The sequence below is a fragment of the Salvelinus fontinalis genome, chromosome 29, assembly GCF_029448725.1.
Source record: "Salvelinus fontinalis isolate EN_2023a chromosome 29, ASM2944872v1, whole genome shotgun sequence".
Taxonomy (NCBI): Eukaryota; Metazoa; Chordata; class Actinopteri; order Salmoniformes; family Salmonidae; genus Salvelinus; species Salvelinus fontinalis.
The window spans coordinates 11,551,714-11,623,802 of record NC_074693.1 but is presented as its reverse complement, the minus strand read 5'-3'; the positions used below and the strand labels follow the sequence as shown (position 1 = coordinate 11,623,802).

Genomic DNA, 72,089 nt, shown 5'->3' with positions numbered 1-72,089 from the left:
GATTGATTCTATACATCATTTGACATGTTTCTACAGACTGTAACGGAACTTTTTGACTTTTCGTCTGGACCTAGTGATCGCGCGTCATGAATTTGGATTTGTGAACTCAAGGCGTGAACAACAAGGAGGTATTTGGACATAAATGGTGGACTTTATCTAACTACACAAACATTTATTGTGGAACTGGGATTCCTGGGAGTGCATTCTGATGAAGATCATCAAAGGTAAGTGAATAGGGGGGCCTCCCGGGAGTGTGGTCTAGTGCTAGCTGCGCCACCAGAGTCTCTGGGTTCGCGCCCAGGCTCTGTCGCAGCCGGCCGCGACCGGGAGGTCCGTGGGGCGACGCACAATTGGCATAGCGTCGTCCGGGTTAGGGAGGGTTTGACCGGTAGGGATATCCTTGTCTCATCGCGCTCCAGCAACTCCTGTGGCGGGCCGGGCGCAGTGCGCGCTAACCAAGGGGGCCGGGTACACAGTGTTTCCTCCGACACATTGGTGCGGCTGTCTTCCGGGTTGGAGGCGCGCTGTGTTAAGAAGCAGTGCGGCTTGGTTGGGTTGTGCTTCGGAGGACGCATGGCCTTCGACCTTCGTCTCTCCCGAGCACGTACGGGAGTTGTAGCGATGAGACAAGATAGTAATTACTAGCGATTGGATACCACGAAAATTGGGTAGAAAAGGGGGTAAAATAAAACAAATAAAAAAGGTAAGTGAATATTTATAATGCTATTTCTGACTTCTGTTGACTCCGCAACATAACGGGTATATGTTTGGCTTGTTTTGGTCTCTGAGCGCCGTACTCAGAATATTGCAGTGTTTGCTTTTTCCGTAAAGCTTTTTTGAAATCTGACAAAGCGGTTGCATTATGGAGAAGTATATCTATAATTCTGTGCATAATACCTGTATCTTTTATCAAAGTTTATTACGGGATGTTTTGGAGGCAAAGCCAAATGTAAACTGAGGTTTTTGGAGATAAATATGATCTTGATCGAACAAAACATACATGTATTGTGTAACATGTCCCGGGAGTGTCATCTGATGAAGAATATCAAAGGTTAGTGATTCATTTTATCTCTATTTCTGCTTTTTGTGACTCCTCTCTTTGGTTGGAAAATGGCTGTATGCTTTCTGTGACTAGTTGCTGACCTAACATAATGATATGTTGTGCTTTCGCCGAAAAACCTTTTTGAAATCGGACACTGTGGTTGGAATAACGAGAAGTTTATCTTTAAAATGGTGTCTAATACTTGTATGTTTGAGAAATTTGAATTATGAGATTTCTGTTGATTGAATTTGGCGCCCTGCAATTTCATTGGCTGTTGGCTAGCGGTTCCCAGACAGGTTAACGAAGTGTTTCGGGACATGCTGGGATGGGGCGTAGTGGTTTATGTAGACAACATTTTGGTTAATTCTGCTGACCGCGTCCAGCATTTCTCATTAGTCAGGTCCTGTGCTGGGAAGACTGTTGGAGCATGATCTATATGTCAAACAAGAGAAGTGTTTGCTTTTCCAGCGGTCCGTGTCCTTTTTGGGCTACCTCATATCCACGGAGGGAATAGAGATGGAGGAGCAACGCATCAGTCAGGTCATGGCCAATCCCAAACTCCATGAAAGCAGTCCAGCGATTCCTGGTGTTCGCCAACTATTTCCGGAGGATCATCCGGGGCTTCAGAGTGGTGGTGGCGGCTTCGTTGGACGGCGGAGGCGGAGAGGCCGTTCGAGACACTGAAGGAACTCTTCACCACTGCTCCCGTGCTGGCATATCCTGACCCCTCACTCCCCTTTATCGTCGAGGTGGATGCCTCCGAAGTAGGAGTCGGGGCAGTGCACGCTTCCCATATGCCAGGCTCGAAGAATGTGAAGGTGGATACCCTGTCTCGCCTCTATGACGCAGAGGAGAGGCATGGAGAGGAGACCCCCATCATCCCTCCGTTCCGCATCATCGCGCCAGTGGTGTGGGACGTGGACGCCGACATACGGCAGGCCCTGCACATGGAGCCCGCACCTGCACAGTGCCCGGAGAACCACGCCTACGTGTTCAAAGGTGTGCGGGACCGCCTTCTTACCTGGACGCACACGGCACCCGTGTCGGGTCATCCTGGTATAAGCTGTACCATCGCCTGCCTGTCTGAGAAGTACTGGTGGCCCACCTTGTCTAGGGACGCCCGGGTTTACGTCTCTTCCTGCTTCATCTGTGCTCAGTCAAAGTAACCCAGACACCTCCCTTATTGAAAGCTCCTTCCCATGCCGGTTCCACAACGACCCTGGTCTCACCTCTCGGTGGACTTTGTCACTCACCTTCCCCCCCTCCCAGTGGAACACCACCATTCTCGTCGTTGTGGATCGGTGTTCCAAAGCTTGTCGCCTCCTTCCTCTGCCTGGGCTCCCGTCGGCCATGCAAACCGCGGAGGCACTTTTTACGCAAATCTTTCAGCACTAGAGGACATTGTGTCAGATCGTGGTCTTCAGTTCAACTCACACGTATGGAAAGCATTAATGGAACGCCTGGGGGTCACGGTCAGTCTCACCTCCGGGTACCGTCCTCAAGCTAATGGGCAGGTGGAGAGGGTCAATCAGGAAGTGGGCAGGTTCCTGAGGTGTTACTGTCAGGATCGGCCAGGGGAGTGGGCAGATTTTCTTCCTTGGGCTGAGTAAGCGCAGAACTCCCTCCGCCACTCCTCCACTAACCTCACTCCTTTCCAGTGTGTGTTGGGGTATCAGCCGGCCCTGGCACCTTGGCATCCGAGCCAGACTGAGGCCCATGTACTGTCATGGATCCCCCCAGTACTGCTGCTCATTCCGTGCACCAGTTCCGGAGGTCTACGTCACCGGCCTTATAGGTGTCACTGAACTGGATCAATACCACCAACCCCGGACTGTCTCGTCTCATTACACACACCTGGTTCCTATTTCCCCTGATTAGTAATTGTATATAAGTGCCCTCTGTTCCCAATTGCCCTTGTTGGTTATTGTTCCATGTCCGTTGGTCTTGTGAGTACTTGTGCTTTGTTGTTTCGGCTTTCATGCTACGTATATTGTTCACTTGTTATTTCGGGTCTCGTCCCATGTAGTGTTATTACGGGTCTCGTGTAGGTCTCCTGTGTAATTATTCGAGGTTTATACCTGCTCTTTTGTTCAGTTACATTCCTGTGTATTTTATATACGTGTTCTTTTTGGGCTTTGTCCCCATGCCTTTTTCATGACATGTTTGGGTGGATTTTTGGGTGGAATAATAAAACCTCCTATTACGTATTGCTGCGCCTGTCTCCGATCATTATACAACGTGACACTACGTGACACTACAGCCAGGGAATTATACCCTACGTCACAGCCAGGGAATTATACCCTACGTCACAGCCAGGGAATTACACCCTACATCACAGCCAGGGAATTACACCCAGGGAATTATACCCTACGTCACAGCCAGGGAATTACTCCCTACGTCACAGCTGCCTAGTGTCCTAACACAGAGACAGTTAGACAGTTAGCTTTCACATCTGTCTAGTGTCTTAACATCAAGAAGAGCAGCTGGGATGCCCTGGTCAGACACTCTTCTTTTCCATCAAGAAGAGCAGCTGGGATGCCCTGGTCAGACACTCTTCTACTTCATCAAGAAGAACAGCTGGAATGCCCTGGTCAGACACTCTTCTACTCCATCAAGAAGAGCAGCTGGGATGCCCTGGTCAGACACTCTTCTTTTCCATCAAGAAGAGCAGCTGGGCTGCCCTGGTCAGACACTCTTCTACTTCATCAAGAAGAGCAGCTGGGATTCCCTGGTCAGACACTCTTCTACTCCATCAAGAAGAGCAGCTGGGATGCCCTGGTCAGACCTGGGCAGTCCCTGGATGGGAGACCAGATGCTGCTGGAAGTGGTGTTGGAGGGCCAGTAGGAGGCACTCTTTCCTCTGGTCTAAAAAATATCCCAATGCCAGGGTAGGGTGCCATCTTTCGGATGGGATGTTAAACAGGTGTCCTGACTCTCTGAGGTCATTAAAGATCCCATGGCACTTATCGTAAGAGTAGGGGTGTTAACCCCGGTGTCCTGGATAAATTCCCAATCTGTCCCTCAAACCATCACGGTCACCTAATAATCCCCAGTTTACAATTGGCTCTTTCATCCCCCTCCTCTCCCCTGTAACTATTCCCCAGGTTGTTACTGTAAATGAGAATGTGTTTTCAGTCAACTTACCTGGTAAAATAATGGATAAATAAATAAAAGATCCTGCATCTGTATCTGTCACGAACGTCTTGAGACGAATGAGTGGACCCAAGGCGCAGCGTGTGAAAAATACATCTTCTTTTATTGGAAGACAAAAGCGAACGAAAACAAAACAACGTGAAGCTATAATAGACTAAGTGCACACGTGCAACATAGAACATAGACAACTACCCAGAAAAGCCTACTGCCTATGGCTGCCTTAAATATGGCTCCCAATCAGAGACAATGAATGACAGCTGTCTCTGATTGAGAACCATTCAGGCAACCATAGACATACCATAGACACCTACACTCAAACACAAACCCATCTACTCTACCTAAACCCCCTATACCATACAACCACCCAAGACAAGACAAAAACACACAAACTTTCCCCCTGTCACACCCTGACCTAACCAAACTATTACAGAAAACAAAGATAACAAAGGCCAGGGCGTGACAGTATCTTAGATGCTTCATCAGAAACAACTGTTCCTTGGGCTGTGTTATCTTTTGATGCAGAACAAGCGTTTGATAGACCTAGAAGGGTATTATCTCTGGTCTGTATTGGAACATATTGACATTTCATTAATATGATAAACCTTTTACTGCAGCTGACTAATTGTGTGTTTCTTGATAGCCTTAAACAAATCTACTTTGAATATATATATACACTGCTCAAAAAAATAAAGGGAACACTTAAACAACACAATGTAACTCCAAGTCAATCACACTTCTCATTTCCTATGCTTCCTAGCTGATGTTTTGGTCACTTTTGAATGCTGGCGGTGCTCTCACTCTAGTGGTAGCATGAGACGGAGTCTACAACCCATAAAGTGGCTCAGGTAGTGCAGCTCATCCAGGATGGCACATCAATGCGAGCTGTAGCAAGAAGGTTTGCTGTGTCTGTCAGCGTAGTGTCCAGAGCATGGAGGCGCTACCAGGAGACAGGCCAGTACATCAGGAGACGTGGAGGAGGCCGTAGGAGGGCAACAACCCAGCAGCAGGACCGCTACCTCCGCCTTTGTGCAAGGAGGTGCACTGCCAGAGCCCTGCAAAATGACCTCCAGCAGGCCACAAATGTGCATCTCCGATCATAGATAAACTCAGATTCATCTTAAGTTATAAAGTTCCTTCTAACCAAATCAGCCATACTGCCTCTCAGGACCCTGATGGAGGACTCCATCTCTACTTATGGAATCACAATCATTTCCTATTTTTAATATTTGGGAGTAGAAACATTTCCTTCTTTAGATAAAATCATTGCCAGAAATGCTGAAATCGATTCAATCCGACCTCAGTAGATGGACTAACATGCCAGTTGCTTTAACTGGCAGAATATCTATTGTCAAAATGAATATATTGTCAGGGTTCAATTTCTGTAGTTCTCTGTTTCTCATGTCTCCCCGTTTAGCTATTGGGATAAAATCCATAGTGCGCTTTAAAAATGTATATGACAAAGTAAACGATCCCAGATAAAGTGAATACATTTACAAAGAGGGAAAGACCTGGGAAGACTCTTCGTACCAAACTTTAAATTGTATTTCCAGGTTCTACTATTTCGCCCCATCCTTAATTGGTTTAGACATGATTATTCTACCCCCTGGCTGAGTATAGAGAGAAATATGCTCTCTCCTATTACCCTGGAAGAGGTGGTCTCCACTGATATATCCCTTAAACAATGTAACATGCTGTCTCCTACTGACTAGGATGAGGTGGTCTCCACTGATATATCCATTAAACAATGTAACATGCTGTCTCCTACTGACTAGGATGAGGTGGTCTCCACTGATATATCCATTAAACAATGTAACATGCTGTCTCCTACTGACTAGGATGAGGTGGTCTCCACTGATATATCCATTAAACAATGTAAACTACGCTTTGATCCTATTATTGCTCACACAACTTCTATTCGGCTCAAAATTGAAAAAACAATGTAACTGGGAATCAAAATGGCATGCCCATACTACAATATCTCACAATAACGCCTTGGAATCTGGAGAGCGGCCTTTGCCTCCCCCCAATGGTCTAAATGTGGAATCCATACCCTTACCCCTTACCGATATCATGGACAGTAATGGCTTGGGAACATTCTAAGAGCTATGCTGGCCTATGGAGTCCCTTGGGAAACCCAACTACCGAAATAGCAAGGTTTCTGGGTGGGAAGGGAGGATGTGGGTGGGTAGGCTGGTGGGTGGGTTGATGGGGACACGGGGGGGGGGGGGGGGATTCATGGGTCGGAGGTTATCTTTGTATGCATTTATTTATTTGATTGTTTTTGTACCTGTAACCCCACTTCTGAAAAAGATAAATAAAAGCTCCCCTCAGGTCAACATCGTTATGTACTTCTTCCAGTTTAATGACGTTGAGTTCAAGCCCTTCTTCAGAGAAGAGACTCCAGTCACACACCTGTACTTTGGCAGGAACGTGAGCAAAGGTGATGTTTATAATGTTTTTGTCTAGTAACATTGTATTGTCTTTACTCATTAGATGCTATTTGTTTTGGCACTTTATCTTGTCTTTAAAGGGCCAGTGCAGTAAAACACTATATTTCCTGTGCTTTTTTTTTTTAGATATACAGTATATCAACACTATGAGGTTGGAATAATGCTGTCAAATGGTGAAAATTATGATAATGCCCTTTAAGTATAAGAGCTGTTTGAAAATGTCTGCCTGTTTTGGTGGGAGGAGTTTTGTCCTTCCATGGTAACATCACCATGGGGTAAATGAGTTAATAGACCAATAAGAAAAAGAATTCCAAACCTCTCTGCCAGTAACAGCTCATTTTCAATTTTACACTCCCCACTCAAACCACTACTAGAAAGTCCTAGCAAAATTCTGCTTGAGAAATTGCTCTTTACTAAAAAGCTATTTTTTCTTTCTTTGCAACCTGGTCTCAGAGCAATAAATATTATATTTTACAAAAATAATGCCACTCCATTTACTATGTTGAAGTATGTTACTTTACGTTAGGTTACATTACATTCATCTACCAATGTAATCGTGGTCGTACAGTACAATCTGAATTGTAGGACGTATAGTATCCTACCTCTTGATCGCACCAGTTTACTTTGACCCGTTAAGTATAAAATATTACATTCGACTGCTTTAGAATGATATGTTTTGTTAGGTTAGGGGTTAAAGTTATGGTTAAGGTTAAGGTTAGGAGTTAGGTTTTATTTATTTTATTTCACCTTTATTTAACCAGGTAGGCTAGTTGAGAACAAGTTCTCATTTACAACTGCGACCTAGCCAAGATAAAGCAAAGCAATGCGACACAAACAACAACACAGAGTTACACATGGAATAAACAAACATACAGTCAATAGTACAATAGAAAAAGTCTATATACAGTGTGTGCAAATGAGGTAGGTTAACGGAGGTAAGGCAATAAATAGGCCATAGTGGCGAAATAATTACAATATAGCAATTAAACACTGGAGTAATAGATGGGCAGAAGATGAGTGTGCAAGTAGAGATACTGGGGTGCAAAATAAATAAAATAAATAACAGTATGGGGATGAGGTAGTTGGATGGGCTATTTACTGATGGGCTATGTACAGGTGTAGTGATCTGTGAGCTGCACTGACAGCTGGTGCTTAAAGCTAGTGAGGGAGATATGAGTCTCCACATTAAGTGATTTTTGCAGTTTGTCCCAGCCATTGGCAGCAGAGAACTGGAAGGAAAGGCGGCCGATGAGGAATTGGCTTTGGGGGTGCCAGTGAAATATACTTGCTGGAGCGCGTGCTACGGGTGCTGCTATGGTGACCAGTGAGCTGAGATAAGGCGGGGCTTTACCTAGCAAAGACTTATAGATGACCTGGAGCCAGTGGGTTTGGCAACGAATATGAAGCGAGGGCCATCCAACGAGAGCATACAGATCACAGTGGTGGGTATCATATGGGTATTTAGTGACAAAACGGATGGCACTCTGATAGACTGCATCCAATTTGCTGAGTAGAGTGTTGGAGGCTATTTTGTAAATGACATCGCCGAAGTCAAGGATCGGTAGGATAGTAAGTTTTACGAGGGAATGTTTGGCAGCATAAGTGAAGGATGCTTTGTTGCGAAATAGGAAGCTGATTCTAGATTTAATTTTGGAATGGAGATGCTTAATTTGAGTCTGTAAGGAGAGTTTACAGTCTAACCAGACACCTAGGTATTTGTAGTTGTCCACATATTCTAAGTCAGAACCGTCCAGAGTAGTGATGCTGGACGGGCAGGCAGGTGTGGGCAGCGATCGGTTGAAGCATTGAAGCTTGTCTCGAGGTTAGTTAACACAGTGTCCAAAGAAGGGCCCGAAGTATACAGAATGGTGTTGTCTGCATAGAGGTGGATCAGAGAATCACCAGCAGCAAGAGCGACATCATTGATATATACAGAGAAAAGAGTCGGCCTGAGGATTGAACCCTGTGGCACCCCCATAGAGACTGCCAGAGGTCCCGACAACAGGCCCTCCAATTTGACACACTGAACTAAGAAGTAGTTGGTGAACCAGGCGAGGCAGTCATTTGAGAAACCAAGGCTGTTGAGTCTGCCGATAAGAATGTGGTGATTGACAGTGTCGAAAGCCTTGGCCAGGTCGATGAATACGGCTGCACAGTAATGTCTCTTATCGATTGCAGTTATGATATCATTGACCATGACCTGCTTGGAAACCAGATTGCATAGCGGAGAAGGTACGGTGAGATTCGAAATGGTCGGTGATCTGTTTGTTAACTTGGCTTTCGAAGATCTTAGAAAGGCAGGGATTGGATAGATATAGGTCTGTAGCAGTTTGGGTCTAGAGTGTCTCACCCTTTGAAGAGGGGGATGACCGTGGCAGCGTTCCAATCTTTGGGGATCTCAGACGATACGAAAGAGAGGTTGAACAGTCTAGTAATAGGGGTTGCAACAATTTCGGCTGATCATTTTATAAAGAGAGGGTCCAGATTGTCTAGCCCGGCTGATTTGTAGGGGACCAGATTTTGCAGCTCTTTCAGAACATCAGCTATCTGGATTTGGGTGAAGGTTAAATGGGGGAGGCTTGGGCAAGTTGCTGTGGGGTTTGCAGGGCTGTTGACCGGGGTAGGGGTAGCCAGGTAGAAAGCATGGCCAGCTGTAGAAAAATGCTTATTGAAATTCTTGATTATCGCGGATTTAAAAGTAGAAGCTCAAATTATTTTGGCACAGACCTGGATAGTAAGACAGAACTCTGCAGTAGATTGCAACTCTGCCCCCTTTGGCAGTTCTATCTTGTTGGGAAATGTTATAGCTGGGGATGGAAATTTCAGGGTTTTTGGTGGTCTTCCTAAACCAGGATTCAGACACGGCTAGGTCATCCGGGTTGGCAGAGTGTGCTAAGACAGTGATTAAAACAAACTTAGGGAGGAGGCTTCTAATGTTAACATGCATGAAACCAAGGCTTTTATGGTTACAGAAGTCAACAAATGAGAGCACCTGAGGAATGGGAGTGGAGATAGGCACTGCAGGGCCTGGATTAACCTCTACATCACCAGATGAACAGAGGAGGAGTAGGATAAGGCTACGGCTAAAGGCTATATGAACTGGTCGTCTAGTACATTCGGAACAGAGTAAAAGGAGCAGGTTTCTTGGCACGGGAGAATATATTCAAGGCATAATGTACAGACAAAGGTATGGTAGGATGTGAATAGAGTGGAGGTAAACCTATGCACTGAGTGACGATGAGAGAGATATTGTCTCTAGAAACATAATTTAAACCACGTGAGGTGTAGGTGGTGGAACTAAAGGGTTAACTAAGGCGTATTGAGCAGGGCTAGAGGCTCTACATTGAAATAAGGCAATAAATACTAACCAAAACAGCAATGGACAAGGCATATTGACATTAGGGAGAGAGGCATTCGTAGCCGAGTGATCATAGGGGTTAACGGATTAAAGGGTTAAGGTTAGGGTTAGGGGAGGGTTAGTTAGCATGCTAAGTAGTGACAAGGTAGCTAAAATGTAGGAAGTAGTTGCAACGTTGTTAATTAGCTAAAATGCTAAAGTCGGTGATGAGATTCGAACACACAAATTTAGGGTTGCTAAACGTTTGCATTTTACGACCTCCCGTCCAATCCAACCTACTGCTCTCCTTTAATTTATGCCTTAAGTATCCTACTGTCATACCAAACTTAACATATCATACTAATTTGAGCGTCACGGATGTATGTAGGGCAATGTAATGTTGCGTAATGTAAAGTAACATAGCACACAAATAGGAGTGGCAAAGATTATTGTTAAATAATTGTTTTGCTCTGAGACCAGGCTGTTTTACTGAAAACAATCACAGTAAAGTACTTAATTGTCACCCAGAAATGATTTGATAGAGATTAAAAATGGACCTTTCGCCATTAGATGTTATTTGTTTTACCACTTTGGAAAAAGTGTTTTATATTTAAGCCAACATATGCAGTGTTTACCGTGAATGCGTTCTTTGCGAACGTGGTAACATTGCCTTTAAAAGGCACGATGTCGACAACCCGCGATCCCTGACAAAATGGTTTCAAGTGATGTCTTCTGGTATTGTAGCGCATATCATTTATCCCCCCCCCCCCTCCTGTAAAGAAGAGGTGTTCAGGATTGCTGAGCGCTATAACAGCCTGTAAGCCATTGGCCTCGGGGAGTGTGAGGTCACCTGTAGAGGCTTTGTGGAGTTTGTGAAGATGTGTGGGAAGAGACTAACTCAGCTATCCATCATGGAGGAGGTCCTGGTGCCTGATTATAATTCTAGTGACATAGAACAGATACACACAGAGGAGTCCAAGCACCTGGGACGCATGTGGTACCCTGTTATGATGCCTACCTGGTAGAGAGAGAGAGAGATGGATGGATAGAGAGACAGAGATTAAGGAAAGCTTTGACTATGTACAGACTCAGTGAGCATAGCCTTGCTATTGAGAAAGGCTGCCGTAGGCAGACATGGCTCTCAAGAGAAGACAGGCTATGTGCACACTGCCTACAAAATGAGGTGGAAACTGAGCTGCACTTCCTAACCTCCTGCCATATGTATGACCATATTAGAGACACATATTTCCTTCAGATTACACAGATCCACAAAGAATTTGAAAACAAATCCAATTTTGATAAACTCCCTTATCTACTGGGTGAAATACCACAGTGTGCCATCACAGCAGCAAGATTTGTGACCTGTTGCCAAAAGAAAAGGGCAACCAGTAAAGAACAAACACCATTGTAAATACATAAATACAACCCATATTTATGTTTATTTATTTTCCCTTTTGTACTTTAACTATTTGCACAATGTTAAAACACTGTATATAGACATAATATGACATTTATTATTTTGGAACTTCTGTGAGTGTAATGTTTACTGTTAATTTGTATTATTTATTTCACTTTTGTTTATTATCTACTTCACTTGCTTTGGGAATGTTAACATATGATTCCCATGCCAATAAAGCCCTTACATTGAATTGAATTGAGAGAGATGGAGAGATGGAGAGATAGAGAGACCCACAGAGACCAATTGACAGAAACTTCTATATGTGATTGTATGTCATCATGGGTCCTGATATAATGCTCTCCTAGATGACAGAGAGATGTTCAAGGCTATCAGAAGAGGGAGTCCTTTAACGGGGTCCGTCTGTTCCAGGACAAACAGTGTATACTTGGGGTTTATTCAATCCACATCGTGGAAGTTCAGCTTTACAAGGTGATTGAAATTCAAAGGCAATGTTCCTTTTTTTTTGTTGCGTAGACTGCATTGACTGTAAACACTGCATATGTCGTCTCAGTTCGGAAATGACCTTTAAATGTTCTATCACGAGGTTAATGCTTCAGCGTTCCAGATTGAATAGAACCTCTTGTCTCTAACTGTAACTTTGTGTCATCATTCCAGGAGAAATGATAGGAAAGGGAAAAGGAATGATACGTTGTTCCTTCTAAGAGTTACTTTACAGTTATTGTGTTTTTTCGGTTAATTTCTGGAAAATGTCTAGAAAAGTCCCCAATTCACAATAATACAGCTTCAAAGAGAGGTGGGTGTATAACCGAACCTCTTCATGTTAGGTGTTATGTCCTGCAGTCTGGGTTTCAGGAATACTACTGTATGTAGGTCAGTGTCACAGCACAACACAGAGTGGTGTTCTCCAGTCTGTGCTTTATCACCTCTCTAGTGTGGCCAGACTACCTAGTAATGATCTGGAGGAGGGGATGAGGCCAGCCTGGGGATGATCTGGAGGAAGTGATGAGGCCAGCCTGGTGATGATCTGGAGGAGGGGATGAGGCCAGCCTGGGGATGATCTGGAGGAGGGTATGAGGCCAGCCTGGTGATGATCTGGAGGAGGGGATGAGGCCAGCCTGGTGATGATCTGGAGGAGGGGATGAGGCCAGCCTGGTGATGATCTGGAGGAGGTGATGAGGCCAGCCTGGTGATGATCTGGAGGAGGGGATGAGGCCAGCCTGGTGATGATCTGGAGGAGGGGATGAGGCCAGCCTGGTGATGATCTGGAGGAGGGGATGAGGCCAGCCTGGTGATAATCTGGAGGAGGGGATGAGGCCAGCCTGGTGATGATCTGGAGGAGGGGATGAGGCCGGCCAGCCTGGTGATGATCTGGAGGAGGGGATGAGGCCAGCCTGGTGATAATCTGGAGGAGGGGATGAGGCCGGCCAGCCTGGTGATGATCTGGAGGAGGGGATGAGGCCGGCCAGCCTGGTGATAATCTGGAGGAGGGGATGAGGCCAGCCTGGTGATGATCTGGAGGAGGGGATGAGGCCAGCCTGGTGATGATCTGGAGGAGGGGATGAGGCCGGCCAGCCTGGTGATAATCTGGAGGAGGGGATGAGGCCAGCCTGGTGATAATCTGGAGGAGGGGATGAGGCCAGCCTGGTGATGATCTGGAGGAGGGGATGAGGCCAGCCTGGTGATGATCTGGAGGAGGGGATGAGGCCAGCCTGGTGATGATCTGGAGGAGGGGATGAGGCCAGCCTGGTGATGATCTGGAGGAGGGGATGAGGCCAGCCTGGTGATGATCTGGAGGAGGGGATGAGGCCAGCCTGGTGATGATCTGGAGGAGGGGATGAGGCCAGCCTGGTGATGATCTGGAGGAGGGGATGATTACAAATTAGTCATGGTTTTTTATAACATGTTTATTAGGAATTTGTTGCTCTGATTCAACCAAATTGAAATACATCTGTTTTTTATACGTTCATTGTGGACTGAGTTACTTTGTGCATCTACATATTGATGGCTCAAATATTATCATAATATTTGCGTGTAAAAGTCTGCAAATGAAAATATGTTTTATATTTATCTGATTAAAAGGGGAGGCTTTATCAACAATTGTCTAATATTCAGGTGTATTATATGATGACTGCATTACCAAACGTATCTAATGGTATCTCATACTACAGTATGTGGCCTAGTTTCATTCATATTGTATTTCCTGGGGATTTCACCTTTTCAAGATGTTATGAAAAATAGATTAAATATTTTCCATTTACTATGGGTCCTGTAATTCTTGCAGTGAGAACTGTAATGTTGCCTGTTTAATTGTAATTATAAGACATTTGAGCTATTCCACACAAAGGCTACAGTAGTAGATCTATGGCATCAAATACACTCAGATCAGAGATTTCACGTTTGTCAGTTTTACCATGGCAACGGCCTCCATGCACAACAATGTTAATGAATGAATCATGGTGTGTGTTGTTTGTGGGCTATGTATAGTATTGTAACACCCCCATCAGTAAACATGAGATGTAACATCCGTGACATTGTCCCAATTCTCAAATAACCTTATTGCAATTCCCACATCAGCCACTAGAGAGCAGAGCCGTTCTAAGAAGGAAGCAGTAGAGAAGGCCAGGACGTTATATAAACAGGCAATATAATGAATTTCACCAATGGAATCACAGCTAGACCTTTTCACCAGAAGCCACTTGAATTATCACAAATGCTGAACATGAACTTGATCATTTCTATGTTCCTTCCCATGACGTTTCTCTTGCTTTGATTTATACATATACAGATCACATCCCATGTACAAATCTCAAATGTAAAAAAGTAATATTTATTCTATCTGTGTATATGTGGGTTTATTTTTTTAATATTATAAAATAATCTATATAGATTAATTGACATTGAATTTCAGACAGGCCAGCCTTATTACGATTTGGTGTTCTCATCCTGACACCTTTATACATAACTGTTCTAAATGTTCTAAATTCTAGACACATGAACTGTGTTCTAAATGTTCTAAATTCTAGACACATGAACTGTGTTCTAAATGTTCTAAATTCTAGACACATGAACTGTGTTCTAAATGTTCTAAATTCTAGACACATGAACTGTGTTCTAAATGTTCTAAATTCTAGACACATGAACTGTGTTCTAAATGTTCTAAATTCTAGACACATGAACTGTGTTCTAAATGTTCTAAATTCTAGACACATGAACTGTGTTCTAAATGTTCTAAATTCTAGACACATGAACTGTGTTCCAAATGTTACCCTAATGCATATCACAGTCCACTACTTCTGACTAGATAGGGCCCTGGTCAAAAGTAGTAGGGTGCCATTTGGACCGATGTCTGTGAACTGAAAACACCACTACACGATGCACCATCTGCAGTGTACCAACTACGTCATGATGGGTAGCTTGGGAGTTGGACAGGAACACGTGAGTTAAGGTACGGTGTGTCTGTGGCCACAGAGCGAGAGGTGATGGGATTTGGAGCGTCCATCCATTGAGCAAATTACTCTCAGGTGTCTAGGTCTGTCTGTATCCCAAATAGCTCCCTATTCCCTATATAGTCCACTACTTTTGACCAGGGACCATACTGTTCCAAAAGTAGTGCACTATATAGGGAATAGGGAGCCATTAATGACGCAGAGCAGCCTAGGTGAGGCAGGGGACTTTTAAATAAAACATACTAAGTGCTTTGTTCTGGAAAAGTGGAGGTTGGTTTTTTGGAGAGGGGCGTAAGGATGGGGTGGGAGGTGCAGGGTGGGAAGAGAGGCGAGACTGATTGGGTTATCAGTGTGCTCTGAAAACCATCAGTTGAGTAACAGGCTAATGTGTTTCCTAAGGAGGCTTGTTCCAAGGGGAAGTGGAGAGAGGAGAGTGAGACTCCCTTGTTCTGAGGGAAGTGGAGAGAGGAGAGTGGTGCCTCCCTTGTTCTGAGGGGAAGTGGAGAGAGGAGAGTGGTGCCTCCCTTGTTCTGAGGGGAAGTGGAGAGAGGAGAGTGGTGCCTCCCTTGTTCTGAGGGGAAGTGGAGAGTGATGAGAGGTGCCTCTCTGTCTGTGGTATACTTTAGTATTCAATTACAATGGAAACTTGACACATCATTTGACACCAGAATACATACAGAAGCGGTGATACTTTGCGTCATTATACAAATATAGCTTTTTGGACATTACTTCATTAATCATCCTTATTGCACACTGAAGCACATATCCAGATATGAGCCAGTTCAACAATATATAGATAATCCGTACCATCTTTGTCAAAATTACATTGTAATAAATATCATTCATTCTTCATTGCTCCTGTGTGTGATGTACTAAAGGTTCCCCTTGGATCCCCCAGGTTCTCCCAGGATCCCCCAGGTTCTCCCAGGATCCCCCAGGTTCTCCCAGAATCCCCCAAGGTCTCCCAGGATCCCCCACGTTCTCCCAGAATCCCCCAGGTTCTCCCAGGATCCCCCACGTTCTCCCAGAATCCCTCAGGTTCTCCCAGGATCTCCCAGGTTCTCCCAGAATCCCCCAGGTTCTCCCAGGAACCCCCAGGTTCTCTAGACAGAAAGGGGTTGAACGATCTCTTGGTGATGACGTTCATAATGATGTCACTTTCTGGGATGTCTCAATTTGTTGTTGTTGGAGCTCAAACCGGATTGTGCTCAGAGGAAAAGGGTTCCAAGGTGGATGATGGTGAGGGCAGTGTTGACTTTGATTGCCCAGAGAAGGCTCCTATTTCTGGGTCTGTTCCTGGGCCCACCCCCCATGTGCTCTCTCCCCTGAGCCCCCTCCACTTCCTGATCCACTGTTCCTTGGTGGTGGGGTCCAGTCGCTCCAGATGCCTAGCCCGTACGATGGGGGAGGGGGCTACTGTGTTAATCAGCACACGGTATGTGTACATGGGAGAGAGAGAGAGAGAGATGATGTGGTAATGGTGGTGGTGGAGGGAAAGCAGGCCAGTATAAAATATGTGCCCATTTGATGTAAATCAGAGCATTGTGAACACTGTGAATATGACGCTCGTTCTGAGTTCTGTGTGTGTGTGTGTGTGTGTGTGTGTGTGTGTGTGTGTGTGTGTGTGTGTGTGTGTGTGTGTGTGTGTGTGTGTGTGTGTGTGTGTGTGTGTGTGTGTGTGTGTGCCTGCGCACTAGTGTGTGTGTGTCAAGACTGTGAATATGAAGCTCGTTCAGGGGCATGGACTCGACTAAGAGAGAGAAGAGAGGCTGACTGAGCCGCGACACACCCCTGATCTTTTCAGCATCTGCACTGACTACAGAGAAATGTAGACATATCAATATTCTAATTCAACTAATGAAATGAGGCCTGTCCCTGAATTACTGTCATTAGGGGTTAATTTAACTAATGAAATGAGGCCTGGCCCTGAATTACTTTCACTAAGGGTTAATTTAACTAATTAAATGAGGCCTGGCCCTGAATTACTGTCACTAAGGGTTAATTTAACTAATGAAATGAGGCCTGTCCCTGAATTACTGTCACTAAGGGTTAATTTAACTAATGAAATGAGGCCTGTCCCTGAATTACTGTCACTAAGGACTAATTTAACTAATTAAATGAGGCCCTGAACTACTGTCACTAAGGGTTAATTTAACTAATGAAATGAGGCCTGTCCCTGAATTACTGTCACTAAGGACTAATTTAACTAATTAAATGAGGCCCTGAATTACTGTCACTAAGGGTTAATTTAACTAATGAAATGAGGCCTGTCCCTGAATTACTGTCACTAAGGGTTAATTCAACTAATGAAATGAGGCCTGGCCCTGAATTACTGTCATTAAGGGTTAATTCAACTAATGAAATGAGGCCTGTCCCTGAATTACTGTCACTAAGGGTTAATTTAACTAATGAAATGAGGCCCTGAATTACTGTCACTAAGGGTTAATTTAACTAATGAAATGAGGCCCTGAATTATTGTCATCAAGGGCTCTTCATGATCAACTCAGTTAATCTGATTATCATTTAATTTAATTTTCAGGACAATTCTCTCTCGCTCTCTCTCTCTCTCTTAGCCAACACTTGTTTAGGGAGTCCAGGGAGGATCCAAGACAAATACATTTGTAAAGAAATAAATCCATAGCTAGAATCCCAACATAACCGTCTGCTAGCCAGGTAGCAGTAACAGTGCCACCACAGAACTGATGGTGCAAATTAGTACGACTTCTTTCTACAGTCTAGCTCCTTTCAGGGTTTCTATTTAAATACAGCTATATATGCTAAAGTAATTATATAGTAATATACAGTTTAATGTACATTACTTTTTGACAGGGGGACCACAGTAGTGATGACACAGACCAGGTAGACCATCTGTTGGATTTTTGTAGATAGTTGTAGATGTACAGTATAACATACAGAAACTATATAGTACTACAGTAATGTTCTGTTTACCTGGGCAGCAGGGCGACCACAGCAGTGACGACACAGACCAGGTAAAACATGGGGTCAGTCATTTACTGCTGCAAGATCCAGTAGGGGTCTGATGGTGGATTACAGCTGATACACACAACACTGTAGAACAGGGTCACCACGAAGTACAGAGATACACTACCCAGCATGATCACCCAGTGGACTACAGTCTAGAGCAGCAATAAGACAACAACACATGGGTTAATACATGATCAATAACACATGGGTTAATACATGATCAATAACACATGGGTTAATACATGATCAATAACACATGGGTTAATACATGATCAATAACACATGGGTTAATACATGATCAATAACACATGGGTTAATACATGATCAATAACACATGGGTTAATACATGATCAATAACACATGGGTTAATACATGATCAATAACACATGGGTTAATACATGATCAATAACACATGGGTTAATACATTATCAATAACACATGGGTTAATACATGATCAATAACACATGGGTTAATACATGATCAATAACACATGGGTTAATACATGATCAATAACACATGGGTTAATACATGATCAATAACACATGGGTTAATACATGATCAATAACACATGGGTTAATACATGATCAATAACACATGGGTTAATACATGATCAATAACACATGGGTTAATACATGATCAATAACACATGGGTTAATACATGATCAATAACACATGGGTTAATACATTATCAATAACACATGGGTTAATACATGATCAATAACACATGGGTTAATACATGATCAATAACACATGGGTTAATACATGATCAATAACACATGGGTTAATACATGATCAATAACACATGGGTTAATACATGATCAATAACACATGGGTTAATACATTATCAATAACACATGGGTTAATACATGATCAATAACACATGGGTTAATACATGATCAATAACACATGGGTTAATACATTATCAATAACACATGGGTTAATACATTATCAATAACACATGGGTTAATACATTATCAATAACACATGGGTTAATACATGATCAATAACACATGGGTTAATACATGATCAATAACACATGGGTTAATACATTATCAATAACACATGGGTTAATACATGATCAATAACACATGGGTTAATACATTATCAATAACACATGGGTTAATACATTATCAATAACACATGGGTTAATACATGATCAATAACACATGGGTTAATACATGATCAATAACACATGGGTTAATACATGATCAATAACACATGGGTTAATACATGATCAATAACACATGGGTTAATACATTATCAATAACACATGGGTTAATACATTATCAATAACACATGGGTTAATACATTATCAATAACACATGGGTAGAGAAGTAAACAAGACAAGATCAACAAACAAATATGAACGGTTATGAATAGATATAACAGATATGAATTGATGGTTATGAATAGACATAGCAGGTATGGATGGTTATGAATAGATATAACAGATATGAATTGATGGTTATGAATAGACATAACAGATATGGATGGCTATGAATAGATATAACAGATATGAATTGATGGTTATGAATAGACATAACATATATGGATGGCTATGAGTAGATATAACAGATATGAATTGATGGTTATGAACAGATATAACAGATATTCATGGTTATGAATATAAATAACAGATATGAATGGTTATGAACAGCTATAACAGATATAAATGTATGGTTATGAATAGATATAACAGGTATGGGTGGTTATGAAGAGATATAACAGATATGAATGGTATGAATAGATATAACAGATATGAATGGGGTTCTGAATGAAAAGTTAGATAGAGTGTATTAAACAGTATTTTGACCATAACTGAGAGATGTTGCTCGCTCACTAAAACCAGATGTGACTCACCCAGGTGTTGATCTCTATGACCAGATGCAGAAGGATTGTGAATAAAGACACGGTGTTAATAGGAGTTCCAAACGTGTAGATGTCTATGTCTGATCCATGGTAGGTCTGGAAAAGTGACCATTAACTCATTGTATTTGAAAACGTTTTGAAAACGTTATTGTCCACTGAAATTGACATGTTATACTAGCTATCAGAGGTGACTGTACAGTTCTTCAAGTGTCATTCTTACCCAAAATGGAATGAAGAAGCAAACCAGACTTTGATAGAAGGCGTCCAGCATGGCGATCCAAAATGTAAAGTGATTATATCCCTGAAATCAGAGACACACATTTAAGAGATACGCAATAAAGTACTCATCTATTTACAGATATTACACATCGGGGTCTCACCACCGACACAGATATCGACACAGCAAGCATCTTCTCACCAATAGAAATGAGTTGTGACACCCTGACCTCTGACCCCTAACCCCTTAAACACTGACCTCTGACCCTTGGCCACTCCTGTACAGCTCTGGGAGGCCCAGCAGCGTCTCCGTGGCAAAGTTCCTGTCCATCACTCCGAACATGATGGGCAGGGCGGAGGTGAAGAAGAGGTTATCAGAAGAAGATTATCAGCCAGATGTCAATCATGGACGTCCCCGAGAAACCACAGTAGAACTGGTACCAGAAGTGGAAGTTGACATAGGTCTGGGGGACAGATTAGAAATGGCACAAAGTCCTTACTGGACCTTGAACCAATAAGAAGAAGAATATCTGACTTGGAAGAGATTGTAAGGCGCCTATCAACACGAGGCGCCTATCAACACAAGTGTTTAGATTGGTGTTATGCATTGGTGGTGAATGGACGGGGTGAAATGCCCACCACATTCTTGTAGAAAAAGTAGATGGCCATGTTAGCCAGTCTGCTGTAACACCAGTGACCGTGGACCAGGAGAAACTTCTTCATGTGTTTAAAACAGGAGATGGAGAAGTCACTGGCCATGACAGCCTGGAGACAGAAGATAAACAGAAAAACATGATTGTATTTTTAAATTAAATGTTATAATTTGTTAAGGACTCTTGGAAGATTAGTCCAAATGAGGACTAGAATGTATCCAAATAAAACCTACATCAAATTAAACACACACAGCTCCTTCAATATGTGTTTGGTTGAGTTAAGAATGAGAGAGAATCAAACGCACACAGCTCCTTCAATATGTGTTTGGTTGAGTTTAGAATGAGAGAGAATCAAAATCTTTCATATCCTGGTCCCAGTTGTGTTTGTGCTGTCTTGTCAAATCATATGGTCATTGTCAAGACAGCACAAACAGATCTGGGACCAGGCTATGTCAGAGAATCTTCAGAGTAAAAGCCCTGACACAAACCTGCATGCCCTCCTGTCCCGATATACTGATGCCGACATCAGCTGCTTGGATCATGTTCACGTCATTCGCACCGTCTCCTGAAGTAATCCAGTGGTGACAGACAGAAAGGATCAGCTACACTTAGATTGACTTTAAAACCGCAAAACTATAGACACTAAAGGGGATATCTACAGACATTCCCTTCCTAAACCTAAACCTAAACCTAAACCTAAACCTAAACCTAAACCTGAGGGGAACATTTGGTCGCAGAACTGTTTTAGTTTACAATACATTACACGTTCTTATCTTGACTTCTCATGGATCCATCCTGGGGATCTCTTACCTATAGCCAGGGTCATGACCTTCAGTCTCTCCCTAACCACCTTAACCACGGTGCTCTTCTGTAAAGGCGTGACCCTGCAGCATAGCACAGGGCGGCAGCGCCGAGCTAGCTCCACAAACCGCTCCACCAGGTCTGACTCCAAAGCCATGCCCAGGGTATGCCCATCAATCCCCAGGCCGATGGAGGGGCTGTGGTCCCCTGGACCTCCATACTGCCTCACCTCTTCAAGAGTACAGTCCAGGGTGGACGCACACATTGCCTGGAAAACACATTTTTCAGTTGGCTGTTATTTGTTGGCTGTATTTGTAGGCTGGCTGTTATTTGTTGGCTGCTATTTTTAGGTTGGCTGTTATTTTTGTAGGTTGGCTGTTATTTGTAGGCTGCAATTTATTTCAGAAAGTTACTCCCTTCCTTATACCCTTGTTGACTCCCAAAGGGGAGGAGACACCTTTTTGAAATGTTTAGGAATTACATGCAGCCATAGAAGTTTCTCTGTTGTTGTCGATTAGGGTGGAGTTCTAAGCAGTTGTGTCACATCATTTATTATTAATGTCAGAGAGGGGAGACGTCAAGTCACAGTGCCGTGTGGTTTGTGACCTCAGACCAGCATCAATTACAAGGACGGTGTGCTTCCATGACATTTGTCATCTCTGGCTGTGAATGACTGGAGGAACCTGTTTATAGTGACTGGAGAGTCTTCTACTAGCCTTGAGAACGCAGACGTGGTGAAAATATTGAGGTGATATTCTGCCCACACTAGCCGCACACACTGAACTATGTTAGATATGGCAAGGGGTGTAATACGATTTCTGGAAATCGGTTAGTCATTGTATTACTCTGTATTATGGTGGTTTAGATTGTTCATTACAAAACATATGCTACTCCCCAGTCTGTTCATAAGAAAGGGCTGTTTATTTCCTACGAGGGTTGAATATGATAACTGTGATCATGCCTTGGACATGCATTGGTGTATTACACCTTTGATTAGATCTGTAAGCAGGTTTAATATTGTTCTAGGGGTAATTCCTCCTGGAAGCAGGTTTAATATTGTTTTAGAGGTAAATCCTCCTGTAAGCAGGTTTAATATTGTTCTAGGGGTAATTCCTCCTGTAAGCAGGTTTAATATTGTTCTAGGGGTAATTCCTCCTGGAAGCAGGTTTAATATTGTTCTAGAGGTAAATCCTCCTGTAAGCAGGTTTAATATTGTTCTAGGGGTAATTCCTCCTGTAAGCAGGTGTAATATTGTTCTAGGGGTTAATCCTCCTGTAAGCAGGTTTAATATTGTTCTAGGGGTTAATCCTCCCGTAAGCAGGTTTAATATTGTTCTAGGGGTTAATCCTCCTGTAAGCAGGTTTAATATTGTTCTAGGGGTAATTCCTCCTGTAAGCAGGTTTAATATTGTTGTAGAGGTAATTCCTCCCATCCATCATCAATATGTTGCCCCACCTGAGAGTGGTATGGCAGCACTTGTAGAGACAGAATGTCTCCACTCACACACACGCGCACGCGCACACACACAGAGTTGAGCGCTGATGAGTAATTTCAGCTCAGTCTATTTGAAGCAGAGGGATGATTAGATAGACAGGATGTTATGAAGAGCTCCACTTCCTCCATCTCTCTCTCTCTCTCCTCTCTCCCCTCTCTCTGTCTCTCTCCTCTCTCTCTCTCTCCTCTCTCTCCTCTCTCTCTCTCCTCTCTCTCCTCTCTCTCTCTCCTCTCTTGCCTCTCTCTCTCTCTCCTCTCTCTCCTCTCTCTCTCTCTCCTCTCTCTCCTCTCTCTCTCTCCTCTCTCTCTCTCCTCTCTCTCGCTCTCTCTCTCTCCTCTCTCTCGCCCTCTCTCTTCCCCCTCTCTCCCTCCTCTCTCTCTCCTCTCTCTCTCCTCTCTTGCCTCTCTCTCTCTCTCCTCTCGCTCTCTCTCCCTCTCTCTCCTCTCTCTCTCTCCTCTCTCTCTCTCCTCTCTCTACTCTCTCTCTCCTCTCTCTCTCTCCTCTCTTGCCTCTCTCTCTCTCTCCTCTCGCTCTCTCTCCCTCTCTCTCCTCTCTCTCTCCTCTCTCTCTCTCTCTCTCTCTCCTCTCTCTCTCCTCTCTTGCCTCTCTCTCTCTCCTCTCGCTCTCTCTCCCTCTCTCTCCTCTCTCTCTCTCCTCTCTCTCTCCTCTCTCTCTCCTCTCTTGCCTCTCTCTCTCTCTCCTCTCGCTCTCTCTCCTCTCGCTCGCTCTCTCTCGCTCTCTCTCCTCTCTCTCTCTCTCCTCTCTCTCTCTCTCCTCTCTCTCTCTCCTCTCTCTCCTCTCTCCTCTCTCCTCTCTCTCTCTCTCCTCTCTCTCTCTCCTCTCTCTCTCTCTCTCTCTCTCTCCTCCAAAAGGCCAGGAGATCTTTAATGACCACAGAGGAGCACAGACTAACATCCAACATTGCATTTTTGACTCTGTCTCTTAGATGGAAATGTGAAGATTTGACCTTTTGATGAAATATCAATGTGGTTTAAAAGCTTCGGCCAATTAAATCAGGGCTTGGGAGGGAGGAAGACAAAAAGGTAGAGAGAGACAAAAAGTGCAAGAGAGAGAGAGAGACATGCCAGACTGTCTGCAGCTAACTGTCTGCAGCTAACTGTCTGCTCCACTCAGTGCTTTAAAGAAAACAGGAGAGAAGAGGGGAGATGGCTAAGTGGAATGATTACTAACAAACTTAATACTGTACATCCTGATCCACAGGGGAAAACGGTACAGTGCAGTCTGGGCTGCTGGACATATAGAATACTGTACAGTGCAGTCTGGGCTGCTGGACATATAGAATACTGTACAGTGCAGTCTGGGCTGCTGGACATATAGAATACTGTACAGTGCAGTCTGGGCTGCTGGATAGATAGAATACTGTACAGTGCAGTCTGGGCTGCTGGACATATAGAATACTGTACAGTGCAGTCTGGGCTGCTGGATAGATGGAATACTGTACAGCACAGTCTGGGCTGCTGGATAGATGGAATACTTTACAGCGTAGTGTGGGCTGCTGGATAGATAGAATACTGTGCAGTGCAGTGTGGGCTGCTGGATAGATAGAATACTGTACAGTGCAGTGTGGGCTTCTAGAGGTAAATCCTCCTGTAAGCAGGTTTAATATTGTTCTAGGGGTAATTCCTCCTGTAAGCAGGTTTAATATTGTTCTAGGGGTTAATCCTCCTGTAAGCAGGTTTAATATTGTTCTAGGGGTTAATCCTCCTGTAAGCAGGTTTAATATTGTTCTACGGGTTAATCCTCCTGTAAGCAGGTTTAATATTGTTCTAGAGGTAATTCCTCCTGTAAGCAGGTTTAATATTGTTCTAGGGGTTAATCCTCTTGTAAGCAGGTTTAATATTGTTCTAGGGGTTAATCCTTCCAGTGTAGGCTGCTGGATAGATAGAATAATGTACAGTGTAGTCTGGGCTGCTGGATAGATAGAATACTTTACAGTGCAGTCTGGGCTGCTGGATAAATGAAATACTTTACAGTGCAGTCTGGGCTGCTGGATAAATGAAATACTTTACAGTGCAGTCTGGGCTGCTGGATAGATGGAATACTGTACAATGCAGTCTGGGCTGCTGGATAAATGAAATACTTTACAGTGCATTCTGGGCTGCTGGATGAATGAAATACTTTACAGTGCAGTCTGGGCTGCTGGATAAATGAAATACTTTACAGTGCAGTCTGGGCTGCTGGATAAATGAAATACTTTACAGTGCAGTCTGGGCTGCTAGATAGATGGAATACTTTACAGTGCAGTCTGGGCTGCTGGATAGATGGAATACTTTACAGTGCAGTCCGGGATGCTGGATAGAATGAAGATAGATCGAATACTGTACAGTGCAGTGTGGGCTGCTGGATAGATGGGATACTTTACAGTGCAGTCTGGGCTGCTGGATAGATGGAATACTGTACAGTGCAGTCCGGGCTGCTGGATAGATGGAAGATAGATGGAATACTGTACAGTGCAGTCTGGGCTGCTGGATAGATGGAATACTTTACAGTGCAGTCTGGGCTGCTGGATAGATGGAAGATAGATGGAATACTGTACAGTGCAGTCTGGGCTGCTGGATAGATGGAATACTGTACAGTGCAGTCTGGGCTGCTGGATAGATGGAATACTGTACAGTGCAGTCTGGGCTGCTGGATAGATGGAATACTGTACAGTGCAGTCCGGGCTGCTGGATAGATGGAAGATAGATGGAATACTGTACAGTGCAGTCTGGGCTGCTGGATAGATGGAATACTGTACAGTGCAGTCTGGGCTGCTGGATAGATGGAATACTGTACAGTGCAGTCTGGGCTGCTGGATAGATGGAAGATAGATGGAATACTGTACAGTGCAGTCTGGGCTGCTGGATAGATGGAAGATAGATGGAATACTCTACAGTGCAGTCTGGGCTGCTGGATAGATGGAATACTGTACAGTGCAGTCTGGGCTGCTGGATAGATGGAATACTGTACAGTGCAGTCTGGGCTGCTGGATAGATGGAATACTGTACAGTGCAGTCCGGGCTGCTGGATAGATGGAAGATAGATGGAATACTGTACAGTGCAGTCTGGGCTGCTGGATAGATGGAAGATAGATGGAATACTCTACAGTGCAGTCTGGGCTGCTGGATAGATGGAATACTGTACAGTGCAGTCTGGGCTGCTGGATAGATGGAATACTGTACAGTGCAGTCTGGGCTGCTGGATAGATGGAATACTGTACAGTGCAGTCTGGGCTGCTGCATAGATGGAATACTGTACAGTGCAGTCTGGGCTGCTGGATAGATGGAATACTTTACAGTGCAGTCTGGGCTGCTGGATAGATGAAATACTCTACAGTGCAGTCCAGGCTGCTGGATAGATGGAATACTGTACATTGCAGTCTGGGCTGCTGGATAGATGGAATACTGTACAGTGCAGTCTGGGCTGCTGGATAGATGGAATACTTTACAGTGCAGTCTGGGCTGCTGGATAGATGGAATACTGTACAGTGCAGTCTGGGCTGCTGGATAGATGGAAAACTGTACAGTGCAGTCTGGGCTGCTGGATAGATGGAATAGGAGCTGTAGCTTTCCGCCCTGGCTGCCCATGAACTGTGGAAATAGGATGTTCTATCAAAACTCATTACACTTCGAACCTGTTACTCTAATACCAAGACAGCAGTAGGAAGAAGCTGTGCCACGAAGGTGCTTGTTTCAATGAATCTCACAGAAACAGAAGCGCAACAACAGACCATGTAATTTCTAAGGAAATGCCGGACTTTAACTAGAGTAAATGTCGTGTCCCCCAGTGATGTGAACTGAACTGCAGAGCTCATCCAAATCAATCCATCACTGTCCATCCGTCCCTACCTTGTCTCTGTGTGTGTATGTGCGTGTGTGTGTGTGTGTGTGTATGTGTGTGTATGTGTGTGTGTGTGTATGTGTGTGTATGTGTGTGTGTGTGTGTATGTGTATGTGTATGTGTGTGTGTGTGTGTGTGTGTGTGTATGTGTGTGTATGTGTGTGTGTGTGTGTGTGTGTGTGTGTGTGTGTGTGTGTGTGTGTGTGTGTGTGTGTGTGTGTGTGTGTGTGTGTGTGTGTGTGTGTGTGTGTGTGTGTGTGTGTGTGTGTGTGTGTGTGTGTGTGTGTGTGTGTGTGTGTGTGTGTGTGGTTCCCTACCTTGTTGTTGGTTCTCATGTTGATAACTAGATCTCCCTGGTCCAGCAGCCTGCAGGCGTACCCTGTCAGAACCCACACCTGGATCCCTGCCTCTCTCAGGGTCATGATGGTGTCAGGAACACTGTCCTGCAGACGGTCCTCTATACCCGTGGCCCCTGGGGGACGAACACACGTCCACGGAGGTTTCAGTGATGTTGGATTTATTTAGGACCAGGCAACGCAAATAAGGATGCAGTCACAGACACCTGCACACATATTCAAATATAGGAATTTATTCAAATATTCAAATATAGGAATTTATTCAAATATTCAAATATAGGAATTTTTTATTATTCATTCTTTTACTTTTGACACTTAAGTATATTTTAGCAACTACATTTTTACAGACATTTACTCAAGTAGTATTTTACTGGGTGACTTTCACTTTTACTTGACTCATTTTCTATTAAAGATATCTTTACTTTTACTCAAGTATGAGAATTGGCAACTTTTTCTACCACTGAGGAAAACCACTGAGGAAGACCCTGAGGAAACTGATCATCCAATCAACAACTCCGGTCTGCCTGTCATTGCACCACAAGGGGCATGCCCAATAGAAATGACTGTTTTGACCTTCCCATCCTGAGTTCATGGGACAGCCCGCTGGCCTCTCTCGTACTTCCCCGGCCCAATCAAGAACTCTGGGTAATCAAATTAACGAGGGCGTTTCTCCCCATGCCGTGCCATGCCAAGTGTGTGTGTGTGTGTGTGTGTGTGTGTGTGTGTGTGTGTGTGTGTGTGTGTGTGTGTGTGTGTGTGTGTGTGTGTGTGTGTGTGTGTGTGTGTGTGTGTGTGTGTGTGTGTGGTTAATTTAGTAAAAAGGGACCTAGACATTTTGTCTGGAGCCTCAAAGAGCAATTAGGTAAATTAACACTGACCACTGATGAGAGAGAAGGAGAACGTTTTGGCCAATAACGTTTCCAGCGAGGACAGAGCACGTATATAATTGAAGATAAATCTGAGAAGCAGATAGATAAAGAGGCAGACTAATTTAATTGATGGCTCTGCTGAAATACATAAATTGGATTTCTCTTCACTGCATACCTCACTGTTTCTACTGCCAGATATCTGGACTGCAGGGCAGTACTATAGCCTTACTGCCATATATCTGGACTGCAGGGCAGTACTATAGCCTTACTGCCAGATATCTGGACTGCAGGGCAGTACTATAGTACTACTGCCAGATATCTGGACTGCAGGGCAGTACTATAGCCTTACTGCCAGATATCTGGACTGCAGGGCAGTACTATAGCCTTACTGCCAGATATCTGGACTGCAGGGCAGTACTATAGCCTTACTGCCAGATATCTGGACTGCAGGGCAGTACTATAGCCTTACTGCCAGATATCTGGACTGCAGGGCAGTACTCTACCCTACAGATATCCTATAAGTAAAATGTACTTCCTAGAAATTATGTTCTGATAAATTTGTATCAGGATCTATCAGGATCTATCACGAAGGCAGCCTTTAATTTAGGAAGGTTTAATATTATGATCAAGATCAAATATTGATATATAACCTGCGGTCTTAGAAGTTAAGGTCACAAAACCATCTCCCTCTCACCCTCCTTTCCTCCCTCTCTTCCTCCACTCTTCCTCCTCGCTTCTCCTCCTTCCCTCCTCTGCATCCCATCTCCCTCTCTCCCCCCTTTCCTCCACTCCCCCTCCTCGTTTCTCCTCCTTCCCTCCTCCGTATCCCATCTCCCTCTCTCCCCCGTTCCTCTCCCTCTTCCTCCACTCTTCCTCCTAGCTTCTCCTCCTTCCCTCCTCCACATCCCATCTCCCTCTCTCCCCTCGTTCCTCCCCCTCTTCCTCCACTCTTCCTCCTCGCTTCTCCTCCTTCCCTCCTCTGCATCCCATCTCCCTCTCTCCCCCCGTTCCTCTCCCTCTTCCTCCACTCTTCCTCCTCGCTTCTCCTCCTTCCCTCCTCTGCATCCCATCTCCCTCTCTCCTACACCAAGTCAGGGTCACAGTGAAGAGAAAAGAACGGAGGAGAGGAACGGAACACTTGGTACAGAGCACGACTCACTCTCCGTCTTTGCGCCTGAGCCTGCGTTGCCGTGGAAACCACCACCGTGTTGCAGACAGCGAGAGCCAGGAAGAAGTCAAGGTAGAGCTCTGTTTCCTGGCAGTGGCGTATCCCTGTGCCACCAGTCCCGTCACCACCACCCCTCAGAACACGCTGAAGTAGCTTTCTGCCCGCCACCACCTCTGTGTCCTGTACACAGAACGGACAGGGGGACAGAATGAAACACCATACTGTTCTACTGTACCTCTATGGGACGAGGTTGGTTATAAAAGTATTCATGCCGTAAGGGCTGTGGAGTACAGCGCCTTCAGAAAGGTTTTTCCAAATGTTGTTGAGTTACAGCCTGAATTTAAAATTGATTCAATTTAGTATTTTTTTGTCTCACTTTTTTTGTTACTACACCCACAATGTCAAAGTGGAAATATGTTTGCTGCTACCTACTGCTGCAATCTACTACTGCTATCTACTGCTGCTATCGACTGCAATCTACAGCTGCTACAGTACTGACTGCTATCAACTGCTGCTATGTACTGCTATCTGCTGCTGCTATCTACTACTGCTACCTACCGCTGCTACCTACCGCTGCTACCTACTGCTGCTATGTACTGCTATCTGCTGAAATCTACTACTGCTACCTACTGCTGCTACCTACCGCTGCTACCTACCGCTGCTACCTACCGCTGCTACCTGCCGCTGCTACCTGCCGCTGCTATCTACCGCTGCTACCTACCGCTGCTACCTACCGCTGCTACCTACCGCTGCTACCTACCGCTGCTATCTACCGCTGCTACCTACCGCTGCTATCTACCGCTGCTACCTGCCGCTGCTACCTGCCGCTGCTATCTACCGCTGCTATCTACCGCTGCTACCTGCCGCTGCTACCTGCCGCTGCTACCTACCGCTGCTACCTACCGCTGCTATCTACCGCTGCTACCTACCGCTGCTACCTACCGCTGCTATCTACCGCTGCTATCTACCGCTGCTACCTACCGCTGCTACCTACCGCTGCTACCTACCGCTGCTACCTACCGCTGCTATCTACCGCTGCTACCTACCGCTGCTATCTACCGCTGCTATCTACCGCTGCTACCTACCGCTGCTATCTACCGCTGCTACCTACCGCTGCTACCTACAGCTGCTATCTACTGCTGCTATCTACTGCTGCTATCTACCGCTGCTACCTACCGCTGCTACCTACCGCTGCTACCTACCGCTGCTATCTACCGCTGCTACCTACCGCTGCTACCTACCGCTGCTACCTACCGCTGCTACCTACCGCTGCTATCTACCGCTGCTACCTACCGCTGCTACCTACCGCTGCTACCTACCGCTGCTACCTACCGCTGCTACCTACCGCTGCTACCTACCGCTGCTATCTACCGCTGCTACCTACCGCTGCTACCTACCGCTGCTACCTACCGCTGCTATCTACCGCTGCTATCTACCGCTGCTACCTACCGCTGCTACCTACCGCTGCTATCTACCGCTGCTACCTACCGCTGCTACCTACCGCTGCTACCTACCGCTGCTACCTACCGCTGCTACCTACCGCTGCTACCTACCGCTGCTACCTACCGCTGCTACCTACCGCTGCTATCTACCGCTGCTACCTACCGCTGCTATCTACCGCTGCTATCTACCGCTGCTACCTACCGCTGCTACCTACCGCTGCTATCTACCGCTGCTATCTACCGCTGCTATCTACCGCTGCTACCTACCGCTGCTATCTACCGCTGCTACCTACCGCTGCTACCTACCGCTGCTACCTACCGCTGCTACCTACCGCTGCTATCTACCGCTGCTATCTACCGCTGCTACCTACCGCTGCTACCTACCGCTGCTATCTACCGCTGCTATCTACCGCTGCTATCTACCGCTGCTACCTACCGCTGCTATCTACCGCTGCTACCTACCGCTGCTATCTACCGCTGCTACCTACCGCTGCTACCTACCGCTGCTACCTACCGCTGCTACCTACCGCTGCTACCTACCGCTGCTACCTACAGCTGCTACCTACCGCTGCTATCTACCGCTGCTACCTACCGCTGCTATCTACCGCTGCTACCTACCGCTGCTACCTACCGCTGCTACCTACCGCTGCTACCTACCGCTGCTACCTACCGCTGCTATCTACCGCTGCTACCTACCGCTGCTACCTACCGCTGCTACCTACCGCTGCTACCTACCGCTGCTACCTACCGCTGCTATCTACCGCTGCTACCTACCGCTGCTACCTACCGCTGCTATCTACCGCTGCTATCTACCGCTGCTACCTACCGCTGCTACCTACCGCTGCTATCTACCGCTGCTACCTACCGCTGCTACCTACCGCTGCTACCTACCGCTGCTACCTACCGCTGCTATCTACCGCTGCTACCTACCGCTGCTATCTACCGCTGCTACCTACCGCTGCTATCTACCGCTGCTACCTACCGCTGCTATCTACCGCTGCTATCTACCGCTGCTATCTACCGCTGCTACCTACCGCTGCTATCTACCGCTGCTACCTACCGCTGCTACCTACCGCTGCTACCTACTGCTGTATATCTGGATGACAATGAATACTGTATACCTGTTTCCCAAATCACACCCATTCCCTACGGGTCCTGGTCTAAAGTAGTACTGTAGATTGGGAACAAAGTGCCATTTGGGATTCATGACTAATCTGGCTCATGGTTATTGGCAATGTGATGTAATGTGATGTTGATGTGATGTTGATGTGATGTAATGTGATGTTGATGTGATGTTGATGTGATGTAATGTGATGATGTGATGTTGATATGATGGTGATGTTGATGTGATATAATGTGATGTTGATGTGATGTTGATATGATGTTGATGTGATGTTGATATGATGTTGATGTTGATGTGATGTAATGTGATGTTGATGTGATGTTGATGTGATGTTGATGTGATGTTGATATGATGTTGATGTTGATGTGATGTAATGTGATGTAATGTGATGTTGATGTGATGTGATGTTGATGTGATGTTGATGTTGATGTTAATGTGATGTGATGTAATGTTGATGTTAATGTGATGTGATGTAATGTGATGTTGATGTGATGTTGATGTGATGTAATGTGATGTTGATGTAATGTTGATGTGATGTTGATGTGATGTGATGTTGATGTGATGTAGTGTGATGTTGATGTGATGTTGATGTGATGTGATGTAGTGTGATGTTAATGTGATGTTGATGGTAATGTGATGTGATGTAATGTGATGTTGATGTGATGTAATGTGATGTTGATGTGATGTTCATATGATGTTGATCTGATGTTGATGTGATGTTGATGTGATGTGGGGTGATGTTGATGTGATGGTGATGTGATGTGATGTCGTGTGATGTTGATGTGATGTAGTGTGATGTTGATGTGATGTTGATGTGATGTTGACGTTGATGTGATGTTGATGTGATGTAATGTTGATGTGATGTAATGTTGATGTTGATGTGATGTAATGTTGATGTGATGTTGATGTGATGTGATGTTGATGTGATATCAGTAGCCTATGGCATCATGTTGCTCAGCATGACCATATGTGCAACCTCAGATACGGCAAAGGGACACACCCACCCACACACCCACTGACCACAGAGTCATAAAAACATTATATGCTGTGTTTTAGGTCAATTTATTTTAAGCATTTTACCATTCAAAACTTTCTTGCTTGAGCGGTATGGATACATTGGGTACTCAGCCTAACAAATACATTGTTTCTATTGTTGTTGTTGTTATTGTTATCATAAAGCTATAATCTCACCAGTGGACTGCTGAATGCTACTTCCCCCTGGGCACTTCCTTCCTTGTTCCTGTGAGGTCGCTGGGCGCCATGGCAACATTGTATTACTTCTGGGTCATGGTCATGGTTGTCTTCCAGGGTCCATCCTGTCCTCAAGGGGAGTGGTCTCTGGTGGAAGAGGACCTCTTCCTCTGTGTCATCAGCCTCCCCAAGGACAGCCAGACGGACGTCTGCAGAGGAGAGACAAAACATATTTACTGTACTCACTCAGTTAGTATAAGCTGGGCCCATGTCTGTTTGTACTGTAGAGCCAACTCCTGTTGATGTTTAATGATCATAGGAGTTGGCTAGACAGCATACACAGATCCTGGAGCAGATTACACTCAGTAGACTACAGAACCAGATGAAACTAGAAAGGGTCCCTTTTCATCATTACTGGTTCTAGAACCCCTAATTAAAACTGCATCAGCATTTCAGGGGCCTAGCTCAAGGCCAGAGCCCCACAATATTCTGTTTAGTCTTCAAAAACCTTTGAATGTTCTGAGAGATATAAGGAAACATTGGGTTGATAACAAGAGAGAGGTGGATTCCCATAGCAGTTCCTGCTAAACTGTAGTCCAGATGGTTGAAACCAGGGTTAAAGTTGGTAAGCCAACGGGGGTTTGTGGAACTTGTGATGAGGATGCGTAAAGGCTCACTCCTTCATTTGTTTATACCATCAAAGACTGAACCACCAACAAACATCAATGCTGAAGCAAGTCACATAAAAAATACCTAAAAAAACAACTAAGTAGACAACTAGTGGAAGAGCTCAAATTACATCCAGTAACCTTGACGATCACAATCAACCAATGTCTTCATAGTCCCAACTGGGTAGAAAGGTCCTCGGATGCTATTTGAACAGCAGGGCATGTTCAACTGCTTTCAGTTCCCATTGTTTCTCTACAGTTCAACTGCTTTCAGTTCCCATTGTTTCTCTACGGTTCAACTGCTTTCAGTTCCCATTGTTTCTCTACAGTTCAACTGCTTTCAGTTCCCATTGTTTCTCTACGGTTCAACTGCTTTCAGTTCCCATTGTTTCTCTACAGTTCAACTGCTTTCAGTTCCCATTGTTTCTCTACGGTTCAACTGCTTTCAGTTCCCATTGTTTCTCTACAGTTCAACTGCTTTCAGTTCCCATTGTTTCTCTACGGTTCAACTGCTTTCAGTTCCCATTGTTTCTCTACAGTTCCCATTGTTTCTCTACGGTTCAACTGCTTTCAGTTCCCATTGTTTCTCTACGGTTCAACTGCTTTCAGTTCCCATTGTTTCTCTACAGTTCCCATTGTTTCTCTACGGTTCAACTGCTTTCAGTTCCCATTGTTTCTCTACGGTTCAACTGCTTTCAGTTCCCATTGTTTCTCCACGGTTCAACTGCTTTCAGTTCCCATTGTTTCTCTACGGTTCAACTGCTTTCAGTTCCCATTGTTTCTCTACGGTTCAACTGCTTTCAGTTCCCATTGTTTCTCTACGGTTCAACTGCTTTCAGTTCCCATTGTTTCTCTACAGTTCAACTGCTTTCAGTTCCCATTGTTTCTCTACGGTTCAACTGCTTTCAGTTCCCATTGTTTCTCTACAGTTCCCATTGTTTCTCTACGGTTCAACTGCTTTCAGTTCCCATTGTTTCTCTACGGTTCAACTGCTTTCAGTTCCCATTGTTTCTCTACGGTTCAACTGCTTTCAGTTCCCATTGTTTCTCTACGGTTCAACTGCTTTCAGTTCCCATTGTTTCTCTACGGTTCAACTGCTTTCAGTTCCCATTGTTTCTCTACGGTTCAACTGCTTTCAGTTCCCATTGTTTCTCTACGGTTCAACTGCTTTCAGTTCCCATTGTTTCTCTACAGTTCCCATTGTTTCTTTACAGTTCCCATTGTTTCTCTACAGTTCCCATTGTTTCTTTACAGTTCCCACTGTTTCTTTACAGTTCCCATTGTTTCTTTACAGTTCCCATTGTTTCTTTACAGTTCCCATTGTTTGTTTACAGTTCCCATTGTTTCTTTACAGTTCCCATTGTTTGTTTACGGTTCCCATTGTTTCTTTACAGTTCCCATTGTTTCTTTACAGTTCCCATTGTTTCTTTACAGTTCCCATTGTTTCTCTACAGTTCCCATTGTTTCTTTACAGTTCCCATTGTTTCTTTACGGTTCCCATTGTTTCTTTACGGTTCCCATTGTTTCTTTACGGTTCCCATTGTTTCTTTACGGTTCCCATTGTTTGTTTACAGTTCCCATTGTTTCTTTACAGTTCCCATTGTTTCTTTACAGTTCCCATTGTTTCTTTACAGTTCCCATTGTTTCTTTACGGTTCCCATTGTTTCTTTACGGTTTCCATTGTTTCTCTACGGTTCCCATTGTTTCTTTACAGTTCCCATTGTTTCTTTACAGTTCCCATTGTTTCTTTACAGTTCCCATTGTTTCTTTACAGTTCCCATTGTTTCTTTACAGTTCCCATTGTTTCTTTACAGTTCCAGTTGTTTCTTTACAGTTCCCATTGTTTCTTTACGGTTCCAGTTGTTTCTTTACAGTTCCCATTGTTTCATTACGCTTCCAGTTGTTTGTTTACAGTTCCCATTGTTTGTTTACAGTTCCCATTGTTTGTTTACGGTTCCCATTGTTTGTTTACAGTTCCCATTGTTTCTTTACAGTTCCCATTGTTTCTTTACAGTTCCCATTGTTTCTTTACAGTTCCCATTGTTTCTTTACAGTTCCAGTTGTTTCTTTACAGTTCCCATTGTTTCTTTACGGTTCCCATTGTTTCTTTACAGTTCCAGTTGTTTCTTTACAGTTCCCATTGTTTCTTTACGGTTCCAGTTGTTTCTTTACAGTTCCCATTGTTTCATTACGCTTCCAGTTGTTTGTTTACAGTTCCCATTGTTTGTTTACAGTTCCCATTGTTTGTTTACAGTTCCCATTGTTTCTTTACAGTTCCCACTGTTTCTTTACAGTTCCCACTGTTTCTTTACAGTTCCCACTGTTTCTTTACAGTTCCCATTGTTTGTTTACAGTTCCCATTGTTTGTTTACAGTTCCCATTGTTTCTTTACAGTTCCCATTGTTTCTTTACAGTTCCCATTGTTTCTTTACCATTCTCATTGTGTGCATACTCGGTTCCCATGATGGGGCATCTTCTGAACACCATCTTGTTCTCTGTGAGGGTACCAGTCTTGTCGGAGAAAACGTACTGAATCTGTCTCAGGTCCTCAGTGATGTTGAGGGTTCTACACTGGACTCCGCTGTCTGTCTCTTCATCATACAGGTCAATGTCGTTAGTGATGAAGAACACCTGACCCGCCTTCACTATTTCAATGGATACGTACAAGGAGATGGGAATCAGGATCTGGAGGAGAAGGAAGAGAGGAGGGAGGAAGAGAAGGAAGAGATGAGGGAGGCAGGGAGGGAGGGAGGAAGAGAGGAAGGAAGGAAGGAAGGGATGAGGGAGAGAGGAAGAGAGGAGGGAGAGAGGAAGAGAGGAGGGAGGAAGGAAGAGAGGAAGGAAGAGAGGAAGGAAGAGAGGAAGGAAGAGAGGAAGGAAGGAAGGAAGGAAGGAAGGAAGGAAGGAAGGAAGGAAGGAAGGAAGGAAGGAAGGAAGGAAAAGGGTTGATGGTTGTCCAACAGTCACAGTCAGAGTGCACACTCAAACTCACAGACACACAAATGCTTTATGGCTGTTCACCGATCATGATGTTTCTCCCAACACAAACACATACACACACACTCTCTCTCTACCTGCAGTAGTATGATCATAGTGAAGAACATGTAGAAGCTAGACAGAGGGGGCGGGTCCAGATGACCATGGCTGTCTGGTATCAGGAAGAGAGGCATGCTGGGAAACAACTCCAGCCAGATGTAATGACCTGTTTGGGGAAGGAGAGGGGAAAAGGAGGGAGGGAGAAGGGGAAGAAGGGGTGAGAGAACGGAGTGAAAGGAAGTAGAAGAGGAAGGACAAGGAATGGAGTAAAAGGAGGTGAGAAAGGACAAGAGGAGAGGAGGGTAAGAACAGGAGGAGAAGAGGGTAAGAACAGGAGGAGAGGAGAGGAGGGTAAGAACAGGAGGAGAGGAGAAGAGGGTAAGAACAGGAGGAGAAGAAGGTGAGTTTAGGAGGAGAGGAGGGTAAGAACAGTAGGAGAGGAGAGGAGGGTAAGAACAGGAGGAGAGGAGAAGAGGGTAAGAACAGGAGGAGAGGAGAAGAGGGTAAGAACAGGAGAGGAGGGTAAGAACAGGAGGAGAGGAGGGTAATAACAGGAAGAGAGGAGGGTAAGAACAGGAGGAGAGGAGAAGAGGGTAAGAACAGGAAGAGAGGAGAGGAGGGTAAGAACAGGAAGAGAGGAGGGTAAGAACAGGAGGAGAGGAGGTTAAGAACAGGAGGAGAGGAGGGTAAGAACAGGAGGAGAGGAGAGGAGGGTAAGAACAGGAAGAGAGGAGGGTAATAACAGGAGGAGAGGAGGGTAAGAACAGGAGGAGAGGAGAGGAGGGTAATAACAGGAAGAGAGGAGGGTAATAACAGGAGGAGAGGAGAGGAGGGTAAGAACAGGAGGAGAGGAGAGGAGGGTAAGAACAGGAGGAGAGGAGAGGAGGGTAAGAACAGGAAGAGAGGAGGGTAATAACAGGAGGAGAGGAGGGTAAGAACAGGAGGAGAGGAGAGGAGGGTAAGAACAGGAAGAGAGGAGGGTAAGAACAGGAGAGGAGGTTAAGAACAGGAGGAGAGGAGGGTAAGAACAGGAGGAGAGGAGGGTAAGAACAGGAAGAGAGGAGAAGAGGGTAAGAACAGGAGGAGAGGATGGTAAGAACAGGAGGAGAGGAGAGGAGGGTAAGAACAGGAGGAGAGGAGAGGAGGGTAAGAACAAGAGGAGAGGAGGGTAAGAACAGGAGGAGAGGAGGGTAAGAACAGGAGGAGAGGAGAGGAGGGTAAGAACAGGAAGCGAGGAGAAGAGGGTAAGAACAGGAGGAGAGGAGGGTAAGAACAGGAGGAGAGGAGGGTAAGAACAGGAGGAGAGGAGGGTAAGAACAGGAGGAGAGGAGAGGAGGGTAAGAACAGGAAGAGAGGAGAAGAGGGTAAGAACAGGAGGAGAGGAGGGTAAGAACAGGAGGAGAGGAGGGTAAGAACAGGAGGAGAGGAGGGTAAGAACAGGAGGAGAGGAGGGTAAGAACAGGAGGAGAGGAGAGGAGGGTAATAACAGGAAGAGAGGAGAAGAGGGTAAGAACAGGAGGAGAGGAGGGTAAGAACAGGAGGAGAGGAGAGGAGGGTAAGAACAGGAGGAGAAGAGGGTAAGAACAGAAGGAGAGGTGGGTAAGAACAGGAGGAGAGGAGGGTAAGAACAGGAGGAGAGGAGGGTAATAACAGGAAGAGAGGAGAAGAGGGTAAGAACAGGAGGACAGGAGGGTAAGAACAGGAGGAGAGGAGAGGAGGGTAAGAACAGGAGGAGAGGAGGGTAAGAACAGGAGAGGAGGGTAAGAACAGGAGGAGAGGAGGGTAAGAACAGGAGGAGAGGAGGGTAATAACAGGAGGAGAGGAGGGTAATAACAGGAGGAGAGGAGAGGAGGGTAAAGAACAGGAGGAGAGGAGAAGAGGGTAAGAACAGGAGGAGAGGAGGGTAATAACAGGAAGAGAGGAGAAGAGGGTAAGAACAGGAGGAGAGGAGGGTAAGAACAGGAGGAGAGGAGGGTAATAACAGGAGGAGAGGAGGGTAATAACAGGGGGAGAGGAGGGTAATAACAGGAAGAGAGGAGGGTAATAACAGGAGGAGAGGAGAAGAGGGTAAGAACAGGAGGAGAGGATGGTAAGAACAGGAGGAGAGGAGAGGAGGGTAAGAACAGGAGGAGAGGAGGGTAAGAACAGGAGGAGAGGAGGGTAAGAACAGGAGGAGAGGAGAGGAGGGTAATAACAGGAAGAGAGGAGAAGAGGGTAAGAACAGGAGGAGAGGAGGGTAAGAACAGGAGGAGAGGAGAGGAGGGTAAGAACAGGAGGAGAAGAGGGTAAGAACAGGATGAGAGGAGGGTAAGAACAGGAGGAGAGGAGGGTAAGAACAGGAGGAGAGGAGAGGAGGGTAATAACAGGAAGAGAGGAGAAGAGGGTAAGAACAGGAGGGGAGGAGGGTAAGAACAGGAGGAGAGGAGAGGAGGGTAAGAACAGGAGGAGAGGAGGGTAAGAACAGGAGAGGAGGGTAAGAACAGGAGGAGAGGAGGGTAATAACAGGAGGAGAGGAGGGTAATAACAGGAAGAGAGGAGGGTAATAACAGGAAGAGAGGAGAAGAGGGTAAGAACAGGAGGAGAGGAGGGTAAGAACAGGAGGAGAGGAGGGTAATAACAGGAGGAGAGGAGGGTAATAACAGGAGGAGAGGGGGTAATAACAGGAAGAGAGGAGGGTAATAACAGGAGGAGAGGAGAAGAGGGTAAGAACAGGAGGAGAGGAGGGTAATAACAGGAAGAGAGGAGAAGAGGGTAAGAACAGGAGGAGAGGAGGGTAAGAACAGGAGGAGAGGAGGGTAAGAACAGGAGGAGAGGAGGGTAAGAACAGGAGGAGAGGAGGGTAATAACAGGAAGAGAGGAGAAGAGGGTAAAGAACAGGAGGAGAGGAGGGTAATAACAGGAAGAGAGGAGAAGAGGGTAAGAACAGGAGGAGAAGATGGTAAGAACAGGAGGAGAGGAGGGTTTGAACAGGATGAGATGAGAGGAGGGTAAGAACAGGAGGAGAGGAGAAGAGGGTAAGAACAGGAGGAGAGGAGGGTAATAACAGGAAGAGAGGAGAAGAGGGTAAAGAACAGGAGGAGAGGAGGGTAATAACAGGAAGAGAGGAGAAGAGGGTAAGAACAGGAGGAGAAGATGGTAAGAACAGGAGGAGAGGAGGGTTTGAACAGGATGAGATGAGAGGAGGGTAAGAACAGGAGGAGAGGAGAAGAGGGTAAGAACAGGAGGAGAGGAGGGTAAGAACAGGAGGAAAGGAGGCTAAGAACAGGAGGAAAGGAGAAGAGGGTAAGAACAGGAGGAGAAGATGGTAAGAACAGGAGGAGAGGAGGGTTTGAACAGGAGGAGAAGATGGTAAGAACAGGAGGAGAGGAGGGTTTGAACAGGATGAGAGGAGGGTAAGAACAGGAGGAGAGGAGAGGAGGGTAATAACAGGAAGAGAGGAGAAGAGGGTAAGAACAGGAGGAGAGGAGGGTAAGAACAGGAGGAGAGGAGAGGAGGGTAAGAACAGGAGGAGAGGAGGGTAAGAACAGGAGAGGAGGGTAAGAACAGGAGGAGAGGAGGGTAAGAACAGGAGGAGAGGAGGGTAATAACAGGAGGAGAGGAGGGTAATAACAGGAGGAGAGGAGAGGAGGGTAAAGAACAGGAGGAGAGGAGAAGAGGGTAAGAACAGGAGGAGAGGAGGGTAATAACAGGAAGAGAGGAGAAGAGGGTAAGAACAGGAGGAGAGGAGGGTAAGAACAGGAGGAGAGGAGGGTAATAACAGGAGGAGAGGAGGGTAATAACAGGAGGAGAGGAGGGTAATAACAGGAAGAGAGGAGGGTAATAACAGGAGGAGAGGAGAAGAGGGTAAGAACAGGAGGAGAGGATGGTAAGAACAGGAGGAGAGGAGAGGAGGGTAAGAACAGGAGGAGAGGAGAGGAGGGTAAGAACAGGAGGAGAGGAGGGTAAGAACAGGAGGAGAGGAGGGTAAGAACAGGAAGAGAGGAGAAGAGGGTAAGAACAGGAGGAGAGGAGGGTAAGAACAGGAGGAGAGGAGGGTAAGAACAGGAGGAGAGGAGGGTAAGAACAGGAGGAGAGGAGGGTAAGAACAGGAGGAGAGGAGAGGAGGGTAATAACAGGAAGAGAGGAGAAGAGGGTAAGAACAGGAGGAGAGGAGGGTAAGAACAGGAGGAGAGGAGAGGAGGGTAAGAACAGGAGGAGAAGAGGGTAAGAACAGGAGGAGAGGAGGGTAAGAACAGGAGGAGAGGAGGGTAAGAACAGGAGGAGAGGAGAGGAGGGTAATAACAGGAAGAGAGGAGAAGAGGGTAAGAACAGGAGGAGAGGAGGGTAAGAACAGGAGGAGAGGAGAGGAGGGTAAGAACAGGAGGAGAGGAGGGTAAGAACAGGAGAGGAGGGTAAGAACAGGAGGAGAGGAGGGTAAGAACAGGAGGAGAGGAGGGTAATAACAGGAGGAGAGGAGGGTAATAACAGGAGGAGAGGAGAGGAGGGTAATAACAGGAAGAGAGGAGAAGAGGGTAAGAACAGGAGGAGAGGAGGGTAAGAACAGGAGGAGAGGAGGGTAATAACAGGAGGAGAGGAGGGTAATAACAGGAGGAGAGGAGGGTAATAACAGGAAGAGAGGAGGGTAATAACAGGAGGAGAGGAGAAGAGGGTAAGAACAGGAGGAGAGGAGGGTAATAACAGGAAGAGAGGAGAAGAGGGTAAGAACAGGAGGAGAGGAGGGTAAGAACAGGAGGAGAGGAGGGTAAGAACAGGAGGAGAGGAGGGTAAGAACAGGAGGAGAGGAGGGTAATAACAGGAAGAGAGGAGAAGAGGGTAAAGAACAGGAGGAGAGGAGGGTAATAACACGAAGAGAGGAGAAGAGGGTGAGAACAGGAGGAGAAGATGGTAAGAACAGGAGGAGAGGAGGGTTTGAACAGGATGAGATGAGAGGAGGGTAAGAACAGGAGGAGAGGAGAAGAGGGTAAGAACAGGAGGAGAAGATGGTAAGAACAGGAGGAGAGGAGGGTTTGAACAGGATGAGATGAGAGGAGGGTAAGAACAGGAGGAGAGGAGAAGAGGGTAAGAACAGGAGGAGAGGAGGGTAAGAACAGGAGGAAAGGAGGGTAAGAACAGGAGGAAAGGAGAAGAGGGTAAGAACAGGAGGAGAAGATGGTAAGAACAGGAGGAGAGGAGGGTTTGAACAGGAGGAGAAGATGGTAAGAACTGGAGGAGAGGAGGGTTTGAACAGGATGAGAGGAGGGTAAGGAGGAGAGGATTGGATTGTAAAAACAGGATGAGAGGAGAAGAGGGTAAGAACAGGAGGAGAGGAGAAGAGGGTAAGAACAGGAGGAGAGGAGGGTAAGAACAGGAGGAGAGGAGGGTAATAACAGGAGGAGAAGATGGTAAGAACAGGAGGAGAGGAGGGTTTGAACAGGATGAGAGGAGGGTAAGGAGGAGAGGATTGGATTGTAAAAACAGGATGAGAGGAGAGGAAGGTATGAAGGAAAAAGGAGGATAAGGACAGGTGGATTAATCACACTCCCCCCACTCAGAACAGGGGCTCTTTCTGTCATTTTCCTCCCTCCTTACCCTCTTCTTCTGTTCACTCTATATACTGATGGCCGGCCAATGACTGATGTTTAAATGTCTTCCTATAAAGGTCCAAGGATTACAACATTAATCTTGGGAGCTGGACCTGATCAATGTTTACATTAAGTTTTAGACTCTTAGAAAAAAAATGCAATCTTGAACCTTGCCATAGGAGAACCCTTTTGAAGAACCCTTTTTGGTTCCAGGTAGAAGAACCCTTTCGAGTTCCATGTAAAACCCTTAACGCAAAGAGGTTCTATATGGACACCAAATTAGTTCTAACTGGAACCAAAAAGGGTTCGCCGGTGGGGACAGCGTGTATAAAGGTCAATGGATTAGAATGTTAACATTACGACCTGGTCCTGATCAATGTTTAAATGTCTTCCTATAGAGGTGGATGAGAACATTAACCTTGGCTAGTGAATGTGTTGTTCTGACCACGCCCTCCTCCCTTGTTCCTTGCCTGCCTTGCCTCTTCCACCCATCCGTGTGTTACTATGGACAGAAAAGAGCAGAAGCTTTTGAGCTGTCCTATCAGGCCCAGTGTCTAGTTAACTAGTTATTAACCCTGGGATCTGTGTGTGTCCCAAATGGCACCCTATTCCCTACTTAGTCCACTATTTTTTAGCCAGGGCGTATGGGGCTCTGGTCGAAAGTAGTGCACTATGTAGGGAATAAGGTACCATTTGGGACTTAACTTCTTTATACAGTGCATTGCTAGAAGATGCAGTTGTCTTGGCTATATCAGTACGTAAACCTATATGTTGATAGGGAAGGTATATTAGTACAATATGAGGTAGTAATTGGATGGTAATTAATGTAGGGTAGGTGAATTTTACCTAGTTCTCCTATACGGCTTGGTATGGTTTACAAATATATTATCATCAGGTCTTTATGTAGATGTGTATCCTTCAAATATTGTGTTTCCATGATTGTATGGTACTGGGTTTGGGGTGAACTGTAGGTTCAACTTACCAAGCGCTCCTATAAGGCATGAAGAGTACAATGACACAGAAGAGCACGTCCATGTTCATCTTGCGTTCCAGTTTGCTGCGTTTGTATCTGGGTCTGCAGTTATTTAGCATATGGACTTGGTCTCACGGCCTGAAACAAGAGATGAGCAAAATGTTGTAGCCGTGCCAACTTGGCCAGCGGCGGGCCGCTAGTGAGCCGCTACGTGGTCGTAAGCAGGTAAGTGTTCACTCAGTTGTCTTTTCTGGTGTTCCAATTTAAAGACTCAAACATTCCTATTGCTGGAATTAAAGAAACTTCATAAATCTAATAACTTAACCAGGAACGTAAAGATGTAACAGTAGAGGTCAGAGGTCAGAGGTCATATTCACCTGTGTACACCACGAACCCAGCTGCATGGTCTGTGTTTCTGACGGTACACCCTCTCAGCAGCAGACTGTCAATCCCAAAGCCCAACTTCCTGTTATCAGCCGTCTCTCTGCAGAGAGACCCAGAGTAGGGACCATTCTTTTACACTCACGTCTCATTAGGTATTCATTACCCCCTATATATTCTCCATGGGTGAGTCCTAAATGGCACCCAAAAGTAGTGCGTCCAAATGTAGGACACTGTTGTGTGTCCAAAAGTAGTGCACTACATAGGGAATAGGATGCCATTTTAGACGCACCCTATAATGAATTATCTCCCTTTATGGCCTAACTGGACTGGAGAGTGGACATAGGAGCTGCTATAAAAGCTATGGGGCTCTAAGAACGTCGATGAGGAGCCGCTAGAGCCGTAAAGTCATGTTTATTTTTAGAGCATCAGGAGAGATACAGTAAAGGGAAGTTCATCCATTTAGCTTGGCTTCATTCATACACAACATGACTGGTTTGGTTGGACTCTTTAGATACAGTGTAATTGTGTTGTTGATGTTGTTGTTGATGTTGTTGTTACTGTTACTCACCATGTAACCTTTGAAATGATTGAGGTTGTCGTTGGGTTTTTCAACGACTACTGTGCTGTTGAAGTGTTGCGGCTTAAAGGGAAAACGCTGAAAAGAAAAATACACACATTCAAACTGATTAGGAAGAAGGCAGGAAGGACAGGTTCCCAGAACTGGAATGTGTTTCGATGGTTCCAGAATCCATTAAAACAAACCTGTAATTCCAGAAGCTTTCATTATAACTCATGAATACAAAAGACACATTGACTGTCATTAATCCTCACCTGTGTGTAGAGTCCTGGGTTGGTCTCTCCATCCAGGGTGGCGGTCTCAACGTGACACACCCCGTTAGGGTCGGAGGTCTGGAGAAGCAACAGGTCAGCTGGGAGGATCTCGGTAGACACCACCTTCACCAAGTCTCCCACCCTCACGTCCTTCCAACGACGCTCCACAAAGTCCCCCTCCTTCCTGAGAACCATGGGTGGTAGCGTTAATGAACTGTTATCATGCAATTTCAATAGGGTTTCAATGTGAATTAACTGTTTATTACATTTGTTTAATGGCTGTATGGTTATTTAACAAGATAACTCATACAATTATTCCTGGAGCTTATTTAACCTTTGTGTGTCTGAGAAAGTGAAATAATCAAATCAAATGTTCTGATATGATTATGGGGCCAAGGAGCATCTCTCTCAAGAAGAGAGAGGTAAAATTGTGGCTAATAGAGAACAGCATCTCTCTCTCTCTCTCTCTCTCTCTCTCTCTCTCTCTCTCTCTCTCTCTCTCTCTCTCTCTCTCTCTCTCTCTCTCTCTCTCTCTCTCTCTCTCTCTCTCTCTCTCTCTCTCTCTCTCTCTCTCTCTCTCTGTGTCTCTCTGTGTCTCTCTGTGGCTTTCTGTCTCTCACTTTCTCTCTCTCTCTCTCTCTCTCTCTCTCTCTCTCTCTCTCTCTCTCTCTCTCTCTCTCTCTCTCTGTGTCTCTCTGTGTCTCTCTGTGTCTCTCTGTGGCTTTCTGTCTCTCACTTTCTCTCTCACTTTCTCTCTCTGCCCTGAAGTGCTCTCTGGTAGTGCGGTTTCCCGGTGAGCCACAAGCACAAACACATTGATCGAGGATGTTATGTGCTGAGTAACCAACGTCTATGACACAGACCAGCAGGTATGCTGCCCTGCATGTATGACAGGACAGGGTGGGTTTACACACACACACACACACACACACACACACACACACACACACACACACACACACACACACACACACACACACACACACACACACACACACACACACACACACACACATATATATTAATATCTCTCCTATTATACAGTCTGGTTATTATATTAATACCTCTCCTATTATACAGTCTGGTTATTATTTTAATATCTCTCCTATTATACAGTCTAGTTATTATATTAATATCTCTCCTATTATACAGTCTGGTTATTATATTAATATCTCTCCTATTATACATTCTAGTTATTATATTAATATCTCTCCTATTATACATTCTAGTTATTATATTAATATCTCTCCTATTATACATTCTAGTTATTATATTAATATATCTCCTACTATACAGTCTGGTTATTATATTAATATCTCTCCTACTATACAGTCTGGTTATTATATTAATATATCTCCTACTATACAGTCTGGTTATTATATTAATATCTCTCCTATTATACAGTCTAGTTATTATATTAATATCTCTCCTATTATACATTCTAGTTATTATATTAATATCTCTCCTATTATACATTCTAGTTATTATATTAATATCTCTCCTATTATACATTCTAGTTATTATATTAATATCTCTCCTATTATACAGTCTGGTTATTATATTAATATCTCTCCTACTATACAGTCTGGTTAATATATTAATATCTCTCCTATTATACAGTCTGGTTATTATATTATTATCTCTCCTATTATACAGTCTGGTTATTATATTAATATATTAATATCTCTCCTACTATACAGTCTGGTTATTATATTAATATCTCTCCTATTATACAGTCTGGTTATTATATTATTATATTAATATCTATCCTACTATACAGTCTGGTTATTATATTAATATATCTCCTACTATACAGTCTAGTTATTATATTAATATCTCTCCTATTATACAGTCTGGTTATTATATTAATATCTCTCCTACTATACAGTCTGGTTATTATATTAATATCTCTCCTATTAAACAGTCTGGTTATTATATTATTATATTAATATCTCTCCTACTATACAGTCTGGTTATTATATTAATATATCTCCTACTATACAGTCTAGTTAGTATATTAATATCTCTCCTATTATACAGTCTGGTTATTATATTAATATCTCTCCTATTATACAGTCTGGTTATTATATTAATATATTAATATCTCTCCTACTATACAGTCTGGTTATTATATTAATATCTCTCCTATTATACAGTCTAGTTACTATATTAATATCTCTCCTATTATACAGTCTAGTTATTATATTAATATCTCTCCTATTATACATTCTAGTTATTATATTAATATATTAATATCTCTCCTATTATACAGTCTGGTTATTATGTTAATATCTCTCCTATTATACAGTCTGGTTATTATATTAATATCTCTCCTACTATACAGTCTGGTTATTATATTAATATATTAATATCTCTCCTACTATACAGTCTGGTTATTATATTAATATCTCTCCTACTATACAGTCTGGTTATTATATTAATATCTCTCCTATTATACAGTCTGGTTATTATATTAATATCTCTCCTATTATACATTCTAGTTATTATATTAATATCTCTCCTATTATACAGTCTGGTTATTATGTTAATATCTCTCCTATTATACAGTCTGGTTATTATATTAATATCTCTCCTATTATACAGTCTGGTTAATATATTAATATATTAATATCTCTCCTATTATAGAGTCTGGTTATTATATTAATATATTAATATCTCTCCTATTATACATTCTAGTTATTATGTTAATATCTCTCCTATTATGCAGTCTGGTTATGAGACAACAGAAGACGAAGAGGGAGTCCTGAGTACTTTTTCTGTCAGGCAGCACTCCATTTATTAGACTCTGAATAGTCAAACAACTAGACATGACCATTATCCTTCTGGATAGTCAAATAACTAGTCATGACCATTATCCTTCTGGATAGTCAAACAACTAGTCATGACCATTAACCTTCTGGATAGTCAAACAACTAGACATGACCATTATCCTTCTGGATAGTCAAACAACTAGACATTACCATTATCCTTCTGGATAGTCAAACAACTAGTCATGACCATTATCCTTCTGGATAGTCAAACAACTAGTCATGACCATTATCCTTCTGGATAGTCAAACAACTAATCATGACCATTATCCTTCTGGATAGTCAAACTACCAGACATGACCATTATCTTTCTGGATAGTCAAACTACCAATCATGACCATTATCCTTCTAGATCTGGATAGTCAAACTACCAGACATGACCATTATCCTTCTGGATAGTCAAACTACTAATCATTACCATTATCCTTCTGGATAGTCAAACTACTAATCATGACCATTATCTTTCTGGATAGTCAAACTACCAGATACGACCATTATCCTTCTGGATAGTCAAACAACTAGTCATGACCATTATCCTTCTGGATAGTCAAACAACTAGTCATGACCATTATCCTTCTGGATAGTCAAACAACTAGACATGACCATTATCCTTCTGGATAGTCAAACAACTAGACATGACCATTATCCTTCTGGATAGTCAAACAACTAGTCATGACCATTATCCTTCTGGATAGTCAAACAACTAGACATGACCATTATCCTTCTGGATAGTCAAACAACTAGACATGACCATTATCCTTCTGGATAGTCAAACAACTAGTCATGACCATTATCCTTCTGGATAGTCAAAATACTAGTCATGACCATTATCCTTCTGGATAGTCAAACTACTAATCATGACTATTATCCTTCTGGATAGTCAAACTACCAGACATGACCATATCTTTCTGGATAGTCAAACTACTAATCATGACCATTATCCTTATGGATAGTTAAACTACTAATCATGACCATTATCCTTCTAGATCTGGATAGTCAAACTACCAGACATGACCATTATCCTTCTGGATAGTCAAACTACTAATCATGACCATTATCCTTCTGAATAGTCATACTACTAATCATGACCATTATCCTTCTGGATAGTCAAACTACCAGACATGACCATTATCTTTCTGGATAGTCAAACTACTAATCATGACCATCATCCTTCCAGATCTGGATAGTCAAACTACCAGACATGACCATTATCCTTCTGGATAGTCAAACTACTAATCATGACCATTATCCTTCTGGATAGTCAAACTACCAGACACGACCATTATCCTTCTGGATAGTCATACTACTAATCATTACCATTATCCTTCTCGATAGTCAAACTACTAATCATGACCATTATCCTTCTGGATCTGGATAGTCAAACTACCAGACATGACCATTATCCTTCTGGATAGTCAAACTACTAATCATGACCATTATCCTTCTGGATAGTCAAACTACCAGACACGACCATTATCCTTCTGGATAGTCAAACTACTAATCATTACCATTATCCGTCTGGATAGTCAAACTACTAATCATGACCATTATCCTTCTGGATAGTCAAACTACCAGACATGACCATTATCCTTATGGATAGTCAAACTACCAGACATGACCATTAACCTTCTGGATAGTCAAACTACCAGACATGACCATTATCCTTCTGGATAGTCAAACTACCAGACATGACCATTATCCTTCTGGCTGTTGATAGTCAAACTACTAGTCATGACCATTATCCTTCTGGATAGTCAAACTACCAGACACGACCATTATCCTTCTGGCTGTTGATAGTCAAACTGCCAGACACGACCATTATCCTTCTGGCTGTTGATAGTCAAACTACTAGTCATGACCATTATCCTTCTGGATAGTCAAACTACCAGACACGACCATTATCCTTCTGGCTGTTGATAGTCAAACTACTAGACATGACCATTATCCTTCTGGATAGTCAAATAACTAGTCATGACCATTATCCTTCTGGATAGTCAAACAACTAGTCATGACCATTAACCTTCTGGATAGTCAAACAACTAGACATGACCATTATCCTTCTGGATAGTCAAACAACTAGACATTACCATTATCCTTCTGGATAGTCAAACAACTAGTCATGACCATTATCCTTCTGGATAGTCAAACAACTAGTCATGACCATTATCCTTCTGGATAGTCAAACAACTAATCATGACCATTATCCTTCTGGATAGTCAAACTACCAGACATGACCATTATCTTTCTGGATAGTCAAACTACCAATCATGACCATTATCCTTCTAGATCTGGATAGTCAAACTACCAGACATGACCATTATCCTTCTGGATAGTCAAACTACTAATCATTACCATTATCCTTCTGGATAGTCAAACTACTAATCATGACCATTATCTTTCTGGATAGTCAAACTACCAGATACGACCATTATCCTTCTGGATAGTCAAACAACTAGTCATGACCATTATCCTTCTGGATAGTCAAACAACTAGTCATGACCATTATCCTTCTGGATAGTCAAACAACTAGACATGACCATTATCCTTCTGGATAGTCAAACAACTAGTCATGACCATTATCCTTCTGGATAGTCAAACAACTAGACATGACCATTATCCTTCTGGATAGTCAAACAACTAGACATGACCATTATCCTTCTGGATAGTCAAACAACTAGTCATGACCATTATCCTTCTGGATAGTCAAAATACTAGTCATGACCATTATCCTTCTGGATAGTCAAACTACTAATCATGACTATTATCCTTCTGGATAGTCAAACTACCAGACATGACCATATCTTTCTGGATAGTCAAACTACTAATCATGACCATTATCCTTATGGATAGTTAAACTACTAATCATGACCATTATCCTTCTAGATCTGGATAGTCAAACTACCAGACATGACCATTATCCTTCTGGATAGTCAAACTACTAATCATGACCATTATCCTTCTGAATAGTCATACTACTAATCATGACCATTATCCTTCTGGATAGTCAAACTACCAGACATGACCATTATCTTTCTGGATAGTCAAACTACTAATCATGACCATCATCCTTCCAGATCTGGATAGTCAAACTACCAGACATGACCATTATCCTTCTGGATAGTCAAACTACTAATCATGACCATTATCCTTCTGGATAGTCAAACTACCAGACACGACCATTATCCTTCTGGATAGTCATACTACTAATCATTACCATTATCCTTCTCGATAGTCAAACTACTAATCATGACCATTATCCTTCTGGATCTGGATAGTCAAACTACCAGACATGACCATTATCCTTCTGGATAGTCAAACTACTAATCATGACCATTATCCTTCTGGATAGTCAAACTACCAGACACGACCATTATCCTTCTGGATAGTCAAACTACTAATCATTACCATTATCCGTCTGGATAGTCAAACTACTAATCATGACCATTATCCTTCTGGATAGTCAAACTACCAGACATGACCATTATCCTTATGGATAGTCAAACTACCAGACATGACCATTAACCTTCTGGATAGTCAAACTACCAGACATGACCATTATCCTTCTGGATAGTCAAACTACCAGACATGACCATTATCCTTCTGGCTGTTGATAGTCAAACTACTAGTCATGACCATTATCCTTCTGGATAGTCAAACTACCAGACACGACCATTATCCTTCTGGCTGTTGATAGTCAAACTGCCAGACACGACCATTATCCTTCTGGCTGTTGATAGTCAAACTACTAGTCATGACCATTATCCTTCTGGATAGTCAAACTACCAGACACGACCATTATCCTTCTGGCTGTTGATAGTCAAACTACTAGTCATGGCCATTATCCTTCTGGCTGTTGATAGTCAAACTACTAGTCATGACCATTATCCTTCTGGCTGTTGATAGTCAAACAACTAGTCATGACCATTATCCTTCTGGCTGTTGATAGTCAAACTACTAGTCATGACCATTATCCTTCTGGCTGTTGATAGTCAAACTACTAGTTATGACCATTATCCTTCTGGCTGTTGATAGTCAAACTACTAGTCATGATCATTATCCTTCTGGCTGTTGAGAGTCAAACTACTATTCATGACCATTATCCTTCTGGCTGTTGATAGTCAAACTACTAGTCATGACCATTATCCTTCTGGCTGTTGATAGTCAAACTACTAGTCATGAATGTAATCATCCACAAGACACACTCATTTGCACTTTGTATTGAGTGAGAAGAAGGCCGTACTGCCTACCTGAACGTCCATAGCTGCCTATTTCTTTATTCTCCAGCCACCATCAAATTAGCCAGCTAGCTGAAGTCTCTCTGAGATAATGGCTCAAACTATTTTCTACATGTTGTGTTAATAAGCCAGGTGTGTATCGCTTTAAACCTGACAGTGTATATCATTACACAGACACCAGCCACGTCAGAGGGAGAGGGTGAGAGAGGGTGAGAGAGGGTGAGAGAGGGTGAGAGAGATAGACGTGAGAAAAATACAGTTAATCTGAAAGGTTTTGGGTTAAATACCAGTCATCTGACAGCATTCCAGGCTGGTTAAACAAGTGTCTATGTGTTTGTGTGAGGACTCAACCTCTCTCTGCAAAATGCGTGTGTGTGTGTGTGTGTGTGTGTGTGTGTGTGTGTGTGTGTGTGTGCGTGTGTGTGTGTGTGTGTGTGTGTGTGTGTGTGTGTGTGTGTGTGTGTGTGTGTGTGTGTGTGTGTGTGTGTGTGTGTGTGTGTTTGCAGTTGTGGGGCAGCAGTGGGGGCTGTTGACACAATCCTTGTGACAAACAGCCAGAATCACATTGTTTTGTATTTGGTTTGCTTGAATACCTTCCAAACTCATCCTGCCATGGCATCTCATGATGACTCAACCACCGCTGAGCTCATTGTGTAACATCAGTGGTGTTGACTTGTGTGTGTGTGTGTGTATTGACGATGTTGACCAGTGGCTTCTGGCCCTAGGCCTGCTGCCTGCCTGCCTGCCTGCCTGTCTTCCTGCCTGCCTGCCTGCCTGCCTGTCTTCCTGCCTGCCTGCCTGCCTGCCTGTCTTCCTGCCTGCCTGGATAGTGTTGTTGTGTCTAGAGCCTGGACTGGTGCTGCTCTGCCCACCTTAACCATCCTGCTCTCTCTCTCTCTTTTTCTCTCTCCCTCCATCCCTCCATCCCTGCATCCTGCCCACAGCTGATGCCACTCTTCCCAGTATCCCAGTAGAGACCTTCTAAGAGTGAGCAGCTTCATCTCTCTCTCTCTCTCTCTCTCTCTCTTTCTTTCTCTCCTGTCATTCATTCCCCTTCTCTCTCATGTCATTCCGCTTCTCTCTCCTGTCATTCCCCTTCTCTCTCCTGTCATTCCCCTTCTCTCTCCTGTCATTCCCTATCTCTCTCCTGCCATTCCCCTTCTCTCTCCTGTCATTCCCCTTCTCTCTCCCGTCATTCCCCTTCTCTCTCCTGTCATTCCCCTTCTCTCTCCTGTCATTCCCCTTCTCTCTGCCGCCATTCCCCTTCTCTCTCCTGTCATTCCCCTTCTCTCTCCTGCCATTCCCCTTCTCTCTCCTGTCATTCGTCATTCCCCTTCTCTCTCCTGTCATTCCCCTTCTCTCTCCCGTCATTCCCCTTCTCTCTCCTGTCATTCCCCTTCTCTCTCCTGTCATTCCCCTTCTCTCTGCCGCCATTCCCCTTCTCTCTCCTGTCATTCCCCTTCTCTCTCCCGTCATTCCCCTTCTCTCTCCTGTCATTCCCCTTCTCTCTCCTGTCATTCCCTATCTCTCTCCTGCCATTCCCCTTCTCTCTCCTGTCATTCCCCTTCTCTCTCCCGTCATTCCCCTTCTCTCTCCTGTCATTCCCCTTCTCTCTCCTGTCATTCCCCTTCTCTCTGCCGCCATTCCCCTTCTCTCTCCTGTCATTCCCCTTCTCTCTCCTGCCATTCCCCTTCTCTCTCCTGTCATTCGTCATTCCCCTTCTCTCTCCTGTCATTCCCCTTCTCTCTCCTGTCATTCGTCATTCCCCTTCTCTCTCTTGACATTCCCCTTCTCTCTCCCGTCATTCCCCTTCTCTCTCCTGCCATTCCCCATCTCCCTCCCTTCTCCCCAACCTCTCCCCTAAATGAATTAGCCGTATTCCTCTGAATAGTGCATTATTCAGCGTTCAGCAGTAATTCTAAAATATCTAAGTGATAACCTAAATGCCCCCCCCCCTCGTTCCACTGACACAACTCTCAGATGAAGATTTCATCAACTGTGCAAAATGCTGTGATGGAGGTGAGATATTGTTGTGGGGCTCTTCAAAAGGAGAATCATCTCCCACACACTTTCTATTTCTAGGTCAAAAATTCCCATGGTGTTCTAAAACACACACACACACACGCAGCCCACCTACACACCAACCAACACAGTAAACACACACACACGCACACCTACACACCAACCAACACTGTAAACACACACACACGCACACCTACACACCAACCAACACTGTAAACACACACACACACACACCTACCAACACTGTAAACGCACGCACGCACGCACACACACACACACACACACACACACACACACACACACACACACACACACACACACACACACACACACACACACACACACACACACACACACACACACACACACACACACACACACACACACACCGGAGGAACCATAGTCTATGATCATTCCCATACACACAGAGGTGTCAGGTATAAACCACATCTACAGTATTATTACTGTAATAATGACTGTTGAGTATGGGATAATGAAAATATATATATATTTTTTTACCTTTATTTAACTAGGCAAGTCAGTTAAGAACAAATTCATATTTACAATGACGGCTTACCGGGGAACAGTGGGTTAACTGCCTTGTTCAGGAGCAGAATGACAGATTTTGACCTTGTCAGCTCGGGGTAACTTTTGGTTACTGGCCCAACGCTCTAACCACTAGGCTACCTGCCGCCCTAAATACAATGTAAGACTGCATACCAACATGAATTACTATCAAGACCAATGATGCAAATATGATGCAAAAGCACTTCAACCGAAGAATGTTTTTATTACTGTACCACTCTAGCAATAATTACCTGCTGTATATCAGACAGGATGTTTACCTGCTGTATATCAGACAGGATGTTTACCTGCTGTATATCAGACAGGATGTTTACCTGCTGTATATCAGACAGGATGTTTACCTGCTGTATATCAGACAGGATGTTTACCTGCTGTATATCAGACAGGATGTTTACCTGCTGTATATCAGACAGGATGTATGGTTGAGTTTACCTGCTGTATATCAGACAGGGTGTTTACCTGCTGTATATCAGACAGGATGTTTACCTGCTGTATATCAGACAGGATGTTTACCTGCTGTATATCAGACAGGATGTTTACCTGCTGTATATCAGACAGGATGTTTACCTGCTGTATATCAGACAGGATGTTTACCTGCTGTATATCAGACAGGATGTTTACCTGCTGTATATCAGACAGGATGTTTACCTGCTGTATATCAGACAGGATGTTTACCTGCTGTATATCAGACAGGATGTTTACCTGCTGTATATCAGACAGGATGTTTACCTGCTGTATATCAGACAGGATGTATGGTTGAGTTTACCTGCTGTATATCAGACAGGGTGTTTACCTGCTGTATTGAGTAGAATGTACATACAGTACTTTAGTATTGAGTAGAATGTATATACAGTACTTTAGTATTTAGCAGAATGTATATACAGTACTGTAGTATTTAGCAGAATGTATATACAATACTTTAGTATTGAGTAGAATGTATATACAGTACTTTAGTATTGAGCAGAATGTATATACAGTACTGTAGTATTAAGCAGAATGTATATACAGTACTTTAGTATGGAGCAGAACATATATACAGTACTTTAGTTTGGACCAGAATGTATATACAGTACTTTAGTATAGAGCAGAATGTATATACAGTACTGTAGTATGAAGCAGAACGTATATACAGTACTTTAGTATTTAGCAGAATGCATATACAGTACTTTAGTATGGAGCAGAATGTATATACAGTACTTTAGTATGGAGCAGAACCTATATACAGTACTTTAGTATTTAGCAGAATGTATATACAGTACTTTAGTTTGGAGCAGAATGTATATACAGTACTTTAGTATGGAGCAGAATGTATATACAGTATTTTAGTATGGAGCAGAACGTATATACAGTACTTTAGTATTTAGCAGAATGTATATACAGTACTTTAGTTTGGAGCAGAATGTATATACAGTACTTTAGTATGGAGCAGAATGTATATACAGTACTTTAGTATGAAGCAGAATGTATATACATTACTTTAGTATTGAGTAGAATATATATAGAGTACTTTAGTATGGAGCAGAATGTATATACAGTACTTTAGTATGGAGCAGATTGTATATACAGTACTTTAGTATGGAGTAGAATGTATATACAGTACTTTAATAATGTACATTGTCACGTTCCTGACCTATTTATGTTAGTTGTTATGTGTGTTAGTTGGTCAGGACGTGAGGTTGGGTGGGCATTCTATGTTTTCTGTTTCTGTGTTGGTTTTGGGTTGCCTGGTATGGCTCTTAATTAGAGGCAGGTGTTTGGCGTTCCTCTAATTAAGAGTCATATTTAGGTAGGCGTTGTCACAGTGTTCGTTGTGGGTGATTGTCTCCTGAGTTTGTGTATGTCGTTGCGCCACACGGGACTGGTTTCGGTTTGTTTGTTAAGTGTCATTTATGTGTAGGCTTTTTCCCTGTTCGTGCGTTCTCGTGTGTTCTGTGAGTCCGTCGTTCAGATCTGTTCTACACCATTTATTTGTTTTGTTAGTGTATAGTCAAGTTCGTGTTTTTCCCGTCTTGTCATTAAATTCAGTATGTATTCAAACTCCACTGCGCCTTGGTTCAATCCCTGCTCCTCTTCGGATGAAGAAGAGGAGGACAGCCGTTACAGAATCACCCACCACTCCAGAGCCAAGCAGCGGAGTCAACGGAGAAAGGGACAGGAGAAGAAGGAGCAATGGACATGGGACGATGTATTGGACGGAAAGGGTTGCTACACTTGGGAGGAGATCCTGGCTGGTAGGGATCGCCTCCCATGGGAACAGCTGGAGGCACTGAGGAGAGCAGAGGCTACCGGGGAGAGGAAACGGAGCTATGAGGGAACGCGTCTGGCACGGAAGCCAAAAAAGCCCGTAAGTAATTCCCAAAAATTTCTTGGGGGGGGGATAGGAGGTAGTGGGCCAAGGGCAGGTAGGAGACCTGCGCCCACTTCCCAGGCTTACCGTGGAGAGCGGGAGTACGGGCAGGCGCCGTGTTACGCAGTAGAGCGCACGGTGTCTCCTGTAAGAGTGCATAGCCCAGTGCGGGTTATTCCACCTCCCCGCACTGGTAGGGCTAGATTGAGTATTGAGCCAGGTGTCATGAGGCCGGCTCAACGCGTCTGGTCTCCAGTGCGTCTCCTCGGGCCGGCATACATGGCACCGGCCTTACGCATGGTTTCCCCGGTTCGCCTACATAGCCCGGTGCGGGTTATTCCACCTCCCCGCACTGGTCGGGCAACCGGGAGCATTCAACCAGGTAAGGTTGGGCGGGTTCAATGCTCAAGAGTGCCAGTACGCCTCCACGGTCCGGTATTTCCGGCACCACCTCCCCGCCCCAGCCTAGTACCTACAGTGTCTACACTACGCACTAGGCTACCAGTGCGTATCCTGAGCCCTGTTCCTCCTCCACGCACTCTCCCTGTAGTGCGTGTATCTAGCCCGGTGCCTCCAGTTCCGGCCCCACGCACTAAGCTACCAGTGCGTCTCCAGAGCCCTGTACAAACTGTATCTTCTCCCCCTACTAATCCTGATGTGCTTGTCCTCAGCCCGGCGTCAACAGTGCCGGTACCACGCATCAGTTATAGAGTGGGCTTTGAGAATACAGTGTGCCCTGTCCCTGCTCCCTGCACTAGTAGGAAGGTGCTTATCCTTAGCCCGGTGCCTCCAGTTCCGGCACCACGCACCAGGTCTACAGTCTACCGTATCCGGCCAGAGCCATCCGTCTCCCCAGCGCCATCTGAGCCATCCGTCTCCCCAGCGCCATCTGAGCCATCCGTCTCCCCAGCGCCATCTGAGCCATCCGTCTCCCCAGCGCCGTCTGAGCCATCCGTCTGCCAGGAGCCTGCAAAGCCGCCCGTCTGCCATGAGCCTGCAAAGCCGCCCGTCTGCCATGAGCCTACAGAGCCATCCGCCAGACAGGAGCCGCTAGAGCCGTCAGCCAGACAGGAGCCGCTAGAGCCGTCAGCCAGACAGGAGCCGCTAGAGCCGTCAGCCAGACAGGATCTGCCAGAGTCGCCAACCAGACAGGATCTGCCAGAGTCGCCAACCAGACAGGATCTGCCAGAGTCGCCAACCAGACAGGATCTGCCAGAGTCGCCAACCAGACAGGATCTGCCAGAGTCGCCAACCAGACAGGATCTGCCAGAGTCGCCAACCAGACAGGATCTGCCAGAGTCGCCAACCAGACAGGATCTGCCAGAGTCGCCAACCAGACAGGATCTGCCAGAGTCGCCAACCAGACAGGATCTGCCAGAGTCGCCAACCAGACAGGATCTGCCAGAGTCGCCAACCAGACAGGATCTGCCAGAGTCGCCAACCAGACAGGATCTGCCAGAGTCGCCAACCAGACAGGATCTGCCAGAGTCGCCAACCAGACAGGATCTGCCAGAGTCGCCAACCAGACAGGATCTGCCAGAGTCGCCAACCAGACAGGATCTGCCAGAGTCGCCAACCAGACAGGATCTGCCAGAGTCGCCAACCAGACAGGATCTGCCAGAGTCGCCAACCAGACAGGATCTGCCAGAGCCGCCAACCAGACAGGATCTGCCAGAGCCGCCAGCGAGCCATGAGCAGCCAGAGCCGTCAGAGAGCCATGAGCAGCCAGAGCCGTCAGAGAGCCATGAGCAGCCAGAGCCGTCAGAGCCATGAGCAGCCAGAGCCGTCAGAGCGCCATGAGCGTCGAGAGCCGTCAGAGCGCCATGAGCGTCGAGAGCCGTCAGCCTGCCATGAGCGTCGAGAGCCGTCAGCCTGCCATGAGCGTCGAGAGCCGTCAGCCTGCCATGAGCGTCGAGAGCCGTCAGCCTGCCATGAGCGTCGAGAGCCGTCAGCCTGCCATGAGCGTCGAGAGCCGTCAGCCTGCCATGAGCGTCGAGAGCCGTCAGCCAGCCATGAGCGTCGAGATTCGTCAGTCAGCCATGAGCTGCCCTTCAGCCTGAAACGGCTAGATACCCAGAACTGCCCATCAGTCCAGAGCTGTCTCTCTGTCCGGAGCTGCCTTTCAGTCCGGAGTTGCCCCTCTATCCTGATCTCCCTCTCTATCTTGATCTACCTCTATATTCTTATCTATCCCTCTGTCTTGATTTATCTCTCTGTCCCGGTGCTGTCCTTATTAGTGAGGTTATTAAGAGGATTTTGTGGGGGTAAAAAGAGGGTGGACATTTTTAGAGGGAGGAAGCTAGGATGGATTATGGTGGGGTGGGGACCTCGCCCGGAGCCTGAGCCACCACCGTGGTTAGATGCCCACCCAGACCCTCCCCTAGACTTTGTGCTGGTGCGTCCGGAGTTCGCACCTTGTGGGGGGGGTAATGTCACGTTCCTGACCTATTTATGTTAGTTGTTATGTGTGTTAGTTGGTCAGGACGTGAGGTTGGGTGGGCATTCTATGTTTTCTGTTTCTGTGTTGGTTTTGGGTTGCCTGGTATGGCTCTTAATTAGAGGCAGGTGTTTGGCGTTCCTCTAATTAAGAGTCATATTTAGGTAGGCGTTGTCACAGTGTTCGTTGTGGGTGATTGTCTTCCGTGTTTGTGTTATGTTTGCACCATACGGAACTGTATACGGTTTGTTCGGTTTATGTAGTCTGTTTCCTATTCGTGCGTTCTTCGTGTCTATGTAAGTTCTCATGTTTAGGTCAGTCAACGTCGTTTGTTATTTTGTATCATTTCAAGTGTAGTTCGTGTTCGTTTTCGTCTTGTATAATAAATATGTGTTCAAACTTCGCTGCGCCTTGGTTCCCTCAATACTCCTCCTTTCCCGAAGAGGGAGAGGAGGAGGATCGCCGTTACATACATTCATACTTTAGTACTTTATTTATGTTTGTAGCAGGCCGTTGTATACTTGTCTACATTGCCAAAGGATCAAACAGAGTGGTGTTTTGCCTTGGCTGTCCCAGGACAGATGGTTTGCATGTAGGAAGCCTTTCTCTCCCTCACGGTGACATATGCTGTGTTTTCCAGTACAGGCTGCTAAACCTGTCCTCACAGTCCTGATTTAGACACACGCAGCCAGACACACGCAGCCAGACACACACACACACACACACACACACACACACATGTAATTCATTGGCATTTTGTTGTGGAAAAATCAACACATTTACAGCACAGGAGTGTAGCAGAGGAGTGGTGCGGTGTGGAATGATGTGTGTGTGTGTGTGTGTGTGTGTGTGTGTGTGTGTGTGAGTGAGACAGACTTACCCTCTCTTCCACTGTTCCATGCACCCAGTCCAGGCTTGGCTAGCAGTCTCACTGAACAACACAGTGGAAACGTGGAGCAGCTGTGGACAGACTCCCTGGCTGACACACACATACACACATGGAAGGACACACACATTAAGGACAAAGCTGTGGACAAACTCCCTGCCTGACACACACATACACACATGGATGGACACACACATTACGGACAAAGCTGTGGACAGACTCCCTGCCTGACACACACATACACACATGGACGGACACACACATTACGGACAAAGCTGTGGACAGACTCCCTGCCTGACACACACATACACATGGACGGACACACACATTACGGACAAAGCTGTGGACAGACTCCCTGGCTGACACACATACACACACATGAAGGACCAAGGTCTGTGAATCCTTAATTTCTCCCAGTGACATGGAGGTCCTACAAAGCAGAAAGCATCTGCCTTTTTCCCCTCTCTTGCATCTCTACGCTAATGCACAAATGGCACCCTATTCCCTATATAGTGCACTCCTTTTGACCAGTCTATAGGGGCTCCGGTCAGAAGAAGGGCACTATTTAGGGAATAGGGTGCCATTTCGGATACGCACGAAAATAAGGCCCAAATTAGCACAAAAACATCTGTCTGCTAGAGCGCATTAACGAAGCGTTCAACCCCCCTGTTTTATCTTGTCTGTCCTTGGTCGGGAACGCTGGGTTACGGTGGTAAAGTGGATCTATGCATGGTCGGGAACACTGGGTTACGGTGGTAAAGTGGATCTATGCATGGTCGGGAACGCTGGGTTACGGTGGTAAAGTGGACCTATGCATGGTCGGGAACACTGGGTTACGGTGGTAAAGTGGATCTATGCATGGTCGGGAACGCTGGGTTACGGTGGTAAAGTGGATCTATGCATGGTCGGGAACACTGGGTTACGGTGGTAAAGTGGATCTATGCATGGTCGGGAACACTGGGTTACGGTGGTAAAGTGGATCTATGCATGGTCGGGAACACTGGGTTACGGTGGTAAAGTGGATCTATGCATGGTCGGGAACACCGGGTTACGGTGGTAAAGTGGATCTATGCATGGTCGGGAACACTGGGTTACGGTGGTAAGCATGGTCGGGAACACTGGGTTACGGTGGTAAGCATGGTCGGGAACGCTGGGTTACGGTGGGAAGCATGGTCGGGAACGCTGGGTTACGGTGGTAAGCATGGTCGGGAACACCGGGTTACGGTGGTAAAGTTGATCTATGCATGGTCGGGAACACTGGGTTACGGTGGTACGCATGGTCGAGAACACCGGTGTAACAGTCCTGACCTATTTATGTTAGTTTTTATGTGTTTTTGGTCAGGGCATGTGTTTTGGGTGGGCAGTCTATGTTATCTGTTTCTATGTTGGTTTCGGTTTGCCTGGTATGGCTCTTGATTAGAGGCAGGTGGTTTGCATTTTCCTCTAATCAAGAGTCATATTTAGGTAGGGCATTCTCACTGTTTGTTTGTGGGGGATTGTCTCCTGTGATGTCTTCGTTTATGTTCGATGTATTCACTTTTGGAGCTGTTTGGCTGTTCGTATGTTTCGATGTCCGTTCCTGTTCGTGAGTTTACGTTTGTCTATGTAAGTTTATGTTCAGGTTGCGTCAACGTCGTTTTGTTATTTTGTAAGTTTTGAAAGTGTTTTGTTTTGTTTTAGTCTACGTCGTATTTGTAATAAAAATGGCTTATTTCCCTGACTCCGCATTTTGGTCCGAAGATCCTTCTCTCCTCACCTCATCCGAGGATGAGGAGAGCGACAGCTCTTACAGAATCACCCACCAAGAAAATGTGACCAAGCGGTATGGGAAAAATAAACGGAGTAAGGGACAGAAGAAGGAGCAATGGACATGGGACGATGTTCTGGATGGAAAGGGTGTCTACACATGGGAGGAGATCCTAGCGGGTAGAGATCGCCTCCCATGGGAACAGCTGGAGGCACTGAGGAGAGCGGAGGCTACCGGAGAGAGGAACCGGAATTATGAGGGGACACGTCTTGCACGGAAGCCCGAAAAGCCCGTGAGTAACTCCCAAAAATTTCTTGGGGGGGGGCTAAAGGGTAGTGGGCCAAGGGCAGGTAGGAGACCTGCGCCCACTTCCCAGGCTAACCGTGGAGAGCGGGAGTACGGGCAGACACCGTGTTACGCAGTAGAGCGCACGGTGTCTCCTGTACGTGTGCATAGGCCGGTGCGGGTTATTCCACCTCCCCGCACTGGTAGGGCGAGATTGGGCATTGAGCCAGGTGTCATGAGGCCGGCTCAACGCGTCTGGTCTCCAGTGCGTCTCCTCGGGCCGGCATACATGGCACCTGCCTTACGCATGGTTTCCCCGGTTCGCCTACACAGCCCGGTGCGGGTTATTCCACCTCCCCGCACTGGGCGGGCGACCGGGAGCATTCAACCAGGTAAGGTTGGGCAGGCTCAATGCTCAAGAGAGCCAGTACGCCTGCACGGTCCGGTATTTCCGGCGCCACCTCCCCGCCCCAGCCTAGTACCTACAGTGCCTACACTACGCACTAGGCTACCAGTGCATTTCCAGAGCCCTGTTCCTCCTCCACGCACTCTCCCTATAGTGCGTGTATCCAGTTCAGTGCCTCCAGTTCCGGCCCCACGCACTAAGCCACCTGTGCGTCTCCTAAGTCCTGTACACACTGTCACTTCTCCCCGTACTAGTCCTGAGGTGCGTGCCCTCAGCCAGGTGCCACCAGTGCCGGTACCACGCACCAGGTATAGAGTACGCTTTGAGAGTTCAGTGTGCCCTGTCCCTGCTCCACGCACTAGTAGGAGGGTGCTTATCATTAGCCCGGTGCCTCCAGTTCCGGCACCACGCACCAGGTCTACAGTGCGCCGTATCCGGCCAGAGCCATCCGTCTCCCCAGCGCCATCTGAGCCATCCGTCTCCCCAGCGCCATCTGAGCCATCCGTCTCCCCAGCGCCATCTGAGCCATCCGTCTCCCCAGCGCCATCTGAGCCATCCGTCTCCCCAGCGCCGTCTGAGCCATCCGTCTGCCAGGAGCCTGCAAAGCCGCCCGTCTGCCATGAGCCTGCAAAGCCGCCCGTCTGCCATGAGCCTACAGAGCCATCCGCCAGACAGGAGCCGCTAGAGCCGTCAGCCAGACAGGAGCCGCTAGAGCCGCCCTCCAGACAGGATCTGCCAGAGCCGCCAACCAGACAGGATCTGCCAGAGCCGCCAACCAGACAGGATCTGCCAGAGCCGCCAACCAGACAGGATCTGCCAGAGCCGCCAATCAGACAGGATCTGCCAGAGCCGCCAGCGAGCCATGAGCAGCCAGAGCCGTCAGAGAGCCATGAGCAGCCAGAGCCGTCAGAGAGCCATGAGCAGCCAGAGCCGTCAGAGAGCCATGAGCAGCCAGAGCCGTCAAAGAGCCATGAGCAGCCAGAGCCGTCAGTGAGCCATGAGCAGCCAGAGCCGTCAGAGAGCCATGAGCAGCCAGAGCCGTCAGAGCGCCATGAGCGTCGAGAGCCGTCAGCCTGCCATGAGCGTCGAGAGCCGTCAGCCTGCCATGAGCGTCGAGAGCCGTCAGCCTGCCATGAGCGTCGAGAGCCGTCAGCCTGCCATGAGCGTAGAGAGTCGTCAGTCTGCCATGAGCGTCGAGAGCCGTCAGCCTGCATGGACCTGCCAGAGCCGTCCAAACAGGACCTGCCAGAGTCCTTCAGCCGGGATCTGCCCCTTGTCCCGGTGCTGCCCCTTGTCCCGGTGCTGCCCCTTGTCCCGGTGCTGCCCCTTGTCCCGGTGCTGCCCCTTGTCCCGGTGCTGCCCCTTGTCCCGGTGCTGCCCCTTGTCCCGGTGCTGCCCCTTGTCCCGGTGCTGCCCCTTGTCCCGGTGCTGCCCCTTGTCCCGGTGCTGCCCCTTATTCCAGTGATGGTCCTTATCCTGGTGCTGCCCCTTGTTCTGGTGCTGCCCCTTGTCCCGGTGCTACCCCTTGTCCCGGTGCTGCCCCTTGTCCCGGTGCTAGCTGTTTATTTAGGGGAAGGGAGTGTTAGGGTGGTGAGTAGAAGGGGTAGAAAGAAGAGGGGAGTGACTATGGTGGTGCGGGGACAGCGTCCTGAACCGGAACCACCACCGTGGTCAACTGCCCACCCGGACCCTCCCCTGGACTTTGTGCTGGTGCGCCCGGCGTTCGCACCTTGGGGGGGGGGTACTGTAACAGTCCTGACCTATTTATGTTAGTTTTTATGTGTTTTTGGTCAGGGCATGTGTTTTGGGTGGGCAGTCTATGTTATCTGTTTCTATGTTGGTTTCGGTTTGCCTGGTATGGCTCTTGATTAGAGGCAGGTGGTTTGCATTTTCCTCTAATCAAGAGTCATATTTAGGTAGGGCATTCTCACTGTTTGTTTGTGGGGGATTGTCTCCTGTGATGTCTTCGTTTATGTTCGATGTATTCACTTTTGGAGCTGTTTGGCTGTTCGTATGTTTCGATGTCCGTTCCTGTTCGTGAGTTTACGTTTGTCTATGTAAGTTTATGTTCAGGTTGCGTCAACGTCGTTTTGTTATTTTGTAAGTTTTGAAAGTGTTTTGTTTTGTTTTAGTCTACGTCGTATTTGTAATAAAAATGGCTTATTTCCCTGACTCCGCATTTTGGTCCGAAGATCCTTCTCTCCTCACCTCATCCGAGGATGAGGAGAGCGACAGCTCTTACAACCGGGTTACGGTGGTAAAGTGGATCTATGCATGGTCGAGAACACTGGGTTACGGTGGTAAAGTGGATCTATGCATGGTCGAGAACACTGGGTTACGGTGGTAAAGTGGATCTATTCATGGTCGAGAACACCGGGTTACGGTGGTAAAGTGGATCTATGCATGGTCGAGAACACCGGGTTACGGTGGTAAAGTGGATCTATGCATGGTCGAGAACACCGGGTTACGGTGGTAAAGTGGATCTATGCATGGTCGGGAACACCGGGTTACGGTGGTAAAGTGGATCTATGCATGGTCGAGAACACTGGGTTACGGTGGTAAAGTGGATCTATGCATGGTCGGGAACACTGGGTTACGGTGGTAAAGTGGATCTATGCATGGTCGAGAACACTGGGTTAGGGTGGTAAAGTGGATCTATGCATGGTCGGGAACACCGGGTTACGGTGGTAAAGTGGATCTATCCATGGTCGAGAACACTGGGTTACGGTGGTAAAGTGGATCTATGCATGGTCGGGAACACTGGGTTAGGGTGGTAAAGTGGATCTATGCATGGTCGAGAACACTGGGTTACGGTGGTAAAGTGGATCTATGCATGGTCGGGAACACTGGGTTAGGGTGGTAAAGTGGATCTATGCATGGTCGAGAACACCGGGTTACGGTGGTAAAGTGGATCTATGCATGGTCGGGAACACTGGGTTAGGGTGGTAAAGTGGATCTATGCATGGTCGAGAACACTGGGTTCCGGTGGTAAAGTGGATCTATGCATGGTCGAGAACACTGGGTTACGGTGGTAAAGTGGATCTATGCATGGTCGAGAACACTGTGTTACTGTGGTAAAGTGGATCTATGCATGGTCGAGAACACTGGGTTACGGTGGTAAAGTGGATCTATGCATGGTCGGGAACACTGGGTTACGGTGGTAAAGTGGATCTATGCATGGTCGAGAACACTGTGTTACTGTGGTAAAGTGGATCTATTCATGGTCGAGAACACTGGGTTACTGTGGTAAAGTGGATCTATGCATGGTCGAGAACACTGGGTTACGGTGGTAAAGTGGATCTATCCATGGTCGGGAACACTGGGTTACGGTGGTAAAGTGGATCTATGCATGGTCGAGAACACCGGGTTACGGTGGTAAAGTGGATCTATTCATGGTCGAGAACACCGGGTTACGGTGGTAAAGTGGATCTATGCATGGTCGAGAACACCGGGTTACGGTGGTAAAGTGGATCTATGCATGGTCGAGAACACCGGGTTACGGTGGTAAAGTGGATCTATTCATTGTCGAGAACACTGTGTTACTGTGGTAAAGTGGATCTATGCATGGTCGAGAACACTGGGTTACGGTGGTAAAGTGGATCTATGCATGGTCGGGAACACTGGGTTACGGTGGTAAAGTGGATCTATGCATGGTCGAGAACACTGTGTTACTGTGGTAAAGTGGATCTATTCATGGTCGAGAACACTGGGTTACTGTGGTAAAGTGGATCTATGCATGGTCGAGAACACTGGGTTACGGTGGTAAAGTGGATCTATCCATGGTCGGGAACACTGGGTTACGGTGGTAAAGTTGATCTATGCATGGTCGAGAACACTGGGTTACGGTGGTAAAGTGGATCTATGCATGGTCGAGAACACCGGGTTACGGTGGTAAAGTGGATCTATGCATGGTCGAGAACACTGGGTTACGGTGGTAAGCATGGTCGAGAACACCGGGTTACGGTGGTAAGCATGGTCGAGAACACCGGGTTACGGTGGTAAGCATGGTCGAGAACACCGGGTTACGGTGGTAAGCATGGTCGGGAACACTGGGTTACTGTGGTAAGCATGGCCGGGAACACTGGGTTCCGGTGGTAAAGTGGATCTATTCATGGTCGAGAACACTGGGTTACGGTGGTAAAGTGGATCTATGCATGGTCGAGAACACTGGGTTACGGTGGTAAAGTGGATCTATGCATGGTCGAGAACACTGGGTTACGGTGGTAAAGTGGATCTATCCATGGTCGAGAACACTGGGTTATGGTGGTAAGCATGGTCGAGAACACCGGGTTACGGTGGTAAGCATGGTCGAGAACACTGGGTTACGGTGGTAAGCATGGTCGGGAACACTGGGTTACGGTGGTAAGCATGGTCGAGAACACTGGGTTCCGGTGGTAAAGTGGATCAATTCATGGTCGAGAACACTGGGTTACGGTGGTAAAGTGGATCTATACATGGTCGAGAACACTGGGTTACGGTGGTAAAGTGGATCTATGCATGGTCGAGAACACTGGGTTATTGTGGTAAAGTGGATCTATCCATGGTCGAGAACACTGGGTTACGGTGGTAAAGTGGATCTATGCATGGTCGAGAACACTGGGTTACGGTGATAAAGTGGATCTATGCATGGTCGAGAACACTGGGTTACGGTGGTAAAGTGGATCTATCCATGGTCGGGAACACTGGGTTACGGTGGTAAAGTGGATCTATGCATGGTCGAGAACACTGGGTTACGGTGGTAAAGTGGATCTATGCATGGTCGGGAACACTGGGTTACGGTGGTAAAGTGGATCTATGCATGGTCGAGAACACTGGGTTACGGTGGTAAGCATGGTCGAGAACACCGGGTTATGGTGGTAAAGCGGATCTATGCATGGTCGAGAACACTGGGTTACGGTGGTAAAGTGGATCTATGCATGGTCGGGAACACCGGGTTACGGTGGTAAAGTGGACCTATGCATGGTCGAGAACACTGTTTTACGGTGGTAAAGTGGACCTATGCATGGTCGAGAACACCAGGTTACGGTGGTAAAGTGGACCTATGCATGGTCGAGAACACCGGGTTACGGTAGTAAAGTGGAACACTTCACTTCAGATCGGTGGTGAGAGCTCTTTCCTTTTTAGATCATTTTTTATCTCTCTACGTTCTTCCCGGAAACACCTGCTAGGTTGGACACACACACACACACACACACACACACACACACACACACACACACACACACACACACACACACACAGACACAGACACAGACACAGACACAGACACACACACACACACACACACACACACACTCCTCCATCCTCTGACTCCAGCAGTCCAGTTAGTAGTAGTTGTGAGCTCAGCTCTCGTCTCCTCACCGCCATCCCTCTTATTGGCCAAGACAGAGACGTCTCCTTGGCGACTGCCCTTGACATCCAATTAGAAGTTGTCCTAGGCTACATGTTGAGGAAGTGGAGGAGGCTGAGTGGAGGCCCATTTAAAGGCCTATAATAGCATAGCACACAGACAGACAAGCAACACACATTCAACCACAGACTCCACTGCTCTTGGACTAGGCTGTTAGCTACAGACAGACAGACAGACTCCACTACTCTTGGACTGGGCTATTGGCTACAGACAGACAGACTCCACTGCTCTGAGACTGGGCTGTTAGCTACAGACAGACAGACTCCGCTACTCTTGGACTGGGCTATTGGCTACAGACAGACAGACTCCACTGCTCTGAGACTGGGCTGTTAGCTACAGACAGACAGACTCCACTACTCTTGGACTGGGCTGTTGGCTACAGACAGACTCCACTACTCTTGGACTGGGCTGTTAGCTACAGACAGACAGACTCCGCTGCTCCGAGACTGGGCTGTTAGCTACAGACAGACAGACTCCACTGCTCTGAGACTGGGCTGTTGGCTACAGACAGACAGACTCCACTACTCTTGGACTGGGCTGTTGGCTACAGACAGACTCCACTACTCTTGGACTGGGCTGTTGGCTACAAACAGACAGACTCCGCTACTCCTGGACTGGGCTGTTGGCTACAGACAGACAGACTCCGCTACTCTTGGACTGGGCTGTTGGCTACAGACAGACTCCACTACTCTTGGACTGGGCTGTTGGCTACAAACAGACAGACTCCGCTACTCCTGGACTGGGCTGTTGGCTACAGACAGACAGACTCCGCTACTCTTGGACTGGGCTGTTGGCTACAGACAGACTCCACTACTCTTGGACTGGGCTGTTGGCTACAAACAGACAGACTCCGCTACTCCTGGACTGGGCTGTTGGCTACAGACAGACAGACTCCGCTGCTCTTGGACTGGGCTGTTAGCTACAGACAGACAGACTCCGCTACTCCTGGACTGGGCTGTTGGCTACAGACAGACAGACTCCGCTATTCCTGGACTGGGCTGTTAGCTACAGACAGACAGACTCCGCTGCTCCTGGACTGGGCTGTTGGCTACAGACAGACAGACTCCGCTACTCTTGGAATGGGCTGTTGGCTACAGACAGACAGACTCCACTGCTCTGGGACTGGGCTGTTAGCTACAGACAGACAGACTCCACTACTCTTGGACTGGGCTGTTGGCTACAGACAGACAGACTCCGCTACTCCTGGACTGGGCTGTTAGCTACAGACAGACAGACTCCACTGCTCTGAGACTGGGCTGTTAGCTACAGACAGACAGACTCCGCTACTCTTGGACTGGGCTGTTAGCTACAGACAGACAGACTCCGCTACTCCTGGACTGGGCTGTTAGCTACAGACAGACAGACTCCGCTACTCCTGGACTGGGCTGTTAGCTATACTGTTTAATTTCTTCTTTCCCTGTTTGGTCAAAATATCCACTTGATCTGTGGAGCCTGGTTCACCATATAGCTCTATACATAAATAAGTCAAATCCCTTGGTTAGTGTTTTGCCTCGCTGAAGAGCACACATTTCCTACACCTTTACTGCTACAGTACATTACATTTACATTTACATTTAAGTCATTTAGCAGACGCTCTTATCCAGAGCGACTTACAAATTGGTGCATTCACCTTATGACATCCAGTGGAACAGCCACTTTACAATAGTGCATCTAGATCTTTTAAGGGGGGGGGGGGGGCAGAAGGATTGCTTTATCCTATCCTAGGTATTCCTTGAAGAGGTGGGGTTTCAGGTGTCTCCGGAAGGTGGTGATTGACTCCGCTGTCCTGGCGTCGTGAGGGAGTTTGTTCCACCATTGGGGTGCCAGAGCAGCGAACAGTTTTGACTGGGCTGAGCGGGAACTGTACTTCCTCAGTGGTAGGGAGGCGAGCAGGCCAGAGGTGGATGAACGCAGTGCCCTTGTTTGGGTGTAGGGCCTGATCAGAGCCTGAAGGTACTGAGGTGCCGTTCCCCTCACAGCTCCGTAGGCAAGCACCATGGTCTTGTAGCGGATGCGAGCTTCAACTGGAAGCCAGTGGAGAGAGCGGAGGAGCGGGGTGACGTGAGAGAACTTGGGAAGGTGGACTGCTTTAGGGAAAAAAAATTCTATCATGTTCAAATATGCAGACATGTAAAAGAAGGGGGAGGAGAACTGCTCCCATCTCCTTTCCTAAGGGCCCGATTCAGACTTAGGACATTTCCGCCTTTCCTACGCACTTCTTAGTAGTTGGTATTCAGACTTACCTTATGCAGGTGCGTAACGGGCTTTGCAGGCCTGGTTCCTTTGCGCGCTTATCATGTAATTCAACCACTAAAAATCTTCCCACTTGCTGGCCAACAGATATTCTTTGTGGAGTTTACGTTCAATAGGGTTTTCAGTACATTCCTCTAAAGCCATCCCTTTCATTTGAATATTCTCGACAGACTCACGAGAATACATGGAGAGAACGGGTCAAAATATCAGGGACCAATGAAAGAAAGCAATGTAGGCCTAAATACACAAATATTAGTCTCCTTTTCAGCAACAATTGGTTGATCGTATATTATTTAGGGTTAGGAAAGTATAAAAAAAAACAGTGGTTTGATTCATCCTGAAAGTTGCCAAATTCATTAGTTCAATACATGAAATATTGGAAGATGAGAATGGGGGTTGACCAGTATTCCTATAAAACTACCCTAATAATTCTCACTAATCACGACGTCCAGTCATTGGGAACCGTGCACAAGGCTCCAGGTTTAAACGGCTACATATGGTCTGTGTTACCTAATGATTCACATAGGCAACATGTCCCACATTATTGCCCAACTTGTAATGCGTTAGCCTGATATGACCCACTATAGCAAGAGATCCTCAAGAACAACCACAGCAACGTGACAGAGGAAAGAAAGGTCAACTAACAATGTAATGGAATGATACAAAATGTGAGGAAACTAACACTAAAGAGACAGTTATAAATGTGAGGAAACACTAAAGTGACAGTTATATATGTGAGGAAACTAACACTAAAGTGACAGTTATAAATGTGAGGAAACTAACACTAAAGAGACAGTTATAAATGTGAGGAAACTAACACTAAAGAGACAGTTATAAATGTGAGGAAACTAACACTAAAGAGACAGTTATAAATGTGAGGAAACTAACACTAAAGAGACAGTTAAAAATGTGAGGAAACTAACACTAAAGAGACAGTTATAAATGTGAGGAAACTAACACTAAAGAGACAGTTATAAATGTGAGGAAACTAACACTAAAGTGACAGTTATAAATGTGAGGAAACTAACACTAAAGTGACAGTTATAAATGTGAGGAAACTAACACTAAAGAGACAGTTATAAATGTGAGGAAACTAACACTAAAGAGACAGTTAGAAATGTGAGGAAACACTAAAGAGACAGTTATAAATGTGAGGAAACTAACACTAAAGAGACAGTTATAAATATGAGGAAACACTAAAGAGACAGTTATAAATGTGAGGAAACACTAAAGAGACAGTTATAAATGTAAGGAAACACTGAAGAGACAGTTATAAATATGAGGAAACACTAAAGAGACAGTTATAAATGTGAGGAAACTAACACTAAAGAGACAGTTATAAATGTAAGGAAACACTGAAGAGACTGTTATAAATGTGAGGAAACACTAAAGAGACAGTTATAAATGTGAGGAAACTAACACTGAAGAGACAGTTATAAATGTGAGGAAACTAACACTAAAGAGACAGTTATAAATGTGAGGAAACTAACACTAAAGTGACAGTTATAAATGTGAGGAAACTAACACTGAAGAGACAGTTATAAATGTGAGGAAACTAACACTAAAGAGACAGTTATAAATGTAAGCAAACACTAAAGAGACAGTTATAAATGTGAGGAAACTAACACTAAAGTGACAGTTATAAATGTATGTGGGTATAACTGACGGTGCCTACTGAGAGTGGCTAATATTAAACACATTAAACACAACAGATTAAAAAAAGAATGAATACAGTGAAAAGTCCGGGCATGTAATTAAAACATTCTAGAAATCATAAATCAACTTGGTATGCTTGGCTCTGTACTGTCATTTGTGCATGGCTACAGAAGCCCACAGCTTGGCTCTGTACTGTCATTTGTGCATGGCTACAGAAGCCCACAGCTTGGCTCTGTACTGTCATTTGTGCATGGCTACAGAAGCCCACAGCTTGGCTCTGTACTGTCATTTGTGCATGGCTACAGAAGCCCACAGCTTGGCTCTGTACTGTCATTTGTGCATGGCTACAGAAGCCCACAGCTTGGCTCTGTACTGTCATTAGTGCATGGCTACAGAAGCCCACAGCTTGGCGTTGTACTGTCATTTGTGCATGGCTACAGAAGCCCACAGCTTGGCGCTGTACTGTCATTTGTGCATGGCTACAGAAGCCCACAGCTTGGCTCTGTACTGTCATTTGTGCATGGCTACAGAATCCCACAGCTTGGCTCTGTACTGTCATTTGTGCATGGCTACAGAAGCCCACAGCTTGGCTCTGTACTGTCATTTGTGCATGGCTACAGAAGCCCACAGCTTGGCTCTGTACTGTCATTTGTGCATGGCTACAGAAGCCCACAGCTTGGCGC

The 72,089-nt window shown here is 45.6% G+C and overlaps 1 protein-coding gene and 1 pseudogene across 1 annotated transcript; both read right to left on the bottom strand.

The window, feature by feature from the left end:
* Positions 1-19,672: 19,672 nt before the first annotated feature.
* Positions 19,673-27,332, bottom strand: LOC129827212 (phospholipid-transporting ATPase VB-like). The gene is given in 8 exon segments (XM_055887949.1): positions 19,673-19,798; positions 19,923-20,003; positions 20,178-20,294; positions 20,296-20,382; positions 20,558-20,683; positions 21,060-21,136; positions 21,382-21,640; positions 27,025-27,332. Coding segments are annotated over 8 exon segments (978 nt in total). The 5' UTR covers positions 27,130-27,332.
* LOC129827210 (phospholipid-transporting ATPase VB-like) lies at positions 27,165-54,476 on the bottom strand (annotated as a pseudogene).
* Positions 54,477-72,089: the final 17,613 nt, after the last annotated feature.